Genomic DNA, 72,089 nt, shown 5'->3' with positions numbered 1-72,089 from the left:
AAAGGAGACAAGGAAGGGCATTGGCTGCTAAATGTCATGCCAAACAAAACACACGCAGTCAGTTCGGTAAGATAAAAATGAATTAAAATATTAGACCTGATGGGTGCCCTGTTGGGTTGGGTAACACGTCGGGTTCGGGCATGGGTCTTCTTCTCTGCCCACGGGCAGGGTCATGGGTAAGACTGCACACCCGTTTAATATTCGGGCATGGGTCTGGGAAAGCTTCACCCAGTCAAACCCGACCCGACTGCCAGGTTGAATTGTGGCCTATTGGTGAGGTCAAAAAGCCTCTCAACGAATTTCAAATGTTTTCTTTAGCATCTGCTTATTAATAGGTTTCATCCACCACAATGTGATGCATGATTCAACAGGAGAGGTTCGCAATGAACAAACCATTACATTTTCCATGTGACATGAACAGCATTGAGCACAAATCATGTCTTTCATTCCATTGATGATCACAAGTTCAACCTCACATTCGAACTTGGCACGTGAGGATGTGGACTTGGGGTTTACCAAGACATGACCACTTTGAATTACCTTGTGAGAATCACAGTTTAAAAGTCATGCAGACAAGCTCTCCATAATGTATGAACCACATTGTACATGTATTGTCCTCCCGCTCACATCTCTGATCTCATTTGCTTGTACTTGGTTACCACGGGGAGTATACGTTCCATTTCATGATTTGACGGGACCGTTTTGTGATGGGCCGGACTTTTACATTTTCCATGTGGCATGGACAATATTGATCGTGAATCATGTCTGGTTCTAGTGATGATCACAAGTTTGACCTCACATTTGAACTTTCTACATGACCAAGTGGACTCGGGGTTTACTAAGACATGATCGTTTTGAATCACCTTGTGAGAATAACAATTTAAAAGCCATGCACATAAGGTCTCCATGATACCTCACCACATTATACATTATTGCGCATGCGCTCACATCGCATATCTCATTTGCTTGTACTTTGTCACACCATTGGGGGTTTCTTTCCATTTCATGATTTGACAGGAGAGGTTTGCGATGAATGGACCTTTACATTTTCCATGTGGGATGAACAATATTGAGCACAGATCATGTCTGATTCCATTGATGATCACAAGTTCGACCTCACATTTCAACTTGCCATGTGACAATGTGGACTTGGGGTTTACCAAGACATGATCATTTTGAATAACCTTGCGAGAATAGCTCTTTAAAGTCATGCACACAATCGGTTTTCTCTTCATTTTTCACTACAAATAAATAAATAAAGGAACATAGTTTGATTCACGGCCGTGGGATGCATGATGTATGACCTCTATGCCACTGCTCCTCACCTTCCTTTGAACACTATGTACCGCCAGATGGAGGATCGATGGCTCCTAATTCACCTACCTTCTCCTCTGCCTTCTCACATAAATTGCGACCGCATGGAGAAGGAACACGCAGAACAATTACCATTGCTCCTACCACTTCCATGTCCCATCAGAAAACCGCACCTCGATTTCTCTTGTAGTTTCCCCATTCTCTCTCTTGTTCTTGACTTCTAGAAGCACATGGAGCTTCATCTGATCTTTAAGAATCTGAATCTGTATGATGGATTCCAGCGGGACCCTATGTGAAGCTGTCGTACTGCTTTATTGCTAGCTAGTTTTTTGTTTGTTTGGATGAATCAAATGCCCAAATCTGAACATTTCTGTGATTTCTTTATCATCTATTTGACATGCATGTCAGGGAAAAGGGCTGCACGGGCGGTCGATGAAGTTGCAGAATACGGAATCAAGAGTTTTTAGTTCTTGGATCCTGAGGTACATGTATGTCCTAATCTTTCGGGATTTCTTCCTAGTGATGTACTATGTATCCTATAATTCCGGCCATGGGCAACATGGATGATGATTAGGTTCCCCTAGTTAGAAAAAATGAATTGAATTTGAACTTCTATGTGATTTTCAGTAAAATGTTATTTATTTGCATTTCAGTTGTATGATCATTCCCCTAAAGTTCTTAGAATTGTGTATGCCACAAAGGTTCAGTTGGATCTGGAATATGGTACTGCTAACAATGTAGCCATGTTCACTATCAAGAGTAGCATATTTTCACCTGCATTTGCTATTGCATATGCTCTCCATCAGACTTTATGTCACTGGGACTTCAAGATAGCTGATCATGAAATCAAGGATGTTGTTTAGGTGAAATTCAAGTACCAAAAATAGATGTTTCCTTGATTCATGGTTGCCACCTGAAGTTAGCAGAAGGCATCGAAGCTGAAGCACTAATGATGGCAACCAAAGTTTCACAGCTGCTGCTGATACGTCTCCAACGTATCTATAATTTTTGATTGTTCCATGTTGTTATATTATCAATCTTGGATGTTTTATAATCATTTTATAGTCATTTTATATCATTTCTTGGTACTAACTTATTGACATAGTGCCAAGTGCCAGTTGCTGTTTTTTGCATGTTTTTTACATCGTAGGTAATCAATATCAAACGGAGGCCAAACGCAGTGAAACTTTTTGTGGATTTTTTTGGACCAGAAGACAAGCACTGGGGGCTGCTCCGAGGGGAGCACAACCCACCAGGGCGCACCTGGAGTTCCAGGCGCGCCCTGGTGGGTTGTGCCCACCTCGGGTGCCCCCCGAACCGCCTCTTTACTCTATAAATACCCCCAATATTCCAGAAACCCTAGGGGAGTCGACAAAAATCAATTCCAGCCGCCGCAGAGTCCAGAACCACCAGATCCAATCTAGACACCATCATGGAGGGGTTCACCACTTCCATTGGTGCCTCTCCGGTGATGCGTGAGTAGTTCTTTGTAGACCTTCGGGTCCATAGTTAGTAGCTAGATGGCTTCATCTCTCTCTCGCTTGATTCTCAATACAATGTTCTCTTGGAGATCCATATGATGTAACTCTTTTGTGATGTGTTTGTTGCGATCCGATGAACTTTGAGTTTATGCTTAGATCTATCTCTTTTTATACATGAAAGTTATTTGAGTTTCTTTGATCTCTTATATGCATGATTGCTTATAGCCTCGTATTTCTTCTCCGATATTTGGGTTTTGTTTGGCCAAATTGATCTATTTATCTTGCAATGGGAAGAGGTGCTTTGTAGTGGGTTTGATCTTATGGTGTTTGATCCCAGTGACAGAAGGGGAACCGACATGTATGTATCGTTGCTACTAAGGATAAAACGATGGGATCTATTTCTACATAAATAGTTCTTGTCTACATCATGTCATCGTTCATATTACATTACTCCGTTTCTCCATGAACTTAATACACTAGATGCATGCTGGATAGCGGTCGATGTGTGGAGTAATAGTAGTAGATGAAGGCAGGAGTCGGTCTACTAATCTTGGACGTGATGCCTATATAATGATCATTGCCTGGATATCGTCATGAGTATTTGAAGTTCTATCAATTGCCCAATAGTAATTCGTTATTCACCATTTGCTATTTTTCTCGAGAGAAGCCACTAGTGAAACCTACGGCCCCGGATCTCTTTCTCATATTATTTGCCTTTGCGACCTATTTTATTTTCAGATCTATTAAACCAAAAATACCTTGCTGCAATTTATTCTTATTTATTTTATTTGGCATTCGATCTATCAATCTACTACAATTTATTCACGTCTGTTTGCCAATTTGTGGCACCGTTACCCGAAAGGGATTGACAACCCCTTTAACACGTCGGGTTGCGAGTATTTGTTATTTGTGTGCAGGTGCCGTTTACGTATTGTTGCTTGCTTCTCCTACTGGTTTGATAACCTTGGTTTCATCACTGAGGGAAATAAAATACCTATTGTCGCTATGTTGCATCATCCCTTCCTCTTCGGGGAAATACCGACATAGCTTCAAGCCGCTATCAAAAGGAATTTCTGGCGTCGTTGCCAGGGAGGATCATCTACATATACCAGGTTCCTAATCACAAATCTCATCTCCTCGCAATTTACATTATTTGCCATTTTCCTCTCGTTTTCCTCTCTCCCACTTCACAAAAATTTGTTGTTTTATTCGCCCTCTTCTTCGTTCGCAGTTTTCTTGCCGGATCTATTTTTGAGTGCAATCTTGTTGTGTAGTCATCATGGCTCAAGAGAACACCAAGTTGTTTGATTTCTCAAATACCAACAACAAGGATTTTATTGGCACTCCGATTGCTCCCACCACTACTGCGGAATCTTGTGATATTAATACTACTTTGCTGAATCTTGTTATGAAAGATCAATTTTCCGGTACTCCTAATGAGGATGTCGCGTCCCATCTTAATACCGTCATGGAATTATGCGATATGCAAAAGAAAAAAGATGTGGACAACGATATTGTGAAGATGAAATTATTTCCATTTTCTTTGCGTGATTCTGCAAAAATTTGGTTTTCTTCTTTGCCTCGCAATACTATTGTTTCTTGGAATAAGTGCAAAGATGTTTTTACCACTAAGTATTTTCCGCACGCAAAGATTATTTCCCTTAGAACCCAGATGATGAATTTCAAGCAACTTGAACATAAGGATGTTGCACAATCTTGGGAAAGGATGAAAATGATGCTAAGGAATTGCACAACTCATGGATTAAATCTTTGGGTGATCATACAAAAAATTTATGCGGGGCTGAATTTTGTTTCTCGTAATCTTTTAGATTCCGCCGCAGGTGGTACTTTTATGGAAATTACTTTGGGTGAAGCCACCAAATTGCTTGATAATATTATGGAAAATTATTCGCAATGACATACTGAAAGAGCTCCTACTAGTAAAAAAGTTAATTCGGTTGAAGAAATTTCTTCTTTGAGTGAAAAGTTGATGCTCTTATGAAATTGGTTGCTAGTAAAAGTGCTCCTATTGATTTCAATGATATGCCTTTGTCTACTTTGATTGAGCAAAATAGTGATGACGTAGATGTGAATTTTATCTTGTGAAACAATTTCAATAACAATGCTTATAGAGGTAATTTTAATCCTAGGCCTTTTCCTAGTAATTCCTCTAATAATTATGGTAATTCCCATGTAAATACTTCTTATAATAATAATAGGAACACCTCTGATCTTGAGAATAATATTAAAGAATTTATCAACACGCAAAAAGTTTTCAACACTACCATAGAAGAAAAGTTGAATAAGATTGATGATTTGTCTAGAAGTGTTGATAGAATTTCTCATGATGTAGAAAATCTCAAGATGAAAATTTTTGTGCCTAAAGTTGAGGAATCAATTAAATCTCTTTATGTTTCTATGGATGAAAGTAAGAAAAGAACCACTATTCTTAGAGCTAAAAGAGAATTTTTAGAAAAAGCGTTTTCTAGTGATTACTTTCATAAAAATGATGAAGATCTTAAAATGATTGGTGTTTCTTCTATTGATTACTTGTTTAGTAAAGTTAAGATTGATGAAAAAGGGACTGGAGAAGAGTCAACTTTAGTTAGAAGGCGTCTTGATAATTCGGAGGGTGAAAATCTTGTTGAGAAAATTGATAAAAGTGGGTTTGAAGAGGTCAAAACTTTAACTAGTGATGTGCCCACTCTTTTGGATTACAAAGACTTGAATTATGATAGTTGCTCTTTGATTGATTATATTTATTTGTTGCAATCCATGATAAATTCACCCCATGCTTATGAACAAAATAAGGCCTTTACTAAACATATTGTTGATGCTATGATGAAAGGTTTAGAAGAAAAGTTGGAATTAGAAGTTTCAATTCCTAGAAAATTGCATGATGAATGGGAACCTACTATCAAAGTCAAGATTAAAAATTATGAGTGTTTTGCTTTGTGTGACTTGGGTGCTAGTGTTTCTACAATTCCGAAATCTTTGTGTGATGTGCTTGGTCTTACCGATATTGAAGAATGCTCTTTAAATTTGAATTTGGCGGATTCTACCATTAAAATGCCTATGGGAAGAATTAATGATGTTATTATTCTTGCAAATAGGAATTATGTGCCCATAGATTTTATTGTTCTTGATATTGATTGCAATCCGTCTTGTCCAATTATTCTTGGTAGACCGTTTTTACGCACTATCACTGCCGTGATTGATATGAAAGAAGGCAATATTAAGTTCCAATTTCCTTTGAGGAAGGGTATTGAACACTTCCCTTGAACAAGAATTAGGCCACCATATGAATCAATCATGAGAGCATCTTATGGATCTCGAAACAAAGATGACAAAACTTAGATCTTTGCTTTATGCCTAGCTAAGGGCGTAAAACTATAGCGCTCGTAGGGAGGCAACCCAATGAATAAAATTTATTTTTGCTTTATGTTCTTGAGTGTTAGCACATATATTCTACTGTTATGATTGTGTTTTTGTGTTTTAATTAGTGTTTGTGCCAAGTAAAGCCTTTAGGATCTTCTTGGGTGATAGTTGCTTAATCTTGCTGGAAAAAAGAGAAATTTTTGTGCTTGCGATAATAATTTTCATGTTTAACCAGAGAGCGATAAAATACCAATTCCTTTTGCAGAAGATTAATATACAAATTTCCCAGGTCGTCCTAATTTTTCAGAGTTTTTGGAGTTACGGAAGTATTCAAAATATCCAGATTGCTATAGACTGTTATGTTTTTCACAGATTATGTTTTCTTTGCATTGTGTGCTTGTTTTGATGATTCTATGATTTTCTTTGATGAGTTTTTTTCATAAAAAGGTTGGAATATAGTAGATATAATGCAAGAACAAAATATGAATTGGTTTTCTACAGCACTTATAGTAGTGATTTGTTTTCTTATACTAATGGATCTCACGAAGGCTTTTGTTGAGTTTTGTGTGATTGAAGTTTTCAATTTTTGGGTTATCTTACGATGGATGAAGGAATAAGGAGTAAGAAGAGCCTAAGCTTGGGTATGCCCCGGCATCCCAAGCTATTTGTAGCGACCCGATCCCAATGGATCAAAGTCTCTATGCTTAAGTGGCATCCCTGGATCGGTATGCTGACACACATAGTACTCAAGGAATAATAACAGAGTTCAATCACACACTTATTACATCGAGGTCCTCATAAAGAGTAATTATTACAATAATATGGCTGAAGGGCAACTAAACAAAATAATTGCGGAAGCTTCGAAGATAAATGAGTCCATCCAACTCCACGGCAAGACTGAGTGCAAGACAATGACCTATCACACCTTAATCCTTGTCTAAAAATTCTGCAACATGAGACGTTGCAGCCATGTAGGTCAGCACATGGAATATGCGGGCAAGATCACACTATAGAGCAATGATGAATAATAGCTATCACTATATGCATATTTGGCTGGTGGAGGCTCTAAGTTTAACATTTTGCATAAAGCTAATTTGTCCCTAAAACAAAGGAATAGATTTTATTTACTACCAAGTTTATGCCATTATTGAGAAGGTTCCTCCAACTCAATCCCAAAATCACAAAGTAATAATAATAACCCAACAAATTCATTAAGAAAAATGATGAGATCAACCAATAATTCAAATACCAGATACTCAAAATGTCCATAACCGGGGACATGGCAAATCATGATTTGTTTGTACACCCTGCAGAGGTTTGCGCACTTTTCCCCACAGGACTCGACCGCATCCATGATCGGAAGACCGAGACATAGCCTTTCTGAAGAGGTCCCCTTAACCGATAGATAGGCCGGTACACCTACAATTCCCCTACATCTGCTAGCCCATCATGGAAAGGTTTCCCACAACTTACTTAACTATGCCAGAGCCCATAATGGCTTGTGGCTACACACGGAAGTTTCTAGGCATGAATAATCTTATGATCCCCTTGAGCCTGGGTGGCATTCCATAGGATGATCACACGGGTACGCGGGATCTCCTAGGACAACACTCGATTCCCCAAGTGCCCACAACCAATCCACCCAGATGTGTATTAAAGTAGCCACCTTAAGTTTCCCTTAGTTATTATCTCTCACAACTTGCATGATTCTCACATACCAATTCCCCGTCTATGAGCATGGCTAAGCAATATGAGCATAACATATATTCCTGGGGTGATCAAAGGTATTAGGTTCCTACCTCTTCAACTACATAGCAATGACCACATGTTCCCAATCCTACTCATGCAATTTTTGAGGATGTAACTAATGCATAAAAACTGGGTAATAAAGGGTATGATCAAAGTGTAACTTGCCTTGCTGACGATCGGTAAACCGTAGAGATTCGTAGTACCAAGCTTCGCACTCTGGAAAATCTATCGTAGACAAACAATAGCATACATAAGCACTCAAGCATAAAATTCGAAGAAAAGATCTCAGAAAACTTCAAAAACAGGCAAATAACTCTTGTGAATAGAAAACAATTTTCAACAGTATTAAAATTATATGGATTGGTTCTTAGCAGAAATTTTAGATCAAGAGCTTCGATTTGCAAAAAGAATCAACTAAATCGGAGTTACGAAACTCAAGTTATGATCAAAAGAAGCTCAAATTCAAATCTATTTGAAACCAAATTTCAAACTTTCAAAAAAATGTTTAAGTTGGTTATCTGGACAGAGGGAATCATAACGAAGAAATTGGCGTTGGTTTCGTTGGATTTGGACAAACGAGCAAAAAGTACGAGGGTTTAAAGATCAAGGGCTAATCTGTGAAGAAAATATTCACGGATGGGTCCCTGGACGAAATAAAAATAGAAAAAGAAAAACCTATCGGACGAATGTCCGCTTTGAAAGACGAATGAAATCATTCGCTACAGAAGCTTAACGAAGGAACGTTCGCTAAATAACTAACCGGTCGGTTTTTTAGAGAAAAAACGAAAAGAAAACCAAAACCTAAAAAAATAAACCATATTAGGCGGTTTACCGGTTCGGACGGCGGCGGCGGCTCCACGAGGCGGCGGGGCAAGGCGCGGGCAGCGGCAGCGTGCAACGCGGGGCGGCGGCGGCAAAGTGAGACAGCAGTGGCGAGATGCGAGGCGACGGTGGTGCGGCTTGGGAGGAGAAGAGGGGGTCCGGGGCCGGCCTTATAAAGGGGGGCGGATGTGTCTTGATGGAGGGGCAAGGCGGCGAGGCGGAGGCCGAGTCGGCCACGGTGGTGGCGGCATCGTGCGTCGGCCGGACTCCGACGGGGAGTCGGTCGGGGCGGCGGCGAGGCCGGCTGGGCTGGGCGCGGCCCAGTTTGGTCGACCCGACCTAAAACTTTTTTTAACAATTTTTCCAGAGAGACAAAAATAGGAAAAAAGACATTATAATTTTTAAAAAAAATCCAGAAAAATCCACATAATTCCCTCCTAATATTTGGACTAATGTGAACATTTTTCTGGACCTAAATGCCTAAAATAAAAGCAAACATTTTTGTACTAATAATAGATAAATAAACTTGCAAATAAAATCAAAATAAAATATATTTTTATTCAAAATTATATTTCCAATATTTTTGCTGTTTTTGAAGAAGTGATATTATTTTCTCTCATTATTTTATTTATTTGAAATTATTGGAAAAATATTTTGAATAAATCACTTTGATCCAATTTGCCAATTTTTAAAAATAAAAAATGGATTTTTGAGAAAACCTCCAATTCTCTCAATTGGTCCTTGAGTTGCTTAAGGTTTCTAGGGTCAAAATTCAAATAAAACAAATTCCAAAATGCACAAATGATGAATGCATATGAATGATCTAAATAACATCCAAATTGAAAAATTGGGATGTTACAAACTTACCCCCTTAAGATGAATCTCGGCCTCGAGATTCGGGTTGGCTAGCAAAAAGGTGTGGGTGGTCCTTTCGGAGGTCTTCTTCTCGTTCCCAGGTGGCTTCCTCCTCGGTATGGTGGCTCCACTGAAATTTGCAAAACTTGATGACCTGGCTACGAGTAACACGGTTGGCGAACTCGAGAATCTTGACGGGTTTCTCCTCATAGGTCAGGTCACTCTCCAACTGAATTGCTTCCAGGGGCACTGTATCTCTTAGAGGCATATCGACCATCTCTGCATAGCACTTCTTCAACTGGGAAACGTGAAACACATCATGAACTCCTGACAAACCTTCGGGTAATTCCAACTTGTAGGCAACTTCACCCATACGTTCCAAGACTCTGTATGGTCCTACAAATCGTGGCGCTAACTTTCCTTTGACTCCAAACCGTTTAACTCCTCGAAGTGGCGACACACGAAGATATTCTTTGTCTCCGACTTCATAGGTTACCTCCTTGCGTTTAGTGTCGGCATAACTCTTCTGCCTGGACTGGGCTATCTTGAGTCTATCACGGATCAACTTGACCTTCTCCTCAGACTCTCTGATTAAATCTGGTCTGAACAATTGTCTATCTCCAACTTCATCCCACATCAATGGTGTCCTGCGCCTCCTTCCATACAAAGCTTCGAAAGGGGCCATCTTCAAACTAGATTGGTAGCTGTTGTTATGTGAGAACTCTGCGTAAGGCAAATTATCATCCCAACTAGATCCATAATCTAGCGCACAAGCTCTCAACATATCCTCCAGAATCTTATTGACTCCCTCGGTCTGCCCATATGTCTGTGGATAAAAGGCTGTACTGAACTCTAGTCTGGTACCCAAAGTTTGGTGTAACTGATTCCAAAACTTCGAAGTAACTATGTTCCTCTATCTGATACGATGGTCCTCGGAACTCCATGCAGACATACGATCCTGGTCATATATATCTTGGGCAACTTAGCGCTCGTATAAGTGGTTTTCACGGGGATAATGTGAGCCACCTCGTCAAGCAATCAACTACAACCCAGATGGAGTCGTATCCTAAATGAGTCCTGGGTAATCCAGTGATGAAATCTATGCCAAGCTTATCCCACTTCAATTTGGGTATAGACAAAGGTTGAAGTAATCCTGCTGGTTTCTGATGCTCTTCCTTAACTATCTGACATACGTCGCATACTGCTACATACTCGGCGATATCCTTCTTCATACCTATCCACCAGAAACGTTCCTTCAAATCCAAATACATCTTGGTGTTGCCTGGGTGAATCGAGTAAGGAATCATGAGCCTCCTGAAGAATTAACTTCCTGATCTCTGGGTCATTGGGAACATAGATGCGATCCTCAGACCATAAAGTTTCGTGTTCATCCTCACGAAAACCTTTGGCCTTTCCTTTACTCATCTTTTCTTTTATCTCTGCACTTTCCTTATCAATCTTCTTGGCTTCTCGGATCTTTCCCAACAAAGTGGACTAAATTTCCAACGCAGCAACAAAACCTCTCGGAACTATCTCCAAGAAAAGTTCTCTGAGATCATCGGCTAACTCCTGAGGTAATCCTCCAGTTATGAGAGTATTGACATAACTCTTGTGGCGCAAAGCATCTGCCACAACATTGGCCTTTCCTGGGTGATAATGCAGTTTCATGTCATAATCCTTTCTGAGCTCCAACCATCTCCTTTGCCTGAGGTTCGACTCCTTCTGCGTGAAAATATACTTCAAACTCTTATGATTCGTGTAAACTTCACAATGATTTCTGATAAGAAAATGTCTCCAGGTCTTGAGCGCATGCCCTACGGCTGCTAACTCCAAATCATGTGTGGCATAATTTAGCTCATGAGGTCGAAGCTGTCGTGAGGCATATGAAACAACTCTTCCCTCTTGCATAAGAATGCCTCCAAGTCCCTGTCGAGGAGCGTCGCAATATACTTGGGAAGCCTTGAGTATATTAGGAAGAATTAGCACTGGGGCTGTAACCAAACGTTTCTTCAACTCCTGAAAACTGGCCTCACAATCCTTGGTCCATTTAAACTTGGTGTCCTTCTTCAATAACTCTGTCATGGGCTTCGCGATCTTAGAAAAATTCTCAATAAACCTCCGATAATATCCTCCGAGTCCAAGGAAACTGTGTATCTCTCCCACTAAGGTGGGTGCCATCCATTCGGTGATGGATTGAACCTTGGAGGGGTCTGCTGCTATACCTTCTCCTGATATAACATGTCCGAGGAATCCCACTTCTTTCAACCAAAACTCACATTTGCTGAACTTGGCATATAGCTGATGTTCCCTGAGCTTCTCGAAACCAAGCGCAAATGTTTCTTGTGTTCTTCTTCATTCTTCGAGTACACCAATATATCATCAATGAACACCACAACAAACTTATCCAAGAACTCCGTGAACACCTTATTCATCATACTCATAAAGTAGGCAGGGGTGTTAGTCAAACCAAAAGACATGACTGTGTACTCATATAGCCCATACCTTGTAGTAAACGTTGTCTTAGGTATATCCTGTTCTCGTATCTTTAGCTGGTGATATCCTGATCGAAGATCAATCTTGGAGAAAACTTTAGCTCCCTACAGCTGGTCAAACAAATCATTTATCATCGGTAGAGGATATTTGTTCTTGATCGTCACCTCATTCAATGCATGATAATAAACAACCATTCTCAAGAATCCATCCTTCTTCTCAACTAGAAGCACTGGGCTCCCCATGGTGATGAACTTGGTTGAATATAACATTTCTCCATTAACTCCTTAATCTGCTTCTTAATTTCCTCCAGGTCATTTGCGGGCATCCGACACGGTCTCTTGGATATTGGTCCGGTGCCTTGCAACAGCTCAATCAAAAACTCTATGTCTCGGTTTGGTGGCATGCCTGGTAATTCCTTTGGGAATACATCGGGATAATCCTTCACAACTGGCACTTCCTCCTGAACAACTCCCGAGAGTGAATTTACTTGAGTCCTCCTTGGAGCACGCCTAGACACATACTTGATCCTTTTTCCCTCTGGGGTGGTGAGAAGAATTGACTTACTAGCACAATCGATGTTTCCCCCATACTTGGATAGCCAATCCATGCCTAGTATTACATCCAATCCTTGTGATTCCAGAATAATGAGATTCGTGGGAAAAACATGCCTACTTATGGTCAATGGTAATTGAAAACACCCTCGGCTAGCCAAATACTCCGCTCCTGACGAGCTTACTAACATAGGTGTCTTAAGGGCTACGGTTGGCAACTGGGGGTGGTGGCGGTGGGTTGTTGTTGTTGCCTTGGTTCTGGATGAGCAACTGCATCAAGGCATTCTGCTGTTGGATCAACTGGGTGAGCTCCGGCGGGAAAGTGAATCCGGGGTCACGTCTCGGAGGCATCTGACAGGTTAGAGGGGTGAGAACAGAATAGAATAGGGTCTAATGAGGGATTTCACTACCCATATGCACATGAGACAAATATATTCAATCCACACCACTCAATTCAAACAAGATTCATACAATCGATCTAAGCTACTATTACAAGATCTTGCGAACGATTTCTAACTACATGGAAGGATTCTAATAGTAAGATGGTGGTCGACTAGAAATTTTGATCGGTGGAAGACTCCATAATATCTGCTCCAGCTTCATCTTCAAAATCATCACTGTCTTCATCATCACTATCTTCTTCATCATCAATGTCGGTGTCTGTGTCATCTAGTATGATGTAGTCTTCAGAGCGAATGTCCACTTCAGGTTCTGGTTTCACCACATATATTCATATCTTATTCATCATGTCTTCATTCTGATCCAGTAGCACAACAATTTCCTCTTCGTATCCATCGCAAGTTGCCTTGAGTTCCTCTTCTAGCTCCATATTCCGGGTCATCACCTTCTTGGTATTTATCATGTTAGCGCACATCTGATTCTCATATCGACTAATGTGCTGGTTCATCTCCTGTATGTAGGCTGCAATAGATCCATCCTTCCTGGTGCAAATCTTCTCCCATTGCTCATCCCGACGTCCACATACCTAATGGATGGTGTTTTTAAGATCCTTGTTGTACACCTCGCCTATGCGTCCAATGGTGATGTGGGCAGCCAATGTCTTTCCTAAGCTCCAGGTTGGTGCATCAAAGGAAAACTCGATGGGCTCGGCAATTGGTTCAAAAGTCCTTCCAGGAACACGAACTTGAATCATCCAGCGCTCATCTTCTGGTAAAGTTGTAGTGAAGGTTTCGGTGAAGCTTGGTATGTGGATGTCAGGTACTTAGTGACTTCCTTCAAGTGTCGTCCGAAAAGGGTGTCATCATCCGGCTGAGTGAACTTGTTCCTGGGGTCCGACATCTATAGTGTAGAAATAGAGGAGTAGAAATGAGTAGAGAAGAGTATCATGTGGATTTTCCTAGTGGTCGCGTCCTACAGTCAACGTGTGCTCTGATACCATCTTGTAGCGACCCGGTCCCAATGGATCGAAGTCTCTATGCTTAAGTGTCATCCCTGGATCGGTATGCTGACACACAGTACTTGAGGAATTATAACAGAGTTCAATCACACACTTATTACATCGAGGTCCTCATAAAGAGTAATTATTAGAATAATATGGCTGAAGGCCAACTAAATAAAATAACTACGGAAGCTTCGAAGATAAATGAGTCCATCCAACTCCACAGCAAAACTGAGTGCAAGATAATGACCTATCGCACCTTAATCCTCGTCTGAAAATTCTATAACATGAGACGTTGCAGCCGTCTAGGTCAGCACATGGAATATGCTAGCAAGATCACACTATAGAGCAACGATGAATAATAGCTATCACTACATGCATATTTGGCTGGTGGAGGCTCTAAGTTTAACATTTTGCATAAAGCTATTTTTTCCTACAACAAAGGAATAGATTTTATTTACTACCAAGTTTATGCCATTATTGAGAAGGTTCCTCCAACTCAATCCTAAAATTACCAAGTAATAATAATAAACCAACAAATTCATTAAGAAAAGTGATGAGATCAACCAATAATTCAAATACCAAATACTCAAAATGTCCATAACTGGGGACACGATAAATCATGATTTGTTTGTACACTCTGCAGAGGTTTGTGCACTTTTCCCCACAAGACTCGACCGCATCCATGATCGGAAGATCAAGACATAGCCTTTCTGAAGAGGTCCCCTTAACCGATAGATAGGCCGGTACACCTACAATTCCCCTACATCCGCTAGCCCATCATGGAAAGTTTTCCCACAACTTACTTAACTATGCCAGAGCCTCACATATTAAAGTACTGATTGAAAAGTGCAACTGGGTGGTCCTTTGGTTAGATGATTTGGAAGACTTCAGGCCATTGTTCATAACTGAATCCAATTTCAGGAAACTGGTGAAGAAGCACCATGAACATCTTCTACACCTACAGTTTTATACTGGAACAAGCGATGCACTATTAGATATATCAAAGTGGGTGAGGAAAACTCAAAATTCTTCCAAGCCATGGCAACTGAAAGATATAGAAAAAATTCCATTGCCACCCTTCAGTTGTCTGATGGCACTGTTTCTTCAGACCATGAAATAATTGCAAAGGAATTTCTGAAGATTTTTAAGGGTAGAATGGGAACTGTGAAGCCAATTTTAATGGGCAATGACGTCCTTTCTCTTATCCCTAGGGTGCAGGGGCTAGAAGTTCTCACTAGGCCTTTTGAGGTGAAAGAAATTGAGCAGGTTATTAAGGATTTGCCAACTGACAAAGCTCATGGCCCTGATGGATTTAATGGCCTTTTTATGAAGAAGTGTTGGCCCATCATTTCCAGTGATTTCATTACACTGGTGAATGAGTTCCATGCTGGAAGTGTTCAACTGGAAAATCTCAGTGAGGCCTTCATTACTTTGGTCCCTAAGAAGTTGTCACCTGAAACTACTGGAGATTTTAGACCAATTTCTTTGACAAGTGTGGGGTTGAAATTCCTCACTCAGCTTGCTGCTAACAGATTTCAAGATGAAATCACCAAATGTATTCATAAGAATCAATATGGCTTCATTAAGTCAAGAACCATTCAGGATTGTATTGCCTGGACTTTTGAGTACATTCACCAGTGCAACCAGTCAAAAAATCCAATCATGCTACTCAAGCTTGATTTTAAAAAAGCATTTGACTCTATTCAACATGAGGCAATTATAAAAATCATGGTGGCAAAGGGTTTTGATAACAAATGGATCTCCTAGATACATAAGTTGTTGTCATCTGCAACCTCCTCAATCTTACTCAATGGGGTACCAGGAAAGCATTTCAAGTGCAAGTGTGGGGTAAAACAAGGAGATCCTATTTCACCTTTGTTGTTTGTGATTGCTGCTGATCTGTTGCAGACTATGATTAATGATCATCTGAGTAAAGGCCTTCTTTCTCTGCCCCTGGTAACTCATGACCCTGACTACCCAGTGGTACAGTATGCAGATGACACATTGTTGTTTGTGGCTGCTGAATCAGCTCAGTTGGAGGTGCTTAAATCTGTTCTGAACTCTTTCTCCTTGGCAACTGGATTGCATATTAACTATCACAAATCATCAATGTACCCAATCAATGTGGAAACCACTGTTGTCAATGCTCTTGCAACACAGTTTGGGTGTCAGCTAGGGGTAATGCCATTCACATATTTGGGTTTGCATGTGGGAACAACTAGGCCCAAAATTGTGGATCTGCTACCTCTAGTTGACTGTATGGAAAGAAGACTAACTGCTAGTTCCTGGTTTCTACCCCAGGGTAGCAGGCTGAAGTTGGTAAACTCTGTTATCTCTTTACTGCCAATTTTTTTTCTTTGTAGTCTATCTATACCACAAGGGACTTTAAAGCAACTGGAAAGAATTCAGAGACAATGTTTGTGGAGAAAATATGGTCAGGAGAAGGGCCATTCTTTGGCTACATGGCCTCTGGTCTGTAGGCCCAAACTTAAGGGTGGGCTTGGCATACTCAACCTAGGCTTACAAAATGAAGCTTTGTTAATGAAATTCCTCAGCAAGTTCTATAACAAAGTAGTTGTGCCTTGGGTTCATTTGATCTGGGACTCTTACTGTTACCAAAGAGTTCCTCATGACACTGCTTTGTGTGGATCCTTTTGGTGGAGGGACATCTGCAAATTAATGGATAAGCTCAGGGCTATTACTTCAGTCATAATTAGCAGAGGAGATTCTTTGATTTTCTGGTCTGACTCTTGGGAGATTGATAACTCATGCATCCCACTCCAAGACAGATTTCCCAGGTTTTTCTCTTTTTGCCTACAAAAGAATTCCTCTATTATGGAAGTATTGCAGAATGGTGAGTTGCAGAGTATGTTATCCTTACCCTTGTCTGAATTGGCCTATAGGGAGTTCAATCAACTATCTGAAATTTCGTCTAGAATCTCCCTAGATTTTGCTTCTAATGATTCTTGGGATTGGAGACATGGGCAGAAAGCTGGGTTTACAGCAAAGAAGTACTATGATTTTGTTCATCAGCCAATGTCTGCCAACCCTATTCTAAGTTGGATATGGAAATCTTGTTGTACTATGAAATGTTTGCCTGGCTTGTCATTATGGACAGAGTAAACACCAAGGATATGATTCTGCGCAGGCAGTGGAGGATTAATAATGGACCTGAATGTGTACTTTGTCCCACAGGAGCACTTGAGGACAGGAATCATTTATTTTTTCAGTGCAACTTTAGCATGAGAGTGTGGAACTATCTTCAAATTACCTGGTTGAATAGTCAGGATATGGTGCAGATTGCACATCATGCTAGGAAGGATTTCAATAAGCCTTTCTTTTCAGAAGTGGTCTTCCTTTATTGGTGGAATATTTGGAAAGTCGGGAATGACAAAGTCTTTAGGCATATCAGACCTACCTTCAGGCAGTGGAAGAATGGCTTTGTCCAAGACATCTCTCTCTTGGCACACAGAATCAAGTCTAGACACAGAGAAGCTTTGATCAAATGGATAGATTTCCTGCCTCCTTGAGGGGTTATGCATATGTACTCCTTTTTCTAGCTAGCTCTTAGTTCTTAGATTTGTATAGCTTGTACAGTTTTTCTTCTTTTTCTGTACAGTTCCTTTCCCTGAGGAACTTTTATTTGTACATTCCTTTTTAGTTTCAATAAAATGCTGTGGGGTGTAAACCCTGCAGTCTTTCAGGTCAAAAAAACTATGCCAGAGCCCATAATGGATTGTGGCTGCACACGGAAGTTTCTAGGCATGAATAATATTATGATCGCTTTGAACCTGGGTGGCATTCCATAGGATGATCACACGGGTACCACGGGATCTCCTAGGAAAACACTGGATTCCCCAGGTGCCCACAACCAATCCACCCAGATGTGTATTAAAGTAGCCACATTAAGTTTCTCTTAGTTATTATCTCTCACAACTTGCATGATTCTCGCATACCAATTCCCCGTCTACGAGCATGGCTAAGAAATATGAGCATAACATATATTCCTGGGGTGATTAAAGGTATTAGGTTCCTACCTCATCAACTACATAGCAATGACCACATGTTCCCAATCCTACTCATGCAATTTTTGAGGATGTAACTAATGCATAAAAACTGGGTAATGAAGGGTATGATCAAAGTGTAATTTGCCTTGCTGACGATCGGTAAACCCTAGAGATTCGTATTAACAAGATTCACACTCCGAAAAATCTATCGTAGACAAACAATAGCATACATAAGAACTCAAGCATAAAATTCGAAGAAAAGATCTCAGAAAACTTCAAAAATAGGCAAATAACTCTTGTGAACAGAAAACAATTTTCAACGATATTAAAATTATATGGATTAGTTCTTAGCAGAAATTTTAGATCAAGAGCTTTGATTTGCAAAAAGAATCAACTAAATCGGAGTTACGAAACTCAAGTTATGATCAAAAGAAGTTCAAATTAAAATCTGTTTGAAACGAAATTTTAAACTTTCAAAAATATGTTTAAGTTGGTTATCTGGACAGAGGGAATCATAACAAAGAAATTGGCGTTGGTTTCGTTGGATTTGGACAAACGAGCAAAAAGTTACGAGGGTTTAAAGATCAAGGGCTAATCTGCGAAGAAAATATTCATGGATGGGTACCTGGCCGAAAACAAAATAGAAAAAGAAAAACCTATCGGACGAACGTCCGCTACGGAAGACTACCGAATGAAATCATTCGCTACAGAAGCTTAACGAACGAACATTCGCTAAATAACTAACCGGTCGGTTTTTTAGAGAAAAATCGAAAAGAAAACCGAAAACCTAAAAAATAAACCAGACCGGGCAGTTTACCGGTTCGGGCGGCGGCTCTGGCATCGAGGCGGACGGCGACGGCGGCTTCAAGCGATGGGGTTTGGTGGCGGCGGCTCCATGCGGTAGGAGGGCAAGGCACGGGTGGCAGTAGCGTGCAACGTGAGGTGGCGGTGGCGGCGAGATGTGAGGCGGCGGTGGTGCAGCTTGGGAGGAGAAGAGGGGGTCCGGGGCCGGCCTTATAGAGGGGGGCAGAGGGGCAAGGCGGCGAGGCGGAGGCCGAATCGGCCACTGCGGTGGCAGCGTCGTGCGCCGACCGGACTCCGATGGGGAGTCGGTCGGGGCAGCGGCTCGGCCGGCTGGGCTGGGCGCGGCCCAGTTCGGTCAGCCCAACCTAAAACTTTTTTTAAACAATTTTTGCAAAGAGACGAAAAATACGGAAACATAATAAAAAATATTTTTAAAAATTCCAGTAAAATTCACATAATTCCCTCCTAATATTTGGACTAATGTGAACATTTTTCTCGACCTAAATGCCTAAAATAAAAACAAACATTTTAGTACTAATAACAGATAAATAAACTTGCAAAATCAAAATAAAATATATTTTTATTCAAAATTAGAGTTCCAATATTTCTTTGTTCTTTTTGAAGAAGTCATATTATCTTCTCTCATTATTTTATTTATTTGAAATTATTGGAAAAATATTTTGAATAAATCACTTTGATCCAATTTGCCAATTTTGAAAAATCAAAAATGGATTTTTGAGAAAACCTCCAACTCTCTCAATTGGTCCTTGAGTTGCTTAAGGTTTCTAGGATCAAAATTCAAATAAAACAAATTCCAAAATGCACAAATGATGAATGCATATAGATCTAAATAACATCCAAATTCAAAAAATGGGATGTTACACTATTATCCAAAGAGAGCAAGCAACTAAGCTTGGGGATGCCCCGAGTGGCATCCCCTATTTCTTCTAACCATCGGTGTTTTACTCGAAGCTATATTTTTATTCGTCACATACTATGTGTTGTGCTTGGAGCGTCTTGTATGATATTAGTCTTTGCTTGTTTTATTTTGTGTTTTAAGTCTTGATTCCTTGCTGGACACACCTATTTAAGAGAGACAAAATTATGCCATGACTTGTTAGAATTGCTCTATGCTTCACTTAAATTTTTTATGAGCTATGGATTTGCTCTAGTGCTTCACTTATATCTTTTTGAGCACGGTGTGCTTTAGTATTTTTGAAGAAATGCTCTCTTTCTTCACTTAGATTTATTTCAGAGTTAGTAATTTTTTTAACAAATTCTCTCTTGCTTCACTTAAATTAATTTGAGAGAAATAAATATTATGCTCATGATCTTCACTTATATTTGTTTGAGCTTATCAAAAGCAACACATGAAAATTAGTCCCAAAGTGATAGATATCCAAGAATGATATAATAAAAACTTTCCTGAAGATCGTTGTTCAAAATAAACTTGATCCTTAGTAATAATTTTGAGATATGACGATGTGATATGTGAGTCATCTTGATGAGTAATTATGCTTTAGTAAGAATATTGGTGTTAAGGTTTATGATTCCCTATGCAAGCACGGAAGTCAATAGTCATGCAATGAATTATATCCTACTTGTGGTGCATTATTCGGTGTTAATTATGCTTAATGCTCGCTTATGAGATTATTCGTTTCTTGGTTGGTCGCTTCTCAATCTTTTGCTAGCCTTCATTTTGCACTAAGTATGATCACTACTTGTGCATCCAAAATCCTTTAAACCAGTTTTGCCACATGAATCCACTATACCTACCTATATGCGGTATTCTTTTGCCGTTCTAAGCAAATTTGTATGTGCCATCTCTAATATTCAAAATAAATTTCTCTTTTGTGTGCTCGTACCGCTCGCGAGGCGGTGAGGGGTGGCTAATATTTTCCATGCTAGATGTGTTATTCTCACGATGAGTGTTTATTCACTTGTCATTACACGAGAGTAAGGCAAAGGTATTAGGGATGCCCAGTCCCGAAATGAAAAATGAATTTACTTTATGTTGTCAAATAATAAATTCCTTGGAAAGTGTTGGTATGGAAGGCACCCGTGGATACGGTTAGCCATGGAAAGTGAAAGTATGGTGGAAAAGGAATAAACTTTAATTTCTGTTTGGGAACTGCCTATGATATATCTAGCATGGAAAGTATTGGGAACTCTAAGTCATTTTTGTTGGTGGGAAAAGTATGCCTCTCAAAATGTTTTTATCTCTCAATTTTCGCTTTGAGCTCTGGCACCTCTACAAATCCCTATTTCCCTCTGCGAAAGGCCTTTCTTTTACTTTATGCAATTTTTATTTTTGAATTTGAGTCTCCATATTCTCTTATAAAAGCATCAACTAGGAGGCACTATGATCGTATTTGAGCATTGAGTGTAGTTAATATGCGAGTGTGTTTCATGAATGGATCAATGATTGAGCAGGATGGGCTAGGGATAGCTTATTTTAGCATTGATATTTTGAAGACATGGTTGCTTGTTGATATGCTTGAGTATTTAAGTTATCATGTCAAAACTAGACTATTGCTTTGAACAATAAAAAGTCCAAATGCCCATGCTATAAAAAAATAATATGATATGACATGTTAGGCAACATTCCACATCAAAAATTCCTTTTTATCATTTACCTACTTGAGGATGAGCAGGAATTAAGATTGGGGATGCTGATACGTCTCCAATGTATCTATAATTTTTTATTGTTCCATGTTGTTATATTATCGATCTTGGATGTTTTATAATCATTTTATAGTCATTTTGAATCATTTTTGGTACTAACCTATTGACATAGTGCCGAGTGCCAGTTGCTATTTTTTTGCATGTTTTTTTACATTGCAGGTAATCAATACCAAACGGAGTCCAAACGCAGTGAAACCTTTTGTGGATTTTTTTGGACCACAAGACACCCAATGGGCCGGAGAAGCGCCTGGGGGTGCTCCGAGGGGAGCACAGCCCACCAGGGTGCGCAAATCTAAACATTTCTGTGATTTATGTATCATCTATTTGACATGCATGTCAGGGAAAAAGGGTTGCACGGGCAGTCGATGAAGTTGCAGAATACAGAATAAAGAGCCATCAGTTCTTGGATCCTGAGGTACATGTATGTCCTAATATTTCAGGATTTCTTCCTAGTGATGTACTATGTATCCTATAATTCCGGCCATGGGTAACATGGATGATGATTAGGTTCCCCTAGTTAGAAAAAATGCATTGAATTTGAACTTCTATGTGATTTTCAGTAAAATGTTATTTATTTGCATTTCAGTCGTATGATCATTCCCCTAAAGTTCTTCGAATTGTGTATGCCACAAAGGTTCAGTTGGATCTGGAATATGGTACCGCTAACGATGTAGCCATGTTCACTGTCAAGAGTGGCCTATTTTCACCTGCATTTGCTATTGCAAATGCTCTCCATCAGACTTTATGTCACTGGGACTTCAATATAGTTGATCATGAAATCAAGGATGTTGTTCTGGTGAAATTCAAGTACCAAAAATAGATGTTTCCTTGATTCATGGTTGTCACCTAAAGTTAGCAGAAGGCATCGAAGCTGAAGCACTAATGATGGCAACCAAAGTTTCATAGCTACTACTGATACGTCTCCAACGTATCTATAATTTTTGATTGTTCCATGTTGTTATATTATCAATCTTGGATGTTTTATAATCATTTTATATCATTTTTGTACTAACTTATTGACATTGTGCCAAGTGCTAGTTGATGTTTTTTGCATGTTTTTTACATCGCATGTAATCAATATCAAACGGAGTCCAAACGTAGTGAAACTTTTTGTGGATTTTTTTGGACCAGAAGACAACCAATGGGCCAAAGAAGCACATGGGAGCTGCTCCGAGGGGAGCACAACCCACTAGGGCGCGCCTGGAGGCCCAGGCGCACCCTGGTGGGTTGTGCCCACCTCGGGTGCCCCCCGGACCACCTCTTTACTCTATAAATACCCCAATATTCCAAAAACCCTAGGGGAGTCAACGAAAATCAATTCTAGCCACCGCAGAGTCCAAAACCACCAGATCCAATCCAGACACCATCACGGAGGGGTTCACCACTTCCATTGGTGCCTCTCCGATGATGCGTGAGTAGTTCTTTGTAGACCTTCGGGTCCGTAGTTAGTAGCTAGATGGCTACCTCTCTCTCTCTCGTTTGATTCTCAATACAATGGTCTCTTCGAGATCCATATGATGTAACTCTTTTGTGGTGTGTTTGTTGGGATCCGATGAACTTTGAGTTTATGATCAAATCTATCTCTTTTTATCGATAAAAGTTGTTTGAGTTTCTTTGATCTCTTATATGCATGATTTCTTTTAGCCTCGTATTTCTTCTCCAATATTTCGGTTTTGTTTGGCTAACTTGATCTATTTATCTTGCAATGGGAAGAGGTGCTTTGTAGTGGGTTCAATCTTACGGTGCTTGATCCTGGTGACAGAAGGGGAACCGACACGTATGTATCGTTGCTACTAAGGATAAAATGATGGGGTCTATTTCTACATAAATAGATCTTGTCTACATCATGTCATCGTTCTTATTGCATTACTCCGTTTCTCCATGAACTTAATACACTAGATGCATGCTGGATAGCGGTCGATGTGTGGAGTAACAGTAGTAGATGAAGGCAGGAGTCGGTCTACTAATCTTGGACGTGATATCTATATAATGATCATTGCCTGGATACCATCATGAGTATTTGAAGTTCTATCAATTGCCCAACAGTAATTCGTTTACCCACCGTTTGCTATTTTTCTCGAGAGAAGCCACTAGTGAAACCTACGGCACCCGGGTCTCTTTCTCATATTATTTGCCTTTGCGATCTATTTTATTTGCCTTTTATTTTCAGATCTATTAAACCAAAAATACCTTGCTGCAATTTATTCTTATTTATTTTATTTGGTGTTCGATCTATCAATCTACTACAATTTATTCACACCCGTTTGCCAATTTGTGGCACCATTACCCGAAAGGGATTAACAACCCCTTTAACACGTCGGGTTGCAAGTATTTGTTATTTGTGCGCATGTGTCGTTTACGTATTGTTGCTTGGTTCTCCTACTGGTTCGATAACCTTGGTTTCATCACTGAGGGAAATACCTACCGTCGATGTGCTGCATCATCCCTTCCTCTTTGGGGAAATACCGATGTAGCTTCAAGCCGCTATCAGCTGCCACATACCCCAGAATTGTACGACATCACCAGGACTGTCATAATGCATATCCCTCGTAATGCTTTTGAGGAGACGAAGATGATAAAGGTGATGCTGGAGGTGTTGCAGGTGTTATTACAGGGGCAAGCAATGCTGGAGGTTGTGGTGTTGGAGGTTCCATTGCAGCTGCTTGAACCCTAGTGATTATGCATGCTCTTTTTTATGGAACTAGTGATGTGCAAGACTATGTGTATGTATGTTTGATGTCTGCCATGTCTGGAGTGGCAAGATATTCAACTGAACTTTTGTGATGTTCTAAGTACCAGAAAATATGAACTTATGTGTGATACGTCTCCAACGAATCTATAATTTATGAAGTATACATGCCATGTTTACAACAATTCTATATGGTTTTGGTATGATTTAAATGGAACTAATCCGGACTGGCGCTATTTTCAGCAGAACTACCGCGGTGTTGCCTTTTGTGCAGAAATAAAATTCTCGGAATGGGCTGAAACTTTTTGATGATCTTTTTTGGAATAAAAGAGACCCCTGAAGCTTCGTGGGAGGACTAGAAGAGCCACGAAGCCCCCACTCACCACTTTGGCGCGACCAGGGGTGATGGTGCCCAAGTGCCTCGTGGGCCTATCATAACTCATTTTCACGTGATTCCAACTCTGAAAATTCTTATAAATAGGGAAACCCCCAGAAATAACCCTAGAACTTTGACTCCACTGTCGCAAGTCTCTATACCAAAGAGATCCCATCTGGGGCCATGTTCCGGCACTCTACCGAAGGGGAAATCATCACTGGAGGCCATCTTCATCATCTTGATGGTCTCCATGATGAGGAGGGAGTAGTTCACCCTTTGTGCTGAGGGTATGTACTAGTAGCTATGTGTTTGATCTCTCTCTCTCTCGTGTTCTTGATTTGGCACAATCTTGATGTACCACGAGCTTTGTTAATATAGTTGGATCATAGGGTCTTTCCCCCTCTCTATCTTGTTGTGATGAATTGAATTTTTACCTTTGAGGTTTCACTATTATCGGATTGAATACTTTTTGGATTTGAGAACACTTGATGTATGTCTTGCATGTGGATACCTGTGGTGACAATTTGGTGTTCTATTGATTCATTTGATATATGTTTTGGTGATCAACTTGCGGGTTCCTGACATTGGGGTAATATAGGCATAGAGGTTGATGCATGTTTTCGTCCTTCTTTCTTCGGTAGAAACCTTGGGGCACTCTATGAAGCTCTTTATGTCGGATTGAATATTATGAATCTGAAGTTGTTTGATGCATATCGTATAATTAACTCATGGATACTTGTGGTGACATTGGAGTATCTAGGTGACATTACAGTTGGTTGATGTGTATCATATGGTGTTATTTTGGTATGAACTCTGGGGCTGTTTGTGACGCTTATTCGAATAACTCAATAGATTGATCGGAAAGAATAACTTTGAGGTGGTTTCGTACCCTACAACAATTTCATCTTATGTTCTCCGTTGGATAAGAAATTTGGAGTGATTCTTTGTTGCACGTTGAGGGATTTTTATATGATTCAATTATGTTAGCACTTTTGAGAGATTGCACTAGTGAAAGTATGAACCGTAGGCCTTGTTTTCAAGCATTGCAATACCGTGTGTGCTCTGTTTTATCACTTGATACCTTGCTATTTTTATATTTGCATATTACAAAAACCTATATCTACTATCCATACTACACTTGTATCATCATCTCTTCGCCGAACTAGTGCACCTATACAATTTACCATTATATTGGGTGTGTTGGGGACACAAGAGATTTCTTGTATTTGATTGCAGGGTTGTTTGAGAGAGACCATCTTCATCCTACACATCCCACAGATTGATAAAACTTAGGTCATCCACTTGAGTGAAATCTGTTGTTGTCCTACAAAACTCTACACTTGGAGGCCCAACATGAGCCTATAAGAATAAGTTGTATAGTAGACATCAATGTGTGGCTTTAAGTTCCACTATATGCATGCACATTTAGATGCTTTATGGAACTTTCGATGTATGTCTAAATATATTAGGGAAAATTTATTTTTTGCCACTCTTAATTTGTAGCTAGTTTTGCTTATGTCACTCTAAAATTTGACATTTCACTCTTGTCACTGTAGATTTCGACTATTTTTTGACAAAGTATTTTCATTATATTATGTAGTGTACATATGCATTATGATGCCAATGCCATATGGTTCTCTAAATGTAATGCCAATGCCATATGGTTTTTAAATGTAATGCCTAAAAATCATTTATTGTTTTTTGAGCTATATTTTAACTCCAATTCTTTCACTAAGGACTGGGCGATAGAACCATACGCCCAATGACATGTGGGCCAAGTCCACACGAACAGTCTCGTCACATTTTGTGAGAGAAAACCCTCATCCCTCCTTCCTCGCCCCCGACTGCCTCGTAGTTCCCTCCACCTTGACAACTCTGCTCACACACCCGAGGTGGCAGCCGGATATCGTCGTGGATTGCAGCCACTTGCAAGATGTGACGAGACTGTTCGTGTGGACTTGGCCAAAGTCTTCAATTGAACACATTCATTTTTAGGGGTCGACTTTCTCTGTAAATATCAAACTCCTCATAGAATTATAGACCCGTGTACACTCACAAATGCATTAGTCCCTTAACCTATAAGTCTTCAATACACAAAAATCACTAAGGGGCACTAGGTGCACTTACAATCTCCCCCTTTTTGGTGATTGATGACAATATAGGTTAAGTTTTCAATGGGTATAAACATATGAAGTGTAAATACTGATATTGAGGATTTTGATTGCAAGATATAGAAGAACTCCCCCTGAAGATGTGCATATGTCAGGAATTTTCCTTGAAGAGCAAATGCACATTGTAGGATAGAGTCATGGAGATCTCCCCCTATATCTTGTAATTCATACACGCATTTAACATATGATATGAAGAATTTGAAATTCATGACGAAATATGGTGACTGATGTAATTTAGCATGCGTGCATTAACATATACAAGGAAATAGCATGCAGAAAAACATAGCAAAAGTATCAGACCACCATCGGACTTAAGTTTACAACTCGATCCAACAAATACTTCAGAAGAACGAGAGTTGTAACTTAGCAAAAAACGCCCATATATAGAGACCCGCTTGAAGACTAACTCAATTTTCTCCCCCTTTGTCATCGAATGACCAAAAGGGATGAAAAGTGAGAACTAACGCCCCTGAAGAATATCATCATGAAGTCGATGGAGGAGCGCCAGCGTTGTCGGGGTTGTCCGTTGATGTAGGGCCTGCCGCAGTGTCGGTCAAATCTTCATGCTCATCAGTCTCGCACGATGAAGAATATGAGCTGGCCACCAAGTGGGGAACTTTGACCTTCTTGAATTTCCTCGAAGGTGGCTGAGACCAGTCAAAGTCCTACTTGAAGACCGTCTGCTTGAGATCTTCATCACCATAGAGGTGAGACAGTACAACCCAAGTGTGGTCAAAAACTTCATGCAAGTAGTAGTGGTTCTTCTTCACAGTGTTTTGCGTGATTGTCATGTTCTGAAGAATTGAACCAAACTATCACTTGACCCACTTGTGATTGTGATCCACCTTCTGATGAAGACTGAGGAGAATCTCACGGTCAGTCATCACCCTTGGAGCAGTGGCTTGAGGATATTGTTTTGAAGCATTTGCGGCAGTGTCATGAGTGGCAGAGTCATCATTGGTGGAGTAGGATGCAACTTTGTGAAACTGTCCATCCAATGGACGAGTGCCTTCGTCAATAACAGCAGCCTTGCCCTTCTCATCAACTGAGGAAATAGTCCGTTTGAGGACTTCAATTAGGGGCAAATAGCTGAGATGGCGTTGACAATCAGCCTTGTAATGAATTGAAAACCTTGATCTGATGAATCTCATGATCCAGGGAGCGTAAGGCTTCAATTCAAACGGTGATAGAGCGACGTTGGCCAAAGTCCTCATGAAGAAATCGTGGTAGTTGATAGGAATACCATGTATGATGTTGAAAAGCATATTCTTCATGATGCCAACAACTTCTTCATCATCAGAGTTGTGGCCCTTGATTGGACTAAGGGTTTTGGTCAATATCTTGTATATTGTCCTTGGCGCATAGAGCAGTTCCTTAACGAGGAATTTGGTTCTAGGATCTTGGGTTGGCTTCAAAGGCTTCATCAGCACTTGCATCAGATGATTTGAAAGCTCGGGTTCATCATAGAGGCACCTTGCACCTTCAGTGGGAGGACTGACTAGGACGGCATGAAGCAATTCAGAGGCCGGTGCTTTGTAGTGAGTATTTTCTGTCATTCAGTCCAACACCCATGAATTCACATCTTCAACATTGCCGGTGATGTGCAACGTGGCATAGAACTGAAGAATGAATTCTTCATTCCAGTCGCAGATGTCGGTGCAGAAGTTGAGCAGGCCAGCATCATGAAGAACACTGAGGACTGGGGTGAACCAGGGCAGCGAGTCCATATCCACATGAGGAATTTTCTCATGGTTAAAGATCTTGTCTTTATCAAACATCGGTGAGGAATAGAAGTTCATTTGACTCGTTGTCCACAAGCGCTTGCGTCTAAGTCTTGCGGAGTCATATGGATTGTAATCCATGAAGAAAATGTGCTCAGCAAAGAAGTCATCAGCCTTGAACTTCTGCTTCTTGGAGTGAGGATTCTGAGGCTTGGGCTGAAGATTAACTGTTGAAGTCTTCACAGCCTCTTGAATCACAGTCTCTGGAGCCACAGGCCAGGGAAGTTCAATGGCAATTTCTTCAGCAGCCTTGGCCTCCATTTCTTCAGCAACATGTTCAGCAGCGCTAGTGGCTGGAACTTCTACAGGAATAGACAGAAGTGAAGCTTGATGTCCTTCAGTGCCCGTATGAATTTCTTTAGTCTGGACAGGGGACTAAGGAATCTGTTGCAGAGGGGTGAATAGTGGTGAATTGGGGTGATGACTTTCCCAGTAGTCATCATTCAGAATTGGAGTGGTACACCCAATGTCCACATCTTCATCTTCCTCGTCTATTTCCTCAACGCCTACCTCTTCACCTATGAACTGAGGCATGGGCGATGATACCAGTGGAGTTGAAGGGATGTCATTCACTTCAATTTCTTCATCCAACTGCTCTGACGTAGTAGCAGAAGGATCTTCTTCATCAGATTCACTTGGAATCACATATTCCTCACCAAAGGGAATAATCTCCTTTGGTGGCATGCTTGATATCGGAACAACATCTATAGGATTTTCAAAGGAGCTTGTCAGAGTCTTCAATTTCTTTGGAGCTAAAGACTCTAAGGAAGCAGATGATTTCCTTTTCTTCACAGTTACTCGCTCCACAGCTTTGGTTTTCTTCGCTTCTGATGCAGAAGGAAGGTTGATGCTTGTCTGTGCAGGAGGAGCAGAGGAAATTGGTGCAGTTTCTTTAGGCACAACTGATGCATTTGTCCTGGCTTGTTCAGTTTCTTCAGGTGTTGTAGCAGATGCTTCAACAGGCCTGGCTTGTTCTTCAGGCGCAACACTAGAGGTTGCCCTGGCAGTTTCTTTAGCGGCTGGAATTTCTTCAGCAGCCCTGGTGCTCTCCTTTTCTTCAGCAGCCTGATTCTCATCAGTGGTGCTGGCATGTTCTTCAGTAGGCTGAGCAGATGCTTCAGCCTGAGGAATTTCATGTTGCGTTGGGGCTGCAACATTTGAGGTGAATCCCTTTGCCATGTTGACAAATCTGACCTTGGCTCCCAGCCAATCTACACGGTATACGTCAAATTCATCACTGTGTGCTTTGATCTCAGCTTGCATGGTCACAAGTTCATTAGTTGTCATTTTGACAACATTCTTCTTCATAAGATGCTCCTTCTTGTACTGAGCTTTCTTTAGTTTCCTGGCCTTCTCAAACTTCCATTTTTCTTCACCTATGAAGGTTGTCAACATGTGATTCTGGCTAGGTGTGAGTTTGAAATCAGGCATGGGAGTGTTGGGGTCCTTGTGCCAGAGATCAATGTAGTCAAGAATCAACTTGGGATCCAGCAGAAGAGGCACATTGCTGCCTTTGGCTCTAGCGGCCTGTTGTTGTCTGTCTCTGATGATTTCTTCTAATTCCTCATCATCAACTTCGTCTTCACTAGACGGCACTTGGAAGGCAACCTGTTTCTTGTGAGGACTTGGTCGTGTGCCTTGTCCAGCAGTGGCCTTTGTCTTCAGCAAAGTTGGACCTATTGAGGACTGAGGAGGAGCTGAAGAACTTGCAGATGCTCCTGAAGCAATTGAGATACCAGTTGTCCTTTGGCACGAGGCGAGGTGCACAGGTGTCGAGAACTTTGTAGCAGCAGCTGAAGGTTTTGTACAGTGGGGACTGGATCTTCTTGAGGAATATGCCGTGAGGGCTTTGATGAGCTTGGTCGTGAGGGCATTGCTGAGGAACTGGGCATGTGCACAGGCTTCTTGGGCATAGCCTTCTTAGGCTTGCTAGCAGAGGCCTCAGCAGCGGCAGCAGCAGAGTCTTCATTGAATTTCCTCACTGCTTCCTTGGCCATTTTGGCCAACTTGGCTTGCTGTTTGGCCCATTCATCTGGATAGTCCTCACCGCGCTTGAGGCTAGTGGGATCAGCTTCTTGGCCTGGTGCCAACGGAGGTCTTGGGCAAGGAGGGTGTAAAGCGAATTTCTTCATGTACTTAGGAGTGACATATATGTACTCCCTCCATTCCCGTGCCCATCTCCTCTCTAGCCTCTATATGCGCACCTTGCGCAGATTCTTGTTCTCCTTGCCATGTTTGGCTTCATCAAGAGTGCAATAGTCCTCATAAATGTCATCAGGGATCTCAAAAGTTGTGTTCACTTCCGGTCTTTTCCCTCCCTTCTGAGGTCTCTTGCCATCAGCCATTTTCTTCAGCCGAGGAATTTGAACAATAGAATTCTCTGAAGAGGTATGCAATTTGTCTTCGAGGAATGCTGCAAATGAGTTAAGTTGATGAGAATCTAATGATTCAGCAGCGGACATGTGTACCTGTGAATATAGTATAGGTGCGAAGAATTTGGATATGGCATATGCGTTCTCATAAGTTTCTCAAAAAGAACAAGTTTGAGAAATTTTACCAGGAGTGTCTTGAGGAATTTCACTAAGCGGTCTTTGACTTAGGTTCCAGAGTTGTATAGATTGAAAATCCACACAACTAAGGAATCTTGAAGAAAAACATTGCTTAGAGAAATAGATCAAGAACAGATGCATGTGAGGTGTTTAACGAGTGGGGAAGTTGAAGAATAAACACCTTTTGAAGATTTGTGAAAATCATCAGAATCAACAAGGGCAGTAAAAATAGATTTTATTTACCCTTGACGAAGAACACGACGAACTGGGAGTTGTAGATGGGAAGTTCGTCCGTTTAGATCTTCCACGCCCTAACTTGGCGGCGGAAGACAGCTACGATGGCGGCGGAGTGAAGATTTTAGCGACCGGCGCAAGTACGACGACGACGAGGTCGAGGCAGTGAAGCTCTTCCTCACCGGCGACGATGGAAGTGTTGTAAATATGCCCTAGAGGCAATAATAAAGTGGTTATTACTATATTTCCGTGTTCATGATAATTGTCTATTGTTCATGCTATAATTGTATTAACCGGAAACCGTAATACATGTGTGAATACATAGATCGTAATATGTCCCTAGTAAGCCTCTAGTTGACTAGCTCGTTGACCAATAGATGGTCATGGTTTCCTGATCATGGACATTGGATATCATTGATAATGGGATCACATCATTGGGAGAAAGATGTGATGGACAAGACCCAATCCTAAGCATAGCACAAGATCGTGTAGTTCGTTTGCTAAAGCTTTTCTAATGTCAAGTATCACTTCCTTAGACCATGAGATTGTGCAACTCCCGGATACCGTAGGAATGCTTTGGGTGTACCAAACGTCACAACGTAACTAGGTGGCTATAAAAGTGCACTACATGTATCTCCGAAAGTATCTGTTGGGTTGGCACGAATCGAGACTGTGATTTGTCACTCCGTATGACGGAGAGGTATCTCTGGGCCCACTCGGTAATGCATCATCATAACGAGCTCAATGTGACTAAGGAGTTAGCCACGGGATCATGCGTTACGGAACGAGTAAAGAGACTTGCCGGTAACGAGATTGAACGAGGTATGGGGATACCGATGATCGAATCTTGGGCAAGTAACATACCGATTGACAAAGGGAATTGTATACATGATTGATTGAATCCCCGACATCGTGGTTCATCCGATGAGATCATCATGGAACATGTGGGAGCCAACATGGGTATCCAGATCCCGCTGTTAGTTATTGGCCGGAGAGATGTCTCGGTCATGTCTGCATGGTTCCCGAACCCGTAGGGTCTACACACTTAAGGTTCGGTGACGCTAGAGTTATTATGGGAAATAGTATGTGGTTACCGAAGGTTGTCCGGAGTCCCGAATGAGATCCTAGACGTAACGAGGAGTTTTGGAATGGTCCGGAGATGAAGATTTATATATGGTAAGTCCTTATTCGGTCGCGGGAAGTGTTCGGGGGGTTACCGATATTGTACCGGGACCACCGAAGGGGTTCCGGGGGTCCACCTGCCCCGGAGGGCCCTATGGCTGAATATAGAGGGAAACCAGCCCCTAGGTGGGCTGGGCGCCAACTCCCCCTAGGGCCCATGCGCCTAGGGTTGGGGGAAACACTAGAGGGGGCGCCCCACCTAGCTTGGGGGGCAAGCCTCCCCCTTGGCCGCCCCCTCTAGATGCATCTAGGGGTCGGCCCCCTCTCCCTTGCTCCTATATATAGTGGAGGGTGGGAGGGCAGACATACCCTTCCCCTGGCGCAGCCCTCCCCCTCTCCAACACCTCTTCCTCCTCCGTAGCGCTTGGCGAAGCTCTGCCGGAGAACCACGAGCTCCATCACCACTACGCCGTCGTGCTATCGGAGTTCTCCCTCAACTTCTCCTCTCCCCTTGTTGGATCAAGAAGGAGGAGACGTCCCCGGGTTATACGTGTGTTGAACGCGGAGGCGTCGTTGTTCGGCACTTAGATCGGAATCGACCGTGATCTGAATCATTGCGTGTACGACTCCACCAACCGTGTTCCTGCAACGCTTCCGCTTAGCGATCTTCAAGGGTATGAAGATGCACTCCCCCTCTCTCGTTGCTAGCATCTCCTAGATTGATCTTGGTGACACGTAGGAATTTTTTTGAATTATTGCTACGTTCCCCAACAGTGGCATCATGAGCTAGGTCTATACGTAGATTCTATGCACGAGTAGAACACAAAGTAGTTATGGGTGATGATTTTTTTCAATTTTCTTACCGTTACTAGTCTTATCTTGATTCGGCAGCATTGTGGGATGAAGCGGCCCGGACCAACCTTACACGTACGCTTAAGTGAGACCGGTTCCACCGGCTGACATGCACTTGATTCATAAGGTGGCTAGCGCATGTCTGTCTCTCCCACTTTAGTCGGATCGGATTCGATGAAAAGGGTCCTTATGAAGGGTAAATAGCAATTGGCTATCGCCGTTGTGGTTTGCGTAGGTAAGAAACGTTCTTGCTAGAAACCCACAGCAGCCACGTAAAACATGCAACAACAATTAGAGGACGTCTAACTTGTTTTTGCAGGGTATGTTATGTGATGTGATATGGCCAAAAGGATGTGATGAATGATATATGTGATGCATGAGATTGATCATGTTCTTGTAATAGGAATCACGACTTGCATGTCGATGAGTATGACAACCGGCAGGAACCATAGGAGTTGTCTTAATTTATTGTATGACCTGTGTGTAGAGGCCAGAGGGTCCTCTTCCCGCTCCTCCTCAACAACGCCAAAATAGAAGAATAGGAGGTGCGCCATGGGCAAGGTGTTTGTGCTGGATTATGTTGGATTAGAGATGATAATGGTGCGAGAGAAGGGAGGGCCGCTATCTTGTAGCCCGCAGCAGGCGAGCCCGCCACTAAGGAGAGGTGGTTGGATAGGCGGGCGGAAGGGCGGTCAAAGGATGCCACAGTCTGATCTTACTTCTTCAGTAGGCACAGACTACCATGGTGGCCGTAGGGGCGCTCGGTCAAAGGCACATATTCCGGTGAAAATCTCTGACGCGGTCTGCTCACTCACCTGAATGCCGACCGCATACACGCCTCTAGGCCGCCTACAAACACGTCTCCACGACGTCTGCAAACACGCAACCGAACCGCCCATGAACGTAGCCTGCACAGACACTGATGCATGTCTGTTTCCTGATAATCTCTTGAAATAACTCATGAAGGCGTCGCTCCAATAATTTCGGTAACACTAATAACTGTCCCTATACCAGCTTAGAAAGGGTTTTTGACTATACAAAGTATTATCACTAATCAAATACTAGCCTAGTCATAATCCGAACTCCACATGAGGCCCATGACAAGTGTTCAAATCCCTTGGAAAGCACCTATTTTTTCTTTCTTTTGTCTGAAACTAAAACATGACATGTGGCGTCAGCTTTTTAAATACAATAGTTTCAACGTAAACATTATTTTATTTTATTATTTCAACAAAATGTACATGTACTGCTATTGAACATGCTGTAGAAGTCCTCTAAAAAACATATATAGAAGAATTGAGCTACAAAGTATTATCACCCATCAAACACTAGTCCAGCCATAAACTTTTTTTTTACCACAAAACCTCTTTTTTTACCACACCAGCGGTAAACCTCTTCGTATAGTGTCTACGGAAGCGAAAGCTCATGGGTTAAAGTCTCAGGAACTCATTTTTTCTATTTATATTTCCTGCAATAATCTGTTCAATATTATTGGTGACAGTGAAAATTTTTTGTGACACTAAAAATTGTCCTAGAAAACACACTTGCCCAGTAACGGCAAAAAATGTCGCCTAAAATTGGTTCTCAGCGTCACCAAAGTTGCCGCAGAGAGCCATGACGGGGCAAAATCAACTAGTGATGGTGACCATCACAGAAAATGATTTTAGGCGCCGGTTCCTGTTTCATCACCAGTTTTTTTTGTCACCTAATAGAGCAAATTTTGTAGTGTTAGGAACAACACGGTAGGAAAACAACGAAGAAAATGAAACACAAAGTGGCCCATCCACATGCACCAATCCAACCAAAACCACACAGAAGTACCATCATCAACCCCAAACTTGACTTGAGAACGAAACTGATCTCGTACTTTCGCTGGTTGACGTTAGAACTGAGAAATCCAAGTGGCAGAAGCAAACAAGGGGCTACCCATGGGGAAATATTTAGCTTTGAGAATGTTAAACCACATAAGCCTCGGCTCCGCCGACAGTATTTCCACCATCATGTGATGATAAGACATTAATTCATGATGAAGGTGTTGATAATGCCTAACCGCCAAGGTTTTTAGGCCGACACATGACTTTTCATTTGAAAAGTCTATACTTCTTTTATTGCCAGTAGTGTTCCAGTAAAAACTGCTCCTATGCTTATCTAACCCAGCATAAGTAGCTTTCGAAACTCATCATGTTTGGTTCATATATCAAGGTTGCCATCATTTGTCATATTTTCTACCACACATGCCTAAGGTAAGTGGTTTTGCCACACTTGAGATAATTTTACACACTTTTTGATTCAATGACATATGAGATCTAGTTTGCATGAATGAAATCTTGTCATAAATGTGACTGCAAACCAAAGAAGATTGTCTTAGCCAAACTTGCATGGTAAAGTGTGACAAGCTTAATATGACAACCAAACAAGAGAGCAACTTACTGGAAGTTACCCCTTGCGGGGGACCTCAGGGGTCGCTTTTGATACTCTTAGAGCATGCAAGTGGTGCGTTCAGTCGCCGCCACAAGTCGCCTACTGGGTGCTCTCTCTGGATTTTTTTTGTTTTTATTTTTTCTGTACGCGTTTTTCAGGTTTTAGATGCGTTTTATCCCCTTTTTATGGTTTTTTGGGGTTGCCTGATTTTTTCTAGGTTTTGGAGGGAAAAAAGTTGTGCAATTTTTATTTTTTGTAAAATATTATATATTTGTGCTTCTACCAAAAAGCACATATTTGCTCCTCATGGAGATACAGATTTGCTCCCGCGAGAAGCACACCGATATCTTCAAAACTAGACCCCCATGATAGTAGATTTGGACGAACTTTTCTCACGGAAAAACTAGAAAAAATCCGAAGCCAGAAGCACGGTTCTTTATTTCCACAATTTTTTTCGTGAAAGCAAATATGTGCCTCCACTTTTTCACGAAAAAAAACCATAAAAATCCAGAGCCGAAAGCACAGTTCTTTATTTCCACATTTTTTCGTGGAATCAAATATGTGCCTCCACGAGAAGCAAATCAATGCTTGCAAATATGTGCCTATTTGCTTCTTCAAGAAGTTGTGCTTCTCGAAAAAAAAAATGAAATAAAGACCGTGCTTCCTTCTTTGAGTTTTTTCATGAAAAAAGTTCGTCGAAACCTATTAAAATGAGATATAGTTTCAAAGATCTGGACACGAGAAATTCAGCAGAGAAATTCAGAGGTGAAACATTTTAAATAAACAAATCTATGAAAAAAACTCTTATGTTGCGATAAGTGGCGCACATGCAATGCGCCATTTGTCAGCGCTGGGAAAATAAGAATGACTTTTGCAAATGGTGACCCTTAAAGAGCATGGTTAATAATACAACCAACTGCTGGCTATATGGTTTTACATAAGCAAGTTTATAGCAGGCAAGTAACAATGGTTGTATATAAATATGTACTACTTTTTCGATACATGACCCACCTCACTCTCTCACAACATGTATAGGAGTGCGTGTTGCAGCCGGCTGTTAATCAGTAGTCCGTTTTTCTTCTCTCCTCCACTCATTCAAAATATAATATTTAAAAGCTTATAGTCCATCTATGTTATCCCATTGTACTTGCTCTAACTAGTCGTCTCGACCAAACAAACGGACACTTTAATTTTTAGGGTTATTATTTTAGTTATTAATAGCTGTGAGCACATCGGGCCGGGCTGCTTGTGCCCTCGTTGGGCTGGACTGCTTGTGCATTGCGGCATGGGGCTGGGCAATATAGGCTGCGAGGACACGTCTCCGCTCCTCCTTCTCTTGTTGGCGTCGCCTCCATCCGGCTCGGCTTCTTCCACCCGTACCCGTAGATTGATTTCCATCCGGGTCCCTTCCGTTCCACGGCAAGTATCCGTCGCACGGTGAGCTACTGCTGCTGCTGCCGCCTAGTCCAATTTCCCTTCTCGTTTATATCGTCCAAAAAAAAAAACTAGGGTTTTACTTTCATCTTCCTCGCCTCGCCTCGCCGCATTGCTCTTGTTCTAGTTGGCGGTGGTTGTCGCCCTCCCCCTCCCCAAACCCTAACGGAAAAGGCTTCTTCAGATTCAGGTCCCCCCCCTCGCCGTCGTCCATGGCGCTGCAGTACGTGGAGGCGCAGCGGCAGGCGCGGCCGGACCTCGCCGACTGGTACGCCGACCTCGCCGACCTCTACCAGCGCAAGCTCTGGCACCAGCTCACCCTCAAGCTCGACCAATTCCTCCAGATCCCGGCCGCACAGGTACCTACCCCCTTCCACTATCCTCTCCACTTCCTCCCCCCTTCCCTCTAGAACCTAGAACCTAGAACCTAGATTTAGATGCAGGCTCCAGATGCGCCGTTAATTGGCATGCGGCAACTCATGCGCCTCACATGCTCCCATTCGATTTCGAGCGCTATTTTGGTCTGATTTGGTCTCCACGGCAATTGCTGTTTATTCTGCAGACTGGCGACACGCTCATACAGCTCTACAACAACTTCATCTCCGATTTCGAAACAAAGATCAATTTGCTCAAACTTGCCCAGTTTGCCGTCATAGCCTCGCGCCAATATCCCGACAAGGATGCCGCCATCGCCTTCCTCGAGGGGATAATCGCCAAGCTTCGCGAAACCAGGGAGCTGCGGATCAATGAGCCTATCCTTCATGTCAAGATGCAGATTGCGGCAATTCACCTCGACAAAGGGAACCACAAGGAGTGCAAGAACCTGCTGGAGGAAGGGAAGACCACCCTGGATGGCATGACTGATGTGGATCCTACGGTCCACGCTAGCTTCTACTGGATATCGTCTCAGTACCATAAGTCGCTCCAAGAGTTTGCTGAGTTCTATAAGAACGCGCTTCTCTATCTGGCCTACACAACCGTAGGGTCTCTCTCACGGTCATTCAAGCTGGTAAGTTTTGCAGTTAACAATTTCATCGATTGTACAGCAGAAGAATGTGTTTTATTCAGTCCTTTATTTTATATAGCCTGAAATGTGCCATGGATGTTATTTCTATGTATATTTGATACCTATTGTCTTGAAACAGGACTTGGCATTTGACCTTTCCCTTGCAGCCTTGCTGGGGGACAACATCTACAACTTCGGGGAATTGTTAGCTCACCCTATTGTAAGTATTGCTTGTCCTTTTGTCAAATTAAGTGTTGCTTGTTCGTGCACGACTTTATTGTTCCCAGCCCTGAATTGACGCATTTGTAGTTTGTTTTTTGCATAGTGCGTATGTCATCTATTCCACTTGCTTCTGGATGCTGTTACATGTATCTTTCCACATACTTGATCGTCCTGATTGCTAAATGACAATTTCTTTTCAATTCTGCACTGCAAGTATAAAAGGGATGGATTTTGAAGTACCCACTGAAACAGGGTGCCTTTCACAGTATCAAACACAAATATAGCAGTATTAATTGTTGAATTATCATTGGCAACTATGTTAGTTGGTGTATGCAGTTATAGGCGAGTGATCAAATTTGAGCTATGCAGAAGTTTGACAGAATAGTTATGAAGCCTTTTGTATACAAAGGCATGCACTATATTTACTCATTGACCATGGTTGTCAGCACAGATGATTCTTTTGGTTAACATAAATATAGCAAACTACCTTTTAGTTGGACAAGTAATTTGGGTGTACTACTACTAATATTACTACTAATATCTGTTTAAGACAAGCTGACTAGTAGCACATGAACGTCGTTCCTTCTGGATTTGAGTTAAACCTATTTGAAACTTCTCATTCCTGAAGTAGTGATATTACTACTAATATCTGTTTAAGACAAGCTGACTAGTAGCACATGAACGTCGTTCCTTCTGGATTTGAGTTAAGCCTATTTGAAACTTCTCATTCCTGAAGTAGTGAAATTACTCTTGTTTGTACCTTATAGATCAATAGTCTTATTGGGACCAAGGTGGAGTGGGTCTATCACATGTTACAAGCGTTCAACACCGGCAACCTAGCTCTCTACCAAGAGCTTTGTGGGGTTCACAATGCTGCTCTTAGTGCACAGCCTGCATTGGTGCAGAATGAACAGAAACTGCTTGAGAAGATCAATATTCTGTGTCTGATGGAGATAATCTTCAGGTACCATTTTTGGGCTATTACTTTCCAATATCACCTCCATTTCCTGTCGTGTTTTTTCCTAATATTTTTTTTGTGTTGCATTTTTTAGCCGGCCATCAGAAGATAGAACTATCCCATTAAGTGTTATTGCCAAGCAGACTAAGCTTTCAACCAACGAAGTGGAATGTCTTCTTATGAAGAGCCTCTCGGTAACTCCATTTCCTACATTCTTCCGCCATAAGATTTCCGTTTCATGTTCATAGAAACTTGTGTATTTTTTTCATGCCTCTTGTTTTATGCTTGCAGTATTTTATGTTATGGCTTGGGAATCAGAACCCAACACATATTTAGACAGTGGGTTGTTATGGAACAACACTTTTTAATAATTCGTGATGTGTTACTGTATTGATATTCAGTTCCTTTCTGTTCACTTGTGACGTACTGTTTAGGGGCTATTAAAAAACTTTTGGGTTTTGATTGCAAATTCAACTGTTGTTGTGTGAGGTATATACAAATGCATACGGATGTATATAGACATAGTTCAGAGTGTAGATTCACTCATTTTGCTCCGTATGTAGTCACTTGTTGAAATCTCTAGAAAGACAAATATTTAGGAATGGAGGGAGTATGAAACAAAAAATATACTATATTATTGGATTTGTATTTGAGAATGCTGGGTGCTATACTCCCTCCATCTGGTTTATTGCCCCCCCGCCCCCCCTCATATTTTGGGTCAAACTTTGGCCATCTGTAAACCTAACAAAATATAAATTATACTCCCTCCGTTCCTAAATATTTGTCTTTTTAGAGGTTTCAAATGGACTACCACATGCGGATGTATATAGACATAGTTTAGAGTGTAGATTCACTCATTTTGCTCCGTATGTAGTCACTTGTTGAAATATCTAGAAAGACAAATATTTAGGAACGGAGGGAGTATGAAACAAAAAATATACTATATTGTTGGATTTGTATTTGAGAGAGGTTTCCCACAATATATTTTTTACGGCATGTAGTTTACATTTTATTAGTTATAAATTTATGGTCAAACTTTAGCCCAAAATAAGAGGGTACTTATAAGCCCGGACGGAGGTGGTACTTCAGATCTGTTTCAGTTTCCTTCCAGATTTTGTGCATCAGTTCCTGTAGTAGTAATGCTGTCCCCGAATGTTCCAGGGAGCCAAAATCGTGCATCCTCTCTAGTTGAAGCAGCAGTGGGGTTCCCTGAATTGCATATCTATTTGAAACACTCACATATTTCCTGTCCATTGCAGGTTCATCTCATAGAAGGAATCATCGATGAAGTCGACAGCACGGTTCATGTTTCGTGGGTCCAGCCTAGAGTACTTGGCATCCCACAGGTGAAGGCGTTGCGTGAGCGCCTGGACTCGTGGGTCGGCAAAGTGCATACCACACTGTTGTCCATCGAGGCAGAGACCCCCGATCTCGTGGCGGCTTAGCTTGTTGGCCAAAAATGATTCTGAATAGGCTTTGGTTGTCAGCAAGGCGGCGGTGTAAAACGAGAGACCATCTGGCTGTGCTGCGCGTGCTAGCTGCTCTTTTCTTGATAACGAAAACTTGTTGCCTTGGGTGTCCTATTGGTCTGGACTTGTAACTTCCTTCTATCATCACGGATCGAAACAGAGAAATCATACCGGCAGAGGGTGTCACTAGTTTTTTCCTGTTGAACTTTATAATCTGTAATCCAGCGGTTTGACATTTTTTCTTCATCCATTGTGCTATGGACATGGACACGCAGGAAAATCTTGCTCATTTTCTTATGTTTGTGCCAGACAATGAAGCCTTTTGAATTCTAGCTGCGTACGGTTTCTAACCATACAACGCGTGGGCCTCATTTTTAATTGCATCAAAGAGCTTCAGATTGTTGTTTCTCACTCTGAAAGCTGCACCCTTGGCTATTGCTTGTAATGCATCATTGCTAAGCATGCATCAAATTCGATTGTGTGATAAATAAACCCAAAATGCAGTATCATACTCTATTTACTTGGTAAATCCTCAAGATAAAACCATACAACTTTGACAACGACAACGCAGCATTTAGTTTCGACTGGCTAGTGGTGAAACCCATAATTTATGGTTTTGGTATATGGATAGCAAGTTTTCATGCATCCCTTCATGTCAAATTTGGTTCATCCCAAACTTTCTTGATATTATTAGCACGTTTTAGCTGTCCGTTATGTACTGAAATTTATGAAGACTTGCATTGAATATGCCTAAAACATTTCAGATGATATTGGATAAGCTTCTTTGACAGATTTAATATACATCAAATATCATGTGAAATGACCCATCATATGTTACTATGTCCAGACAGTCAAAAGAAAATGTTATTACTATGAGGGTGCTTGGATACGTTTTAGTCCCATGACTAAAAGTAGTGGGACTAAAACTTGCTAGCCTCACCCATGCTTGGATCCAAATACTCTCATGGGACTAAAACGTATCCAAAATCAAGTTATTGAGCATTTATTATCCTTCAAACCCTCCAATCCAGAACTCGCATGTGTTAAAGGAAAGGCATTAAATGATGAGAGAGAGGGCTAATACATATTTTAGTAGGTTTCCTATGACTAAAAAATTTTAGTCTCAAAACTAGTCCTAGTCTCTTTTTAGTCAGGGGTGCTTGGAACTTTAGCCTCTAAAAAAACTATTTTTAATCAGACTAAAAATAGTTCTTTGGATCCAAGCACCTTCTTTGTCCAGTACTCGTATTTGGGAGGTTTGCCTGCCGTTTCAGCCTCCTTCCTCCACACGTAACGCAGCGCCGCCGCCGTGCCCGTGCCGGCGGCGTTTGCTTGCTCTGCTCTCCATGCAATTAGGCAGATATCACTGAGCTCCTCCCCGCCCGTGTTCGCGCCTGCAATGCCAGCCTCGCCGTCCCCGCCCACTCGCTGCTTCTATGCTCCACGCCGCACGGAGGCGGACACCGCCGCTCCCTGCCAGGCTCGCCGCCGCCTTCTTCGCCGCCAAGCCCCAGCCCCAGCCGCCCGCCCTGTCGCCGCAGATCGTCGAGGCCGCCGTATCCCGCTGCCCTTCCGACGCCCTCGCGCTCTCCTTCTTCCTCTGGTGCGCCCGCCGCCCCGCCTACTTCCACCCGCCCTCGTCCTTCGACCGCGTCCTCCCCGCCGCCACGCGCCTCGCGTCCCGCCTCGGCACCGCCCCCGCGCTCCTCCGCGAGCTCCAGAGCCTCGGCTGCCCCATCAGGCCCCACACCTTCCTGCTCCTGCTCAGGCTCTACTGGCGCGGCGGCCTGTACCCGCTCGTGCTCCACCTGTTCGACGAAATGCCCCGCTGGGGCTTCCACCACAACGCCTTCGCGCGCAATGTCGTCCTCGACGTACTGCTCAGGACCGGCTGCGTCGATGATGCGTTGCGCTTCGTGCAGGGCAACCCGTCGCCCAACTACCTCACCTATGCCATTGTCCTGACTCATCTCTCCAGAGCCAGGGATTGGTCAGGGTTGCGCGTCTGTTTCACAGCTATGCTGAGCCAAGGTTTTCTCCCCAGCGCCACTTCTCTCGCCTCGGTCTTTGCCTGTTGCAGTAAGGCTGGTACCATGGCCGAGCTACAACAGCTGCTGTCCTATGCGCTTGTCTCGGGCCAGCAGCTCAGTCCGGCCATGTGGACGTGTCTCATCGCTCGTATGTGCAGTGAGGGAAGGCTAGATGAGGCCTGTAAAACTCTTGGAAATATGGTGCGTTCTGGCTCTTCACCAACAGTGGTGACTTACACACCGCTTGTCAGAGGTCTCTTCCGAGCTGGGAGGCATGACATTGCCAGTGAGCTGCTGGGATCCATGGCATCCAACGGTTGCACCCCAGACCTTGTTATGTATAATGTTCTGATGGACTGCATGATGAGGGAGAGGAGGTACGATGAGGCCATAGACATCTACCTACATCTTCATGGGAGCCAGATAAAGCCGGATGCATACACTTTGTCTACTTTGGTTCAGGTATTGCAGTTGTCACGGAACATAGATCTTCTCCCTAGGTTAATCCTGGGCTTGGATATCTCTTATGATCTTGTGGCTTGCAATTCTATGCTGAGTGCTCTGTGCAAGTCAGGGTTTCCATCCGAAGCCCTTCAGTTCTACATCGATATGATTGGTTTGGGCATCAGGCCAGACAGCTACAGTTATGTTGGATTGTTGGATAGTTTGTGTCACTTGGGAAGGATAGATCATGCAGTCAACCTCTACCGCAGTGTTGTCACAAGCAATCCTGATTCAGACGCCTACGTCCATGCAGCCATCCTCCGTGGCCTTGTTAGAAGGGGCCAGAACATAATGGCATTTAGGATTCTCAGGGAGGCTGTGCGTCAAAATTATGCACTTGATACCGTGTGCTACACCATTGTTCTGCATGGTCTATTCCGAGGTCATTTTGTTCAAGAGGCTCGTGATTTGTTTGACAAGATGAAGGATTCAGGAGTTGCTTCCAACACTTGTACATACAATGTAATGCTTCGTGGACTGTGTAGAGCCAGGGATATGCTTGCAGTCACGCAGTTACTAACAGAAATGGAAGGCGCCAATGTTCACATGGATAGTACCTCATTCAACGTGGTAGTTGTGCTCTTAGTCAAATTGCAGCGCATCAGTTCGGCAACAGCTTTGATCAGAGAAATGCTCAATCTAGGCATGAAACTTAGCACCAAAACTTGCTGGTTACTTTCTCAATCAATTGGTCATAGATTCGTTTTGGAGGATTCTATCAGTGCTGAAAGTGATGTGTCTGACTCAACATGCGATCTGCTTGTATGCTCAGCTTCATAGTCTACTTTTCGATGGAACAAGCATGCTGTTTATGGTATCTCCACTTTTGTGATGTAATTGATACAAAATATAAAATACTGAAGGCTGGAGAAATTCTAAATGAATTTCTACCACGCAGAGATCCTTGCTATAACATTTTCCCTTGGAAGCGCCCAACAAAAATTACCATAATTATTGAAGAGATGTTTACCTCGTAGGTACATACCTTTTGAATATCATCCCACCATTACGTTGATAAATTTTAAAATATATCCATAACCTTGGGTTCTACTCAGATGCAGGTTGGTGAGACATGTGCAGTTTGATTTAACACCGAGAATGAGGCAGTCTGTTTTTGTCAATATTGGATCTTTCCATGAAACAATGCTGATGTACTATATTTCAAGAGGCTTACACCTAAATGATTTTGCAATGCCGCCCATGGACTAGATTTGAAAGAAATTTCAGGTATACTTTAGTTGTTTCTCCACAGCAATTTTCAAATTGTACCCTTATGCATTCTCTTCAGAATATAGTTTAATAGTGTATGATCGTTACATAAGTTTGAACTATGCAATGCACATTTTTTTTAACTATTTGCAGTTTAGGGATTTCCCAGTCCATTTTTTATTAATTTGCGTTGATGTATTATTTTTACAAAGAAAATGGCATTTCTGTATCCGTTTTAGCACTGTCATGTCTATATATTATATGGAATATGCACAAACATTTCTATGATATCGCTATTGGTCTCAATAGGAGTGGTGAGCTCCAACTCTGAATTGTAGGAAGTTGTATCCCTAAAGGTCAGGTACTTGTAAGCTATGACAATCATATTTTGTCAAGAAAGATAGTAAGAGTTGTGACCAAAGAATGACATTCAGCTCAAATGCAAGAGATTGTGTAATGTAAATTATTGACATACTGACAAAACATTACAACCAAAAATAATGATAATATACTAGAGATATCCTATGCCAATTGTTGTAACTTGATCTGGATTCAGCTGCAGATTAACCCATCATGTTATGCAGAATGTGGTTCATAGAGTGCCCTTTTGGCCTGCTAGGGAACCCAATATTGTACTGTTGTCTTCAGCAATCAGTATGTGAATCCAACAAGAGCTATGAAGCTTCAGCATGAATTGGGTCAAGGGAAAGAGAATGACCCGCCTAACTGTTGATTGGCAGCTGACGATGGAGGATTGATTGCAATCCAGAGCAATGAAATAGTGATGGAAACTAATCCAGCCCAGACATACACAATGGTGGGTGTCCTGCCTCTCCTGCCCATGAGCCCCTTTGCAAATGGATATAAATGGGCAAGCACCCAGAAGCTGAAAAACACTCCACCAAGAAGCTTGCTCCATTGCGGGATTGTGCTGTAAATTGTGCGGCTGAAGCCAACAGCAATGGCAACAAGGTTCACCATGATGATGGTGAGAGGTGGTATCATCAATGAAGTCCACTTTACTTCGTAGAGTTCTGCAAATTCATCATCGATATCGTCACCCACCTGCTTTGATGTGAGTGTGAATGAGATCTCAATCCCTGCAACAACTTTCAGTAGACCTTGCATCACAGCAGCTAGGTGAGCACTAGTTCCACCAATAAGCCAGAATTGTTCATTTCGCCACCACTCTTCCAGTGCAATTCCAGACCACTTGATCTCCAGCATGGCCAGGAGACAAAGCGTGACGGTGATGATAAGTAGGTATGTCAGGAAGGTGACATTGAGTGTTTGCACAATGAACTGCCCTGAGAAAAGGGAGAGTGCTGGAAGGAAGCAGTAGACAATGAGGAAGATGGATGTGAAGGGATATATGCCAACATTGAGGTATGCAATCCTTTGTAGTACCTGTGAACCAAAAATGGTTTGTCATATTTTTGGTGAGTCTACTTTAGTAAGGGATAGAAATAGAAAGTCTAGAGGGGCATATACCTTCATTTTGGAGCTGGCAAACAATGCATTGTTCCGAGAGAAAAAGATCTCGACAGAACCAGTAGCCCACCGAAGCACCTGGTGAAGACGATCTGTGAGATTGATAGGGGCAGTGCCGCGGAAGGCATCACGCTGTGTGACACAGTACACTGACTTCCATCCACGATTATGCATGCGGTACCCTGTCACAACATCCTCAGTGACAGATCCATAGATCCACCCCACACGAGTGCCCCACTCTGTCTTCTCCTCATACCAACATGAAACTACACTGATTGCTTCTGCCACAATGGATGCATCCAGTATTTCACGTGGAATTGTTAGAGCACCAGGTGGACGCCCATTCTTGACAGATGGATGGTCAGCCAAGGGCCTTCCCTGGAACTCTGCTACTGGGATGGAGTCAATCAGAAAGCTGGAATTTCCAAACTTCTTCGGGAATGTGGCGAGGTTCATGCTGTCCCCGTCAAAATCACCCATACGGAGAGCCATTGTCTCCTCGGGATTAGCATTGGAAGCAGATGCCTTGCGGCGTCGTGGGAGGCAGCAACCACAAAAGCCTGGGCTGTGATCCTTGGAACGAGGTGGGTCAAAGCCATATAGGGCGATTCGCCGGAAGAGGCACCCAGTGCCGACATACACTGGTCCTTGCAGACCATCAAGAGCACGCATGTTTATATCAAAGAAAACAGTATTGTGGTTAGCATACCGGTCAGAAGGGTCAATACCTTCAAACCTCTGAGGGAACTGCACATAGCAGAGTCGGTCACCACCACGGTCCATCATGAAGCACATGCCCTCCCTGAAGGCCTTTGAGTTGTAAACGTAGTGATCACAGTCCAGATTAAGAATGAAGGGACCATTGGACATGATGGCTGATGCACGAACCAATGCATTCATGGCACCTGCTTTCTTGTTGTGATCATATCCCGGACGTTTCTCACGTGACATGTACACCAGCATTGGAAGTCTTGTATCCACTCCTGAAAAGTCAAGAGGTGACTTTTCAATGTTCCCATACATTGGCATGTCACTTGGTGGTTTCAGCATAACCTGTGATATAGAAGAAACATGTAAATAACTAGGTCTAGACCAAAAATTGTGTTTACACGATCGTCATCAAATCAGTACCTGTATGATTCCTGCATGATCACCACGTGCATGATCTTGTGACGGATGAATCCATGTACCGGGCCAGTGAGTGCTATCAGCCATCCATGTTGCCTTGGGAATCTTCACTGGCTCAAATTGCTCATCACCTCCAGCCTTGATCTTTTCCCTTTGAAGATTCATTGCCTGGATTTCCTCACGGGCATGGTATGCATCAGAGCGGCGCCTGATGGAATCTGGCAAGCCATTAACGCGGACCTTGAACTCATCATACTCACGCTTGATCCTTCTCCTGTCCTTTACAAAGTCAGCCTTCACCTTATTCTTGAAAGGATCTCTCTTCAGGTTGAAGTAGCTGTCCGGGTTCCTGGGTTCAATGTCATGCTTCCTGCAGAATGGCACCCAGAAATTAGCAAAGCTTGCTGCCTCAGCCATCGCCTCGAAGGTCAGCAGTGCCCCTCCATCATCTGACACATAACATGCAAGCTTATCGACAGGGTAGTCAACTGCAAGGATTGAGAGAATTGTGTTTGCTGTGACCAGGACCGGCTCCTTTTCTGGATCAGCAGTTGACACAAAGATATCAATTCCAGGGAGATCAGATTTGCCTGTTGGATTGCTCGGCGTTGGTGTCTCAAACTTTTCTTTAAGCACAGAGAGATCTGTAGCACGGTTGATAGGGCAAAGCTTTGGAAGCTGGTCCAACACCCATGACAATGCGAACCAGAGCTCACAAACAATTGACATTCCCCAGAGCCAGATGGCATCATCATTTTGATGCTTGATACGCCACATGAGGAAGAAGGCCAGTGCAACCAAGCGGATGAGGACAAGGAGCCTGCATGCAAGAGACAGTTCAGACAAGAGGATGGTATCACAAAAAAGCAATGCACCTAGGTGTTGTCATGTACTCCCTCCATTCCAGAATATAAGGTCCGCACGCCTTTTGAGATTTAAGTTTGACCATAAATTTAACCAATGCAATGTGGGTTATGTGTCATAAAAATATACCATTAAATTCATATTCAAAAGAAATTTTCAATGGTATAATTTTTTAGTAACATGATTTATGCATTATTGGTTTAATTGATGGTCAAAGCTAAATCTCAAAAAATGCGTGCACCTTATATTCTGGAATGGAGGGAGTATTAATAAATATCGGTATATTTTCTGTGTAACTGAAATTTGAACCAACAAGTAGTAGAATACTATGCAAGTGTGGGATCTTTGCACTTTCTTTTCAACTGCTATATGTGGATTTTTTTAAAGTTTTGTGACAGAGAACACATTTAACTAGTCTGTGTGCACATGCTATGGTATTTGGAAGAAAATTGCAAGCTTACTGTACAGGCACACTTTTTGACTAGTCTATACACATACTATGATCTTTGGCTGAAACTGACAACTCAGTCACTTTATATATGCATTTGATTGGTATTGAAACCAATTGGTATAGTAGGGCTATTTACTTGGCTTCCTTGTAGCATTTCTCTTTGCTAGACTACATTTACTTGAAGGTTAACAGCATTTGGCTCTAATCACTTTTTAACACCATCAATTTTATTAGGGGTTGGCCTAATGAGAGGGTAATGCAAAACTGCAGTTCCTTTAGTTTAATGTAAAATCAATTGATTCATTATTCTTGTGTTGGTGGGTAAGCCAGCATACTTCTTGTTTAGGCATTAACCCGTACATATAACTTTTGATTGGCAGGTAACAGTAATGGCACATGTTTTTAAGGAAAAAAGATGGCACCTGTAAGGACTGATGACAGCAGCTGGAATCTGGAGCTTGCGGGTGAGTGGCCGCCATGGTTTAGACATGAGCTCCTTGGGGTGCCCTGGTACTCCATTTCTGCCATCATCATCCACATTGTCGTCTGGCCAAATGGCATTACCATAGCCATATGTCCCCTTGGTCTCAAAGAGCCAGCGGTTATGGTCAAACTCACCGGACTGGTTGTTCATAGTGCCCTGCTTCACCAACGAAAGACGCCTCTCCATCTTGCCCCCTGGCCCATGTGGCAGCGAGAGAGCCCGTGTCAGCTCATTGCTGGAGTTGGAGAGGACTTCTTCCCACTCGGTGTGCTTGTAAAGCTCTTTGCACCCGGGGCAGACACCGCCGCCACCCTTGACGGCGTCGGTGAAGCAGTCGACGCAGATTTTGAAGTCACACTCACAGGGGAGGATGTCCTCCCCACGGCCGTTGCGCATGATCTTGCTGTCGCATCCCTCGACCATGCAGATGGAGCCCTTGGGGCCAGATCGACCCATGTCGGAGTCAGGGCCCTGCTTGTCCATGACATGGGCACGGGTGACGCTGTTGAAGCCGCCGGTGAAGAGCGAGCTGGAGACGTATTGCTCGTCGGCCTTGGTGCCGTCCTCCTCCATGGGCTGGTTGTCAGGCGTCATGGGGATGTGGACATGGTAGTCCTGGAAGTCGACGCTGCTGATCTCTGAGTCGAGGTCGTCGCGCGAGTAGCTGATGAAGCGCCCAGACTCGGTTCGCCGCCCAAAGACCACCTGCGGCGCCGATGTTGGTGCCGTCGGTGGCTTGCTGGGGCCGTGCGGCGGCACGCGGCTGGAGCCGCTGTTCTTGAGGATTCCCTTGGACCCCATGGCCTCCTCCGTATGCGCTCTTCACTGTTGACTCTTCTTCCTCGTGATGTTGTTGCTATGCTGTTATCTTGTGGCTGATCTGCAGGATGAATAATATGCCGAAACAAAGGAAAACATTGACATTAGTCTCGCTGTAGGCCAAGACATATTTGGAAAGCACAGCATATAGGAAATCAAATCGTAATCGGCAGATCATAACAAGCAATAAACGCAGCCTGGGTGACGCAAAAACGAAATTCAAATGGATGCATGCAGGTTGTTTCCCTCTTTTTTTTCCTCCAGGAAAAGGGGGAGAATAAATGGCAAGAGTATTTTGCTTGGTAAGGAAAGGAAAATGATGAATCAGTAGATTACATAGAGGGTGCATGCAATCAGGAAGGCTGATTGGGAATGTAGAACGAGAGTAAAGGAAGGTTACCTTTGCCTCCTCATCTGTTGTGGTGCGGCAATGGCGATGGAATGGGAAGAAAGGTACTGGGGAGGTTCACGGCCATGGCCATGGCTGTATTTGAATGGTTCCATCCAATCAGCCAACCGGAGTGGAATCGAAGAGGTGCGTCAATACTGGGGAGGCGCCAAGGAGAGGGGCGCACGACTACTCGGTGCTCATGCATGATGCATACATTCATACTACTACTACATGCGATGCAATCATCAGTCCCGTTCATACCGATGTATGCCTGCTTGCTTAATTATAACTTAATCATCCACACCTGATACCTGCTTTTACTAATTCTTTTATATATCTGCCACCACTATCCTTATTACTGCAACTTGGTTTTACCTTGTCCATCAGTCAATGATGTCTCTCTCACCTAGACACTGACCGTGTAATTTGTTTTTGTCTTTTTGATTTGCACCAGAGGGCCCAAGTCGTGCAGTGAAAACTGAGTCAACCCCCCCAACACACGGTGGGTAGCTTCGCGCAACAAACGTCCAGGCTCGTGGTCAAAGCATCAATCAATGCATCGTGCTCGCTACTCCGACTCCTCACTGACATCACACACCCTGCAATCCAACCGCCAAATTCCATTCATGGACAAATACGTAGAAAGGAAGATATGTATAAATAGATTCATTTCGATACGCTGTACATGCAAATCATGCAATTTCATGCCTGTCATGATTCTTTTTTCTGGTGTCTACATTATTTTTCCTGTGCCAGACTTGCTTCAGATTTGAGCATTTGTCGTACGTACGCTCTGTTTCGCTTCTCCCATGCCCATACACCTGCAGGTTCAGGCACACGGGTTTGGTTTCCAATTTTTTTGATAATATGCATGCGCGAGGCCACTTCAGCAACCAACGCACGGATACTATGAGAAAAGATAACACGTTCCGGAGGTCAACTCTGTCGAATTTTTCAAGTATCAACAACATGCATGGCATTACTTCACATGCATCCTGCGAGTTGCGCACACGACCAATCTTGTTTCCAACTCACGTTTTATAACATGATCAAATCTATGCAAGTTTAATTTTCTCAAATCGTAATATACGGGCACACTCCACATGGTCTTCGTATGCTGTTGGGACACCCTCGTCCTCCACAAAATGTGGTGGTTTCTGAGTCTGGGGAAGTCATGTAGCTCCTCATTGATTTTTTGGGTCAAATTGTGACGCATATGCTTGAGCCAGCACTAGGTGTGCCAGCAGAAATACGAGATATCTCCCCTCTATCCCCAACCCCCTAACCCCCGCCGGGACCCAGGTAGGATGAAGGGGAATTTGGGACAAGAAATCGAGTAATCAAGGGAACAAGGTAGGGTTTAAGGCCAGAACCATAGGTGAAAGGGCATGTAGCCGCTAAGTGTGGTTTTGATAATTAATGACTATCTCAATAGACTAATGCTTTCACTGAGGTATATTTGAAGGGATTTACATAGGTGGAGCCTTAAGGATGATTGTCATAAAGATGAAGATTTGCTCTTAGCTTTGGTATCGAATGACAATTCCTATGGAGCATCAATGGCATTGTATCCCATATGAAGAAATGTTCCATAGTGATGCATGAAGCATGTTGGATTTATTTGGGAAGAGTTCCATCAAAAGCCTCTCAAGGAAGTCCTCATGGTATCCTCTCTGCTTACCCCGTGCGCACAGGGTCCAGGAAAAATCTCTCTGGACACCCCGTGCACATGGGGTCGAGTGTTAAACTCTATGGATACCCCATGTGCACGGGGTCACGGACCCCTGTGCCCACGAGGCCTAGGGTCTGACTCTCGGGGTCTCATGTCTAGTGAGGATACTTGTTGGTCTTTGGATGTATCTAATGGAGCCATCAATATTGATATCGATGCCTAACCAAATATGTTCAAGGTGGAGTCCATTGAAGGATCTCAAAGGTTGACACATTTGGGCCTATAAGGATCAAGGTCTTGAGAGTATGATTAAAGAGAAGAATTCAAGCTATGGTATCAAGAGAAGATCATGATGAGCTCATGCGTTGGATTCTCATTGATCATGTCTTGAAGCAAAAACTAGAGTGAAGAATTCATTGTGCCTCTCAAGAGTTTGTGATGGGGGCATTTAGAAGAGAAAGTGATGACCAATATGATGTTCATGGTGAAACTTGATATGGTCATGAAAGAGTAATTGGTGATCTAGTCTTGAAGCAATGAAGTAAAATGAAGAGTTCATTATGGCTTTCAAGAAACCAATATAGATCTTGAAGTAAAGATGTTGGTTGACCAAGATGAAGCTCGAAGATTGTATCTAGATGCAGTGGCGGAGCTACGTAGCCAAAGCTGGGCGGGCCGGTACGAAGGAAGACCATTATTTCTTGGCCTCATGGCCCAATTTACTTCAGTCCTACACCATATTTGCTTTGGACTAGGAGGGCCATGGTCCATTTTCATCACACGTAGCTCCACCAATGTCTAGATGGTCAACACACAAGCGCAAACAATGTACCACGTGGGATCAAGTGGTCTAGTGGTATGGTAAGTAATTGTGAATTGCGTTTTGTGCACTAACCCATGCTATGTGTTTCCTATGTCTATGTGGGTAAGGTGTTTCTCATAGGCTTGCATCAAAAGAAAGATTTCGAGTAGCCTATGTAAGGATGACATCAAGTGGTGATGGTCATCAAGTTTGGGGAGTCCAAGTGCACGATAAGAAGCCGAAGGTTATATGCTATGAAGCTTGCGGTCCACCTTGTGGTCATGTACATGTGAATATGTGCTTAAGAGAAGGATTCCCTCATTGCAATATGGGAAGCAATTTGAATATCTTCACCAAATGATTATGGTCAACGAAAGGATTCCAACTTGAGGCAAGCATTAACAATCAAATGAAATGTGCAAGGCAAATGTATTCCTTAGCTAGGTTTTCCTAGTTTTGCCTGTATCATGGTGCTTGGTGGGACACCGGATTATAGGTTTGGTAATTGTACTATCAAGAGGGACTTTCGGGCAAGTAGCTTGATCGCATCTCATGTAGAGAGCTCAAACCTTTGTGCATCATTATTTCTTGTTGATCTTGGGTGGTTCTCTACATAAGGACCTTGGGCTTTTACACAGCTTTAAAACGAGCCCAAGATCATCAAATTTGGAGTTCGTACGCCAAAGTTATGCATGTTTCATTTTCCCGCTTTGGGTTGTTTCTGGGTACCTCGTGGGCATGGGGTTTTGAGGCCGTGGGCACACCCCCACATGCACACAGGCTTGTACTGTGGGCATGGGACCCCGTCGGCACGGGGTCTTGTCCCCCGTGGGCACGGGCTGTCCAAGAAGTGTCTGTTGGAGCCCAACGACTAGTTTCAGGGGTTGGCTATAAAAGAGATCTTCTTCCTCACCGGTTTGGGTGTTGTTGATACACATTCTAGCCATCATTTCGAGCAACAAACCACTTACCCCAAACCCCTATCTTGTGATATAGTTTGTGCTTGCTAGTTTCCTTAAGTGCCTATCTTGTTTAGCATAGGTTGTTGGTGCACTTAGTTGAGCCTAGCATATTTAGGATTTGTGCTTGAAAAGTATCGGTTTAGTTTAGTTCCGCATTAGGATAAAGAAAAATCTATAGAAGTTTCAAAATGCCTATTCACTCCCCTCTAGGCGCCATCTCGGTCCTTTCAAGAGGGCTATTCTATATTACTATAGCTATAAGGCACCGAGTTTCATCCATTATGAAATATATAGCTGTGTGCATCGCTCGATGCAGAGGTTGGGGCTTATCATCCCTTTCGAAAACATACGTTAGGCAATCGGCAATTCAACATACGATACACCAACCACAACCAGGCTTAAATAAGTAGCTCATCACGACATCCCCAACGCTGAGCGCCAGGGGAGGGTGTTCAGAAAATTTTCCAAGCCAATCAGTGGTTGCGTCGTCGATTCCTGACATCTAGTGCCTCATCGACACAAAACAAGGTAGAGAGCACCAGGCCTCCCCAGCTGAAACGGAAACATCTACTTGTAAGCGTGTTTGGCGTTGGTCATTAGCGCCCAGCGTTGGAATACATGACGCTTAATATTTTTGGTATTTTTTCCTGTTTAAGCGTCTGGATAAGTGCTCATTGTTGTAGATGCTCTTATCCGCTACAACGGTGAAGGTAAAAACATGCATAACTACCTTATAATGGTAAAAGGGATTTGATGGCTTAACAACAAGACCAGGAGAGGAGACTTGTGAGCCGTTGGATCAGATTGAAGCGGTATTGCCAGAAAGGCTACACCTAAATGAGGAAAACATACAATTGTAGGTTCATGATTTGGCATTGCCCTCCTTGAGATACAACGAGTCCTCACGGTGTTGTATTTGCTTCCCGCCTTGCTTGAGTTATCAAAAGAAAGAAAACCGGAAATGTATACTTGATGAAGTCTGCGCCTTCTCATGTATGAAGGTGTCGTACCAGAAAAACTGTCGCTGGTTCAGTCTTGAGGGTACCATCCTCATTCGCCATATGTAGATTACGACTAGGCATAGCCTTGTTGCGAGTGAGATTTTAAGCTGACTAACATGAAAACATGATGATTTTTGACATGTTCTACGAACTGGAGCTTGTAAGCAGTGTTACACACTTTCTAAATTATGAAGAAAGGACGATAGTATTTTGTTCTGCAATTAAGACCTCCACGAAATCCAAAGGCTGCCAATCTAAAAGGAGCCATTTTAGGATACATCAAGTATGTCAGGGTACACAAACAGGGGTGTTTATTTCCCCTGACTTGTGCACGAACAAAAAGCCTCCGCCCCGATGGCCAGGGCCTGCCGGGGGAATGGCTACCTCAATGTAGTCGAACCTGCCAAGCACATTCGGATCCACGCAGAGTCAAGCCAAGAGAAACCGCTCTTCTTGAGAACAAGGAGCGTATCAAGAAGACCAAGCCAGTATACAAGACAGAGAATCCAAGGAAAGTGTCCTTTGCTAGTCAGGCGAGGCCGGCAAGGTCGATGCAGCTAACAAGAGCAGGACCCCTCCAAGAAGGCCCGGCAAGCCCTGCCCCCGGCAGGTATAGGACAGTTACCACCGCTCCACCACACCACGACGCTAGTCACTTATCGATGCAGTATCGAGCCCCCTAGGCGGCTAAGTGGCACTCACTAAGCACATGGTTGTTTGCTGGAAGACAGATCACACCCACCCGACACTCGTCTAGGGGCGTGTCAAGATGATAAGCAGAAGTTAGCTAAGCAGCAATATAAGCTTGTCGGGGATGCACCCCCGCACGCCACCTAAGGTAGCATTGATGGCATTTTGTCCTAAGAGCCAGAGTTAGGTATGATAGCACGGTTGGCTATCTAATCACGAGATAATGTCTGTTTTGCCACTGTGGTTACCCCTTGAGCTATAAAAGGAGGTCCAAGGCAACCTAGAGAAGGATTCAGACCACCTCACACTTGTACCCGCATAGCAGCTCTCCTCGAGGCCACCTTGTCGGACTTGAGCACTGCACGTCGCCGTGTTCCTCCATCCAATCCACCCAAGTAGGAGTAAGGTTTCACGCTTCTCAGCGGCCCGAACCTGGGTAAAAACCACCAGAGTCTCATCGTCGTGCTGCCTCATGGCCTTCGCTCTTTGTGCAATGTGATCTCCCCCCTGCCAGACCATAAGGGGCCTGTGGCCCCCATAGATACATGTTCACCCATGACATCTTTGGCGCGCCAGGTAGGGGGAAATCGCTTGCGCGAACCCGAAGTTGTGAACATCACGTCGATCTTTGTCATCACCTTCTTCGTCCATGGCTTCAAAGAAGAGGAGCAATGCTGCTCCCCAGCCTCCTTCCAAGGCTCTATCGCACGTCCCCGCCGCAGCGGCGGTGTCGGCGAGTGATACATCTCCAATGTATCTATAATTTTTGATTGTTCCATGCTATTATATTATCTGTTTTGGATGTTTCATATGCATTAACATGCTATTTTATATTATTTTTGGGACTAACCTATTAACCTAGAGCCCAGTGCCAGTTCCTGTTTTCTTCTTCTTGTTTTTGAGTTTCGCAGAAAAGGAATACCAAACGGAGTCCAAACGGAATAAAACCTTCGCGATGACTTTTCTTGGACCAGGAGACAACCAGGAGACTTGGAGATGAAGTCGGAGGAGCCACAAGGCGGCAACAAGGACGGAGGGCACGCCCAGGGGGGTAGGGCGCGCCCCCACCCTTGTGGGCCCCTCTTGCACTTCCTGACCTAATTATTTCGCCTACATATACCCATATATCCTCAAACCAATAGAGGCATCCACAAAAACACTTTTCCACCGCCGCAACCTTCTGTACCCGTGAGATCCCATCTAGGGGCCTTTTTCGGCGTCCTACCAAAGGGGGATTCGGTCATGGAGGGCTTCTACATCAACCCTATTGCCCTTCCAATAAAGCGTGAGTAGTTTACCTTAGACCTATAGGTCCATAGCTAGTAGCTAGATGGTTTCTTCTCTCTCTTTGATTCTCAATACCATGTTCTCCTCGATGTTCTTGGAGATCTATTCGATGTAATACTCTTTTGCGGTGTGTTTGCCGAGGTCCGATGAATTGTGGATTTATGATCAGCTTATCTATGAATCTTATTTGAATCTCCTCTCAATTCTTTTATGCATGATTTGATATCTTTGTAATTCTCTTCGAACTATCGGTTTGGTTTGTCCAACTAGATTGATTTTTCTTGCAATGGGAGAAGTGCTTAGCTTTGGGTTCAATCTTGCGGTGTTTTACGTGGTTGCTACGGGCTTCTAGCAAGAACCGTTCTTAACTACGCAAAAACCACAACGGTGATTCATCAAGTTTGCTGTTTTAACCTTCTTCAAGGACCGTCCATAGTCAAATTTGAATAAACTAAAGTAGGAGAAACAGACACCCGCCAGCCACCTTTTATGCAAAACTAGTTGCATGTCAGTCGGTGGAACCGGTCTCATGTGCGTGGACATGTAAGGTTGGTCCGGGCCGCTTCATCCCACAATACCGTCGAATCAAAATAAGACACTGGTGGTAAGCAGTATGACTATCACTGCCCACAACTCTTTGTGTTCTACTCGTGCTACGCATAGACCTGGCTCGGATGCCACTGTTGGGAAATGTTGCATGGAAAACAAAAAAAAATCTGCGCACACGGAAGATCTATCCATGGATATGCATAACAACGAGAGGGGAGAGTGTGTCTACGTACCCTTGTAGACCGTAAGCGAAAGCGTTTAACAACGCGGTTGATGTAGTCGAACTTCTTTGCGCTCCAACCGATCAAGTACCGAACGTACGACACCTCCACATTCAGCACACATTCAACTCGGTGATGTCCTCCGCCTTCTTGATCCAGCAAGACGGCAAGGTAGTAGATGTGTTCCGGCAGCACGACGGCATGGTGACGGTGATGGTGAAGCTATCTCCGCAGGGATTCGCCTAAGCACTACGAAAATATGACCGGGGGTGAAAATGGTGGAGGGGGTGCCACACACGGCTAAGGCAATCTTCTGGTGTGCTAGGCGCCCCCTCCCACATATATTGAAGGAAATATGCCCTAGAGGCAATAATAAAGTTGTTATTTATATTTCCTTATATCATGATAAATGTTTATTATTCATGCTAGAATTGTATTAACTAGAAACTTAGTACATGTGTGAATACATAGACAAACAGAGTGTCACTAGTATGACTCTACTTGACTAGCTCATTAATCAAAGATAGTTAAGTTTCCTAACCATAGACATGAGTTGTCATTTGATAAACGGGATCACATCATTAGAGAATGTTGTGATTGACATGACCTATCCATTAGCTTAGCACCTTGATCGTTTAGTTTATTGCTATTGCTTTCTTTATAACTTACACATGTTCCTATGACTATGAGATTATGCAACTCTCGAATACCGGAGGAACTCTTAGTGTGCTATCAAACGTCACAACGTAACTGGGTGATTATAAAGATGCTCTACAGGTGTCTCCGATGGTGTTTGTTGAGTTGGCATAGATCGAGATTAGGATTTGTCACTCTGATTGTCAGAGAGGTATCTCTGGGCCCTCTCGGTAATGCACATCACTATAAGCCTTGCAAGCAATGTGACTAATGAGTTAGTTGCGGGATGTTGTTGGGGAACGTAGTAATTTCAAAAATTTTCCTACGCACACACAAGATCATGGTGATGCATAGCAACGAGGGGAGAGTGTGATCTATGTACCCTTGTAGATCGACAACGGAAGCGTTTGGTTGATGTAGTCGTACGTCTTCACGGCCCGACCGATCAAGCACCGAAACTACGGCACCTCCGAGTTTTAGCACACGTTCAGCTTGATGACGATCCCCCGGACTCCGATCCAGCAAAGTGTCGGGGAAGAGTTCCGTCAGCACGACGGGTGGTGACGATCTTGATGTACAACTGTCGCAGGGCTTCGCCTAAGCACCGCTACAATATTATCGAGGACTATGGTGGCTGGGGGCGCCGCACACGGCTAAGAATAAGATCACGTGGATCAACTTGTGTTCATGGGGTGCCCCTTGCCTCAGTATATAAAGGATGGAGGAGGAGGAGGCCGGCCAAGGCAATTAGTGCGGCCAGGATGTGGAGTCCTACTAGGACTGGAGTCCTAGTAGGAGTCCACCAAGAGGGGAGGAAGGGAGAAGGAAGTAGAGGAGAAGGAAAGGTGGCCGACCCCCTTTTCCCTAGTCCAATTCGGACTAGAGGGGAGGGGGGGGGGGCGCAGCAGCCCCTTGGCCCTTTTTCCTCTTCCCACTAAAGCCCATCAAGGCCCATTGCTTCTCCCGTAACTACCCGGTACTCCGAAAAATACCCGAATCACTCGGAACCTTTTCGATGTCCGAATATAGTCGTCCAATATATCGATCTTTACGTCTCGACCATTTCGAGACTCCTCGTCATGTCCCCGATCTCATCCGGGACTCCGAACTCCTTCGGTACATCAAAACTCATAAACTCATAATATAACTGTCATCGAAACCTTAAGCGTGCGGACCTTACGGGTTCGAGAACAATGTAGACATGACCGAGACACGTCTCCGGTCAATAACCAATAGCGGGACCTGGATGCCCATATTGGCTCCTACATATTCTACGAAGATCTTTATCGGTCAGATCGCATAACAACATACGTTGTTCCCTTTGTCATCGGTATGTTACTTGCCCGAGATTCGATCGTCGGTATCCAATACCTAGTTCAATCTCGTTACCGGCAAGTCTCTTTACTCGTTCTGTAATACATCATCCCGCAACTAACTCATTAGTTGTAATGCTTGCAAGGCTTAAGTGATGTGCATTACCGAGAGGGCCCAGAGATACCTCTCCGACAATCAGAGTGACAAATCCTAATCTCGAAATACGCCAACCCAACATGTACCTTTGGAGACAGATGTAGAGCTCCTTTATAATCACCCAGTTACGTTGTGACGTTTGGTAGCACACAAAGTGTTCCTCCGGCAAACGGGAGTTGCATAATCTCATAGTCATAGGAACATGTATAAGTCATGAAGAAAGCAATAGCAACATACTAAACGATCGGGTGCTAAGCTAATGGAATGGGTCATGTCAACTAGATCATTCAACTAATAATGTGACCCCGTTAATCAAATGACAACTCTTTGTCCATGGTTAGGAAACATAACCATCTTTGATTAACGAGCTAGTCAAGTAGAAGCATACTAGTGACACTCTGTTTGTCTATGTATTCACACATGTATTATGTTTCCGGTTAATACAATTCTAGCATGAATAATAAACTTTTATCATGATATAAGGAAATAAATAATAACTTTATTATTGCCTCTAGGGCATATTTCCTTCAGATGTTGCATTACAGAACGAGTAAAGAGACTTGCCAGTAACGAGATTGAACTAGGTATGATGATACCGACGATCGAATCTCGGGCAAGTAACATACCGATGACAAAGGGAACAACGTATGTTGTTATGCGGTTTGACCAATAAAGATCTATGTAGAATATGTAGGAACCAATATGAGCATCCAGGTTCCGCTATTGGTTATTGATCGGAGATAAGTCTCGGTCAAGTCTACATAGTTCTCGAACCCGTAGTGTCCGCACGCTTAACGTTCGATGACGATATGTATTGTGAGTTATGTGATTTAATGTACCGAAGGTTGTTCGGAGTCCCGGATGTGATCACATACATGACGAGGAGTCTCGAAATGGTCGAGACATGAAGATTGATATATTGGAAGGTTATGTTTGGACACCGGAAAGGTTTCAGATAGGTTTGGGCATTTTCCGGAGTACCGGGGGGTTAATGGGCCTTCATGGGCTTTAGTGGAAGAGAGAGGAGGCGGACAAGAGGAGGGGCGCCCCCCCAAGCCCAATCCGAATTGGGGAGGGGGCCGGCCCCCTTTCCTTCTTCCCTTTCCTTCCCCCTCCTAGTTGGACTAGGAAAGGGGGGAACCTACTCCTAGTAGGAGTAGGATTCCCCCCTTGGGGCGGGCCCTATGAGGCCAGCCGGCCCCCTCCTCCACTCCTTTATATACGGGGAAGGGGCACCCCATAGACACACAAGTTGATCTCTTAGCTGTATGTGGTGCCCCCCCTCCATAGATTTCCACCTTGGTCATATTGTCGTAGTGCTTAGGCGAAGCCCTGCGTCGGTAACTTCATCATCACCATCACCACGCCGTCATGCTGACGAAACTCTCCCTCGGCCTCAGCTGGATCTAGAGTTCGAGGGACGTCACTGAGCTGAACGTGTGCAGATCGCGGAGGTGCCGTGCGTTCGGTACTTGATCGGTTGGATCACGAAGACGTTCGACTACATCAACCTCGTTACTTAACGCTTTTTCTTTAAGCCTATGAGGGTACGTGGACATACTCTCCCCGCTCGTTGCTATGCTTCTCCTATATAGATCTTGTGTGATTGTAGGCAAAATTTTGAAATACTACGTTCCCCAACAGTGGCATCTGAGCCAGGTCTATGCGTAGATGTTATATGCACGAGTAGAACACAAAGGAGTTGTTGGCATGGGTATATACATATTGCTTGTTGTCACTAGTTGTTTCTTGATTCGGCGGTATTGTTGGATGAAGCGGCCCGGACCAACATTACATGACCGCGTTCATGAGACTGGTTCTACCGATGTGCTTTGCACACAGGTGGCTGGCGGGTGTTAGTTTCTCCAACTTTAGTTGAATCGGATTCAATGAACAGGGTTCTTTCTGAAGATCAAAAAGCAATCACTATGCCATGTTGTGGTTTTATGCCATAGGTAAGAACGGTTCTTGCTAGAAGCCCGTATCAGCCACGTAAAACTTGCAACAACAAAGTAGAGGACGTCTAACTTGTTTTTGCAGGGCATGTTGTGATGTGATATGGTCAAGACGTGATAATATATAATTTGTTGTATGAGATGATCATGTTTTGTAACAGTTATCGGCAACAGGCAGGAGCCATATGGTTGTCGCTTTGTTGTATGAAATGCAATGTCCATGTAATTGCTTTACTTTATCACTAAGCAGTAGCGATAGTCATAGAAGTAATAGTTGGCGAGACGACAACGATGCTTCGATGGAGATCAAGGTGTCAAGCCGGTGACGATGGTGATCATGACGGTGCTTTGGAGATGGAGATCAAAGGCACAAGATGATGATGGCCATATCATATCACTTATTTTGATTGCATGTGATGTTTATCCTTTATGCATCTTATTTTGCTTAGTACGACGGTAGCATTATAAGATGATCTCTCACTAAATTTCAAGTATAAGTGTTCTCCCTGAGTATGCACCGTTGCTACAGTTCGTCGTGCCGAGACACCACATGATGATCGGGTGTGATAAGCTCTATGTTCACATACAATGGGTGCAAGCCAGTTTTGCACACGCGGAATACTCGGGTTAAATTTGACGAGCCTAACATATGCAGATATGGCCTCGGAACACTAAGACCGAAAAGTCGAGCGTGAATCATATAGTAGATATGATCAACATAGTGATGTTCACTTGAAAACTTCTCCATCTCACGTGATGATCGGACATGGTTTAATTGATATGGGTCACGTGATCATTTAGATGACTAGAGAGATGTCTATCTAAGTGGGAGTTCTTAAGTAATATGATTAATTGAACTTTAATTTATCATGAACTTAGTACCTGATAGTATTTTGCATGTCTATGTTGTTGTAGATAAATGGCATGTGCTACTGTTCCTTTGAATTTTGATGTATGCGGTCCGATGAGTGTTGATGCTCGCGGCGGTTATTGTTATTTTCTGACCTTCATAGATGATTTGAGCAGATATGGGTATATCTACTTGATTAAACATAAGCCTGAAACATTTGAAAAGTTGAAAGAATTTCAGAGTGAAGTGGAAAATCATCGTAACAAGAAAATTAAGTTTCTACGATCTGATCGTGGAGGTGAATATTTGAGTTATGAGTTTGGTCTTCATTTGAAACAATGCGGAATAGTTCCGCAACTCACGCCACCTGGAACATCACAGCGTAATGGTGTGTCCGAACGTCGTAACCGCACTTTATTAGATATGGTGCGATCTATGATGTCTCTTACTAATTTACCGCTATCATTTTGGGGTTATGCTTTAGAGATGGCTGCATTCACGTTAAATAGGGCACCATTGAAATCCATTGAGACGACACCAAATGAACCGTGGTTTGGCAAGAAACCCAAGTTGTCGTTTCTTAAAGTTTGGGGCTGTGATGCTTATGTGAAAAAGCTTCAACCTGATAAGCTCAAACCCAAATCAGAGAAATGTGTCTTCATATGATATCCAAAGGAGATTGTTGGGTACACCTTCTATCACAGATCCGAAGGCAAGATATTCGTTGCTAAGAATGGATCCTTTCTAGAGGAGTTTCTCTCGAAAGAAGTGAGTGGGTGGAAAGTAGAACTTGATGAGGTAACTGTACCTGCTCCCTTATCGGAAAGTAGTTCATCACAGAAATCAGTTCTAGTGATTCCTACACCAATTAGTGAGGAAGCTAATGATGATGATCATGAAACTTCTGATCAAGTTACTACCGAACCTCGTAGGTCAACCAGAGTAAGATCCGCACCAGAGTGGTATGGTAATCCTGTTCTGGAGGTCATGTTACTTGACCATGATGAACCTACGAACTATGAGGAAGAGATGATGAGCCCAGATTCCGCGGAATGGCTTGAGGCCATGAAATCTGAGATGGGGTCCATGTATGAGAACAAAGTATGGACTTTGGTTGACTTGCCCGATGATCGACAAGCCATAGAGAATAAATGGATCTTCAAGAAGAAGACTGACGCTGATGGTAATATTACTGTCTACAAAGCTCGACTTATTGCAAAAGGTTTTCGACAAGTTCAAGGAGTTGACTATGATGATACCTTCTCACCCGTAGTGATGCTTAAGTCCGTCCGAATCATGTTAGCAATTGTCGCATTTTATGATTATGAAATTTGGAAAATCGATGTCAAAACTGCATTCCTTAATGGATATCTCAAAGAAGAGTTGTATATGATGCAACTAGAAGGTTTGGTCGATCCAAAAGGTGCTAACAAAGTATGTAAGCTCCAGCGATCCATTTATGGACTGGTGCAAGCATCTCGGAGTTGGAATATACACTTTGATAGTGTGATCAAAGCATATGGTTTTATACAGACTTTTGGAGAAGCCTGTATTTACAACAAAGTGAGTGGGAGCTCTGTAGCATTTCTAATATTATATGTGGATGCCATATTGTTGATTGGAAATGATACTGAATTTCTGAATAGCATAAAAGGATACTTGAATAAGAATTTGAAGGAAATATGCCCTAGAGGCAATAATAAATTTATTATTTATTTCCTTATCTCATGATAAATGTTTATTATTCATGCTAGAATTGTATTAACCGGAAACGTAATACTTGTGTGAATACATAGACAAACAAAGTGTCACTAGTATGCCTCTACTTGACTAGCTCGTTAATCGAAGATGGTTATGTTTCCTAACCATATACATGAGTTGTCATTTGATTAACGTGATCACATCATTAGGAGAATGATGTGACTGACATGACCCATTCCATTAGCTTAGCACCCGATCGTTTAGTATGTTGCTATTGCTTTATTCATGACTTATACATGTTCCTATGACTATGATATTATGCAACTCCCATTTATCGGAGGAACACTTTGTGTGCTACCAAACGTCACAACGTAACTAGGTGATTATAAAGGTGCTCTACAGGTGTCTCCAAAGGTACATGTTGGGTTGGCGTATTTCGAGATTAGGATTTGTCGCTCTGATTGTCGAAGAGGTATCTCTGGGCCCTCTCGGTAATACACACCACTTAAGCCTTGCAAGAAATGCAACTAATAAGTTAGTTGCAAGATGATGTATTAAGGAACGAGTAAAGAGACTTGTCGGTAACGAGATTGAACTAGGTATTGAGATACCGACGATCGAATCTCGGGCAAGTAACATACCGATGACAAAGGGAACAACGTATGTTGTTATGCGGTCTGACCGATAAAGATCTTCGTAGAATATGTAGGAGCCAATATGAGCATCCAGGTTCCGCTATTGGTTATTGACCGGAGACGTGTCTCGGTCATGTCTACATTGTTCTCGAACCCGTAGGGTCCGCACGCTTAATGTTACGATGACAGTTTCATTATGAGTTTATATATTTTGATATACCGAAGGTTGTTCGGAGTCCTGGATGTGATCACGAACTTGACGAGGAGTCTCGAAATGGTCGAGACATAAAGATCGATATATTGGACGACTATATTTGGACACCGGAAAGGTTCCGGGTAAGATTGGGACAATACCAGATCACCGGGAGGTTATCGGAACCCCCCGGGAGGTATATGGGCCTTATTGGGCCTTAGTGGAAAGGAGGGGAAAGGAGCAAGGGAGGGGGCGCCCCCCCAAGCCCAATCCGAATTGGGAAGGGGGCCGCCCCCCTTTCCTTCCTCCCTCCTTCCTCTTCCTTCCCTCTCCTACTCCTAATAGGAAAAAGGGGAGTCCTACTCCCAGTGGGAGTTGGACTCCCCCCCTTGGGCGCGCCACCCTCCTTGGCCGGCCCCTCCTCCACTCCTTTATATACGGGGGCAGGGGGCACCCCAGAGACATAACAATTGATCATTGATCTCTTAGCCGTGTGCGATGCCCCCCTCCACCATAATCCTCGATAATATTGTAGCGGTGCTTAGGCGAAGCCCTGTGACGGTAGAACGTCAAGATCGTCACCACGCCGGCGTGCTGACGGAACTCATCCCTGACACTTTGCTGGATCGGAGTCCGGGGATCGTCATCGAGCTGAACGTGTGCAAAAACTCGGAGGTGCCGTAGTTTCGGTGCTTGATCGGTTGGGCCGTGAAGACGTACGACTACATCAACCGCGTTGTTATAACGCTTCCGCTTCCGGTCTACGAGGGTACGTAGACAACACTCTCCCCTCTCATTGCTGTGCATCACCATGATCTTGCGTGTGCGTAGGAATTTTTTTGATATTACTATGTTCCCCAATAGTGGCATCCGAGCCTAGGTTTTATGTGTTGATGTTATATGCACGAGTAGAACACAAGTGAGTTGTGGGCGATATAAGTCATACTGCTTACCAGCATGTCATACTTTGGTTCGACGGTATTGTTGGATGAAGCAGCCCGGACCGACATTACGCGTACGCTTACGCGAGACTGGTTCTACCAACGTGCTTTGCACACAGGTGGCTGGCGGGTGTCAGTTTCTCCAACTTTAGTTGAACCGAGTGTGGCTACGCCCGGTCCTTGCGAAGGTTAAAACAACACCAACTTGACAAACTATCGTTGTGGTTTTTGATGCGTAGGTAAGATTGGTTCTTGCTAAGCCCGTAGCAGCCACGTAAAACTTGCAACAAACAATGTAGAGGACGTCTAACTTGTTTTTGCAGGGCATGTTGTGATGTGATATGGTCAAAACATGATGCTAAATTTTATTGTATGAGATGATCATGTTTTTTAACCAAGTTATCGGCAACTGGCAAGAGCCATATGGTTGTCGCTTTATTGTATGCAATGCAATCGCCCTGTAATGCTTTACTTTATCACTAAGCGGTAGCGATAGTCATAGAAGCATAAGATTGGCGAGACGACAACGATGCTACGATGGAGATCAAGGTGTCGCGCCGGTGACGATGGTGATCATGACGATGCTTCGGAGATGGAGATCACAAGCACAAGATGATGATGGCCATATCATATCACTTATATTGATTGCATGTGATGTTTATCTTTTATGCATCTTATCTTACTTTGATTGACGGTATCATTATAAGATGATCTCTCACTAAATTTCAAGATAAAAGTGTTCTCCCTGAGTATGCACCGTTGCCAAAGTTCGTCGTGCCCAGACACCACGTGATGATCGGGTGTGATAAGCTCTACGTCCATCTACAACGGGTGCAAGCCAGTTTTGCACACGCAGAATACTCAGGTTAAACTTGACGAGCCTAGCATATGCAGATATGGCCTCGGAACACTGAGACCAAAAGGTCGAGCGTGAATCATATAGTAGATATGATCAACATAGTGATGTTCACCATTGAAAACTACTCCATTTCACGTGATGATCGGTTATGGTTTAGTTGATTTGGATCACGTGATCACTTAGAAGATTAGAGGGATGTCTTTCTAAGTGGGAGTTCTTAAGTAATATGATTAATTGAACTTAAATTTATCATGAACTTAGTACCTGATAGTATCTTGCTTGTTTATGTTTGATTGTAGATAGATGGCCCGTGCTGTTGTTCCGTTGAATTTTAATGTGTTCCTTGAGAAAGCAAAGTTGAAAGATGATGGTAGAAATTATACGGACTGGGTCCGTAACTTGAGGATTATCCTCATTGCTTCATAGAAGAATTACATCCTGGAAGCACCGCTGGGTGCCAGGCCTGCTGCTGATGCAACTGACGACGTCAAGAACGTCTGGCAGAGCAAAGCTGATGACTACTCGATAGTTCAATGTGCCATGCTTTACGGCTTAGAACCGGGTCTTCAACGACGTTTTGAACGTCATGGAGCATATGAGATGTTCCAGGAGTTGAAGCTAATATTTCAAGCAAATGCCCGGATTGAGAGATATGAAGTCTCCAATAAGTTCTATAGCTGCAAGATGGAGGAGAACAGTTCTGTCAGTGAGCATATACTCAAAATGTCTGGGTATAATAATCACTTGATTCAACTGGGAGTTAATCTTCCGGATGATTGCGTCATTGACAGAATTCTCCAATCACTTCCACCTAGCTACAAGAGCTTCGTGATGAACTATAATATGCAAGGGATGGATAAGACAATTCCCGAGCTCTTCGCAATGCTAAAAGCTGCGGAGGTAGAAATCAAGAAGGAGCATCAAGTGTTGATGGTCAACAAGACCACTAGTTTCAAGAAAAAGGGCAAGGGGAAGAAGAAGGGGAACTTCAAGAAGAACAGCAAGCAAGTTGCTGCTCAGGAGAAGAAACCCAAGTCTGGACCTAAGCCTGAAACTGAGTGCTTCTAATGCAAGTAGACTGGTCACTGGAAGAGGAACTGCCCCAAGTATTTGGCGGATAAGAAGGATGGCAAGGTGAACAAAGGTATATGTGATATACATGTTATTGATGTGTACCTTACTAGAGCTCGCAGTAGCACCTGGGTATTTGATACTGGTTCTGTTGCTATTATTTGCAACTCGAAACAGGGACTACGGATTAAGCGAACACTGGCGAAGGACGAGGTGACGATGCGCGTGGGAAATGGTTCCAAAGTCGATGTGATCGCGGTCGGCACGCTACCTCTACATCTACCATCGGGATTAGTATTAGACCTAAATAATTATTATTTGGTGCCAGCGGTGAGCATGAACATTATATCTGGATCTTGTTTGATGCGAGACAATTATTCATTTAAATCAGAGAATAATGGTTGTTCTATTTATATGAGTAATATCTTTTATGGTCATGCACCCTTGAAGAGTGGTCTATTTTTGATGAATCTCGATAGTAGTGATACACATATTCATAATGTTAAAGCCAAAAGATGCAGAGTTGATAATGATAGTGCAACTTATTTGTGGCACTGCCGTTTAGGTCATATCGGTGTAAAGCGCATGAAGAAACTCCATACTGATGGACTTTTGGAACCACTTGATTATGAATCACTTGGTACTTGCGAACCTGCCTCATGGGCAAGATGACTAAAACGCCGTTCTCCGGTACTATGAAGAGAGCAACAGATTTGTTGGAAATCATACATACAGATGTATGTGGTCCAATGAATGTTGAAGCTCGTGGCGAATATCATTATTTTCTCACTTCCACAGATGATTTAAGCAGATATGGGTATATCTACTTAATGAAACATAAGTCTGAAACATTTGAAAAGTTCAAAGAATTTCAGAGTGAAGTTGAAAATCATCGTAACAAGAAAATAAAGTTTCTACAATCTGATCATGGAGGAGAATATTTGAGTTACGAGTTTGGTTTACATTTGAAACAATGCGGAATAGTTTCGCAACTCACGCCACCCGGAACACCACAACGTAATGGTGTGTCCGAACGTCGTAATCGTACTTTACTTGATATGGTGCAATCTATGACGTCTCTTACAGATTTACCGCTATCGTTTTGGGGTTATGCTTTAGAGACGACCGCATTCACGTTAAATAGGACACCATCAAAATCCGTTGAGATGACGCCTTATGAACTATGGTCTGGCAAGAAACCAAAGTTGTCATTTCTGAAAGTTTGGGGCTGCGATGCTTATGTGAAAAAGCTTCAACCTGATAAGCTCGAACCCAAATCGGAGAAATGTGTCTTCATAGGATACCCAAAGGAGACTATTGGGTACACCTTCTATCACAGATCCGAAGGCAAGACATTTGTTGCTAAGAATGGATCCTTTCTAGAGAAGGAGTTTCTCTCGAAAGAAGTGAGTGGGAGGAAAGTAGAACTTGATGAGGTAATTGTACCTGCTCCCTTATTGGAAAGTAGTACATCACAGAAACCAGTTTCTGTGACACCTACACCAATTAGTGAGGAAGCTAATGATGATGATCATGAAACTTCAGAACAAGTTACTACTGAACCTCGTAGATCAACCAGAGTAAGATCCGCACCAGAGTGGTACGGTAATCCTGTTCTAGAAGTCATGCTACTAGATCATGATGAACCTACGAACTATGAAGAAGCAATGGTGAGCTCAGATTCTGCAAAATGGCTTGAAGCCATGAAATCTGAGATGGGATCCATGTATGAGAACAAAGTGTGGACTTTGGTTGACTTGCCCAATGATCGGCAAGCAATTGAAAATAAATGGATCTTCAAGAAGAAGACTGACGCTGACGGTAATGTTACTGTCTACAAAGCTCGACTTGTCGCAAAAGGTTTTCGAAAAGTTCAAGGAATTGACTACGATGAGACCTTCTCACCCGTAGCGATGCTTAAGTCTGTCCGAATCATGTTAGCAATTGCCGCATTTTATGATTATGAAATTTGGCAGATGGATGTCAAAACTGCATTCCTGAATGGATTTCTGGAAGAAGAGTTGTATATGATGCAGCCGGAAGGTTTTGTCGATCCAAAAGGAGCTAACAAAGTGTGCAAGCTCCAGCGATCCATTTATGGACTGGTGCAAGCATCTCGGAGTTGGAATAAATGCTTTGATATCAAAGCATTTGGTTTTGTACAGACTTTTGGAGAAGCCTGTATTTACAAGAAAGTGAGTGGGAGCTCTGTAGCATTTCTGATATTATATGTGGATGACATATTGCTAATCGGAAATGATATATAATTTCTGGATAGCATAAAGGGATACTTGAATAAGAGTTTTTCAATGAAAGACCTCGGTGAAGCTGCTTACATATTGGGCATTAAGATCTATAGAGATAGATCAAGACGCTTAATTGGACTTTCACAAAGCACATACCTTGACAAAGTTTTGAAGAAGTTCAAAATGGATCAAGCAAAGAAAGGATTCTTGCCTGTGTTACAAGGTGTGAAGTTGAGTAAGACTCAATGCCCGACCACTGTAGAAGATAGAGAGAAAATGAAAGATGTTCCCTATGCTTCAGCCATAGGCTCTATCATGTATGCAATGCTGTGTACCAGACCTGATGTGTGCCTTGCTATAAGTCTAGCAGGGAGGTACCAAAGTAATCCAGGAGTAGATCACTGGACAGCGGTCAAGAACATCCTGAAATACCTGAAAAGGACTAAGGATATGTTTCTCGTATATGGAGGTGACAAAGAGCTCATCGTAAATGGTTACGTTGATGCAAGCTTTGACACTGATCCGGACAATTCTAAATCGCAAACCGGATACGTATTTACATTAAACGGTGGAGTTGTCAGTTGGTGCAGTTCTAAACAAAGCGTCATGGCGGGATCTACATGTGAAGCGAAGTACATAGCTGCTTCGGAAGCAGCAAACGAAGGAGTCTGGATGAAGGAGTTCATATCCGATCTAGGTGTCATACCTAGTGCATCGGGTCCAATGAAAATCTTTTGTAACAATACTGGTTCAATTGCCTTGACAAAAGAATCCAGATTTCACAAGAGAACCAAGCACATCAAGAGACGCTTCAATTCCATCCGGGATCTAGTCCAGGTGGGAGACATAGAGATTTGCAAGATACATACGGATCTGAATGTAGCAGACCCATTGACTAAGCCTCTTCCACGAGCAAAACATGATCAACACCAAGGCTCCATGGGTGTTAGAATCATTACTGTGTAATCTAGATTATTGACTCTAGTGCAAGTGGGAGACTGAAGGAAATATGCCCTAGAGGCAATAATAAAGTTATTATTTATTTCCTTATATCATGATAAATGTTTATTATTCATGCTAGAATTGTATTAACCGGAAACGTAATACTTGTGTGAATACATAGACAAACAAAGTGTCACTAGTATGCCTCTACTTGACTAGCTCATTAATCCAAGATGGTTATGTTTCCTAACCATAGACATGAGTTGTCATTTGATTAACGGGATCACATCATTAGGAGAATGATGTGATTGACATGACCCATTCCATTAGCTTAGCACCCGATCGTTTAGTATGTTGCTATTGCTTTCTTCATGACTTATACATGTTCCTATGACTATGAGATTATGCAACTCCGTTTACCGAAGGAACACTTTGTGTGCTACCAAACGTCACAACGTAACTGGGTGATTATAAAGGTGCTCTACAGGTGTCTCCAAAGGTACATGTTGGGTTGGCGTATTTCGAGATTAGGATTTGTCGCTCCGATTGTCGGAGAGGTATCTCTGGGCCCTCTCGGTAATACACATCACTTAAGCCTTGCAAGCAATGCAACTAATAAGTTAGTTGCAAGATGATGTATTACGGAACGAGTAAAGAGACTTGCCGGTAACGAGATTGAACTAGGTATTGAGATACCGATGATCGAATCTCGGGCAAGTAACATACCTATGACAAAGGGAACAACGTATGTTGTTATGCGGTCTAACCGATAAAGATCTTCGTAGAACATGTAGGAGCCAATATGAGCATCCAGGTTCCGCTATTGGTTATTGACCGGAGATGTGTCTCGGTCATGTCTACATTGTTCTCGAACCCATAGGGTCCGCACGCTTAACGTTACGATGATAGTTTCATTATGAGTTTATATATTTTGATGTACCGAAGGTTGTTCGGAGTCCTGGATGTGATCACGGACTTGACGAGGAGTCTCGAAATGGTCGAGACATAAAGATTGATATATTGGACGACTATATTTGGACACCGGAAAGGTTCCGGTAAGATTGGGACAATACCGGATCACCGGGAGGTTATCGGAACCCCCCGGGAGGTATATGGGCCTTATTGGGCCTTAGTGGAAAGGAGGGATAAGGAGCAAGGGAGGGGGCGCTCCCCCCAAGCCCAATCCGAATTGGGAAGGGGGTCGCCCCCC

At 42.9% G+C, this 72,089-nt stretch overlaps 3 protein-coding genes across 14 annotated transcripts; 2 read left to right on the top strand and 1 right to left on the bottom strand.

The window, feature by feature from the left end:
• The first annotated feature begins 36,992 nt into the window (after window positions 1-36,992).
• LOC125512021 (26S proteasome non-ATPase regulatory subunit 13 homolog B) lies at window positions 36,993-41,157 on the top strand. Of its 2 annotated transcripts, XM_048677160.2 has the most exons (7): window positions 36,993-37,173; window positions 37,355-37,529; window positions 37,733-38,179; window positions 38,316-38,396; window positions 39,166-39,362; window positions 39,451-39,550; window positions 40,616-41,157. In XM_048677160.2, the coding sequence occupies exons 1-7, from the start codon at window positions 37,022-37,024 to the stop codon at window positions 40,799-40,801; spliced, it is 1,338 nt and encodes a 445-aa protein (XP_048533117.1). In that variant the 5' UTR covers window positions 36,993-37,021; the 3' UTR covers window positions 40,802-41,157. The 2 variants fall into 2 exon arrangements, with proteins under 2 accessions (XP_048533117.1, XP_048533119.1); XM_048677162.2 differs by lacking the exon at window positions 36,993-37,173 and having other exon boundaries at window positions 37,193-37,529.
• A 900-nt stretch (window positions 41,158-42,057) lies between these two features.
• Window positions 42,058-50,969, top strand: LOC125511965 (Pentatricopeptide repeat (PPR) superfamily protein). 11 transcript variants are annotated; one of them, XM_087521287.1, is made up of 5 exons: window positions 42,058-44,336; window positions 44,415-44,586; window positions 48,883-49,797; window positions 49,925-50,461; window positions 50,651-50,969. In XM_087521287.1, exon 1 carries the CDS (start codon window positions 42,262-42,264, stop codon window positions 44,137-44,139), a length of 1,878 nt encoding a protein of 625 aa, XP_087377413.1. In that variant the 5' UTR covers window positions 42,058-42,261; the 3' UTR covers window positions 44,140-44,336; window positions 44,415-44,586; window positions 48,883-49,797; window positions 49,925-50,461; window positions 50,651-50,969. The 11 variants fall into 11 exon arrangements, with proteins under 11 accessions (XP_087377413.1, XP_087377411.1, XP_087377409.1 ...); XM_087521285.1 differs by adding an exon at window positions 45,153-48,040 and having other exon boundaries at window positions 48,883-50,461; XM_087521283.1 differs by adding an exon at window positions 45,153-48,102 and having other exon boundaries at window positions 48,883-50,461.
• LOC125511949 (cellulose synthase-like protein D1) lies at window positions 44,993-50,345 on the bottom strand. The gene is made up of 5 exons (XM_048677153.2): window positions 50,206-50,345; window positions 48,925-49,866; window positions 47,191-48,007; window positions 46,060-47,112; window positions 44,993-45,975 (listed from the first exon to the last, which is right to left on the bottom strand). Exons 2-5 carry the CDS (start codon window positions 49,785-49,787, stop codon window positions 45,268-45,270), a joined length of 3,441 nt encoding a protein of 1,146 aa, XP_048533110.1. The 5' UTR covers window positions 49,788-49,866; window positions 50,206-50,345; the 3' UTR covers window positions 44,993-45,267.
• Window positions 50,970-72,089: the final 21,120 nt, after the last annotated feature.

This window comes from Triticum urartu, chromosome 1A (assembly GCF_056163025.1).
Source record: "Triticum urartu cultivar PI428250 chromosome 1A, HENAU_Tu73, whole genome shotgun sequence".
In the NCBI taxonomy this organism is placed as follows: domain Eukaryota; kingdom Viridiplantae; phylum Streptophyta; class Magnoliopsida; order Poales; family Poaceae; genus Triticum; species Triticum urartu.
The sequence above is the reverse complement of the archived record's forward strand: the minus strand, read 5'-3'. Positions and strand labels throughout refer to the sequence as shown.

Coding starts and splice junctions, on each gene's coding strand:
- LOC125512021 (XM_048677160.2), top strand. CDS start 37,022: ATGGGGCTGGGCAATATAGGCTGCGAGGACACGTCTCCGCTCCTCCTT. Junction 38,180..38,315: donor TCTCACGGTCATTCAAGCTG/GTAAGTTTTGCA, acceptor GTCTTGAAACAG/GACTTGGCATTTGACCTTTC. Junction 39,551..40,615: donor TTCTTATGAAGAGCCTCTCG/GTAACTCCATTT, acceptor TGTCCATTGCAG/GTTCATCTCATAGAAGGAAT.
- LOC125511965 (XM_048677159.2), top strand. CDS start 42,262: ATGCTCCACGCCGCACGGAGGCGGACACCGCCGCTCCCTGCCAGGCTC.
- LOC125511949 (XM_048677153.2), bottom strand. CDS start 49,787: ATGGGGTCCAAGGGAATCCTCAAGAACAGCGGCTCCAGCCGCGTGCCG. Junction 48,008..48,924: donor GCTGTCATCAGTCCTTACAG/GTGCCATCTTTT, acceptor TCTTGCATGCAG/GCTCCTTGTCCTCATCCGCT. Junction 45,976..46,059: donor TTGCCAGCTCCAAAATGAAG/GTATATGCCCCT, acceptor TTTGGTTCACAG/GTACTACAAAGGATTGCATA.